Source organism: Arachis hypogaea, chromosome 14 (genome assembly GCF_003086295.3).
Source record: "Arachis hypogaea cultivar Tifrunner chromosome 14, arahy.Tifrunner.gnm2.J5K5, whole genome shotgun sequence".
NCBI lineage: Eukaryota > Viridiplantae > Streptophyta > Magnoliopsida > Fabales > Fabaceae > Arachis > Arachis hypogaea.
In genome coordinates this window covers 108,335,843-108,407,931 of record NC_092049.1, presented here as the reverse complement: position 1 = coordinate 108,407,931, position 72,089 = coordinate 108,335,843, and the positions used below count along the sequence as shown (strand labels likewise).

The following is a 72,089-nucleotide window of genomic DNA, read 5'->3' as shown; positions in this document are numbered from 1 at the left end:
CGATCGATCACTATGAGGTACCAGTGTTCATGACCTTCGTCAGTAATTTCAGATATAGGGATAAACACCTAATCAAGAGAAATTCATGTTAGTTATTATAGTTTTTATGTATATTAAAAATAAATGCATTATCTTATGTTATATGATGTAAGCAACAATCCTTACTCTTTTTAAGCAGTCAACTTCCCCAAATAAATATCTGTGATATAATACTCCATGCAGCTGGGATCTATCTTGATCTTCGCTACCGCCTACGTTAATTTTGCCGCTTGTTTATTTGCACAATACAAATAAAAAATACCAGTATTATTTTAACATACACTCCTATATACTTACTGCAAAAGATGGAGGTACAAACCAATAACCACTTTCTCTTTTCAACTCTGTGGTCATCATAACTGCTACTAAGAGTAGCACAAGAGAATCAATTTCCTTGTCTGACATGAAACTCCTGAATACTATATCCCTAAAAATACTATATCCTCCTAATCGCTACCAAAGATAAATTAACATAAATAAAAATAGCTAAACAAATCTACAACACCGTTAAAAAATAATAAGCTTATTAAGTTTACTTATCCACTAATAGATCACCATGCAAGTATACTGCAATTGTAAGTTCAGTATCATCCAAACCCAATGAAGTTGTTGGTCTAAAAGATACGTATACCCACTAAATATAAAAAACAAACCTATTACTATAATAATAATAATAATAATAATAATAATAATAATAATAATAATAATAAACTACTTATTACTTAGTACTCAAAATAAGTAGCTCTAATCCAGAAACAGTAATTGGAGCAAGTGAGTCACTTTTCCTTTTTTTAGCAATAGACAAATCCATCTTTGCCTTCTCAATAGAGCATAGCAACACTAGATTACTCAACGCACTACCTTGTTGAGTAAGAGTATTAAAATTGGAACCAAAGACCTTAAACACTTTAGAGAGGGAGCTAGCATTATTTTTCAAATGTTGAACAAGAGATTCGAGTAGTTGATTCAATTGACCAATTGAATTGGCTAATGAATCCAAAGTCACTTTTTCAAAATGTTCCTGTAACATTAAAAAAAGTTAACAAGGAGGTAAAAATAAAGATAAAAAAGAGATATTAATCAAATGACAAATTTAAATTCACAATAAACACCCAAATCAAGAACATAAAAAATCATTCATCAAATTACAAATCTAAATTCACCGTAACCAAAGTCTAGATATGAGAGACGAGTCATTGTCACCCCTTGGAACAGACCCAGGGACGTGTGCAGCTATGTGCGCAATAGGGTAGACTGCTGAGAACACAACGAACGGTGGCAGCGCAACGAACTACGGTAAGGCAGCAAGGCCGAAAAGAGAGTGAATCTATGAGAATAAAGAGAACCAACGTAGAGAGGAAAACTATGTACAGCTATTTATGAAGTCGATCACACAAAGAAGACACAGGCGACCGACAGAGAGAATGGTGGCGAAGGACAAACAACAGAGGCACATAAGGTAGAACAGTGATAGAGTGAGAGTGAGTGAGTCATGACGGCGGAAAGTGAGAGAGGAGTGAGTGACCAAACTCTAAACCATTTTTGCTTTTATGCTTTTTTTGCCAAAATGCATAATCATATCATATATGCTGATATTTTTATTTTATAATTTTTAGGCATTCTCATTTTTTTACATTTTTATATGGTAGAATAATACCACGCACATATTTTCAAATCAAAGAATTACAGAAGAACATTGAGAACAAATTCATAAAACAAGAAAAATAAAAATAATAATTATTATGTACCTGTTTAAAATTTTTTTTGGTTCTTGATGGTTCTTCATGTTAGGAATAGAACTTGCCTCATGATGAACGGATAATTTATACGCTTTTTGGCATTGTTTTTAGGTAGTTTTTAGTATGTTTTAATTACTTTTTATTATATTTTTATTAGTTTTTAAATAAAAATCACATTTCTGGACTTTACTATGAGTTTGTGTATTTTTCTATAATTTCAGGTATTTTCTGGCTGAAATTGAGGGACCTGAGCAAAAATCTGATTCAGAGGCTGAAAAAGGACGGCAGATACTGTTGGATTCTGACCCCCTGCACTCTAAGTGGATTTTCTGGAGCTACAGAAGTCCAATTGGTGCACTCTCAATTGCGTTGGAAAGTGGACATCCTGGGCTTTCCAGCAATATATAATAGTTCATACTTTGGCCGAAATTTGATGGCCCAAACCGGCGTTCCAAGTCAGCATAAAAATTCTGGCGTCAAAACGCCAGAACTAGCATAAAAGCTGGAATTAAACGCCCAAACTGGCACAAAAGCTGGCGTTTTTAACTCCAAAAAAAGTCTCTACACATGAAAGCTTCAATGCTCAGCCCAAGCACACACCAAGTGGGCCCGGAAGTGGATTCTGCATTATTTACTCATTTCTGTAAACCCTAGGCTACTAGTTTTCTATAAATAGGACCTTTTGCTATTTACAGACCTGATGACACTTTACACGTTTCATATTGTATTTCTGACGGCATGAGTCTCTAAACCCCATGGTTGGGGGTGAGGAGCTCTGCTGTGTCTCGATGAATTAATGCAATTACTACTGTTTTCCATTCTATCACGCTTGTTTCGATTCTAAGATATTCACTCGCACTTCAACTTGATGAATGTGATGATCCGTGACACTCATCATTATTCTCACCTATGAACGCGTGCCTGACAACCACCTCCGTTCTATCTGCAATAGCTTAAGTGCATATCTCTTGGGTTTCTAATCTAAGATTAGAACCTTCATGGTATAGGCTAGAATTATTGGCGGCCATTCCTGAGATCCGAAAAGTCTAAACCTTATCTGTGGTATTCCGAGTAGGATCTGGGAAGGGATGACTGTGACGAGCTTCAAACTCACGAGTGCTGGGCGTAGTGACAGACGCAAAAGGATCAATGGATCCTATTCCAACATGAGTGAAAACCGACAGATGATTAGCCGTGCGGTGACAGCGCATTTGGACCATTTTTAATGAGAGGACGAATGGTAGCTATTGACAAAGGTGATCCACCAACATACATCTTTCCATGGAAGGAGCCTTGCGTGCATGAAGAAGAAGACAGTAGAAAAGTAGAGATTCAGAAGATAGAGCATCTCCAAAACCTCAACCTGTTCTCCATTACTGCAAAACAAGTATTTATTTCATGTTCTTTTACTTTTTACAATTAAATCTGAGAATTATTGATATCCTGACTAAGAGTTACAAGATAACCATAGCTTGCTTCAAGCCGACAATCTCCGTGGGATCGACCCTTACTCACGTAAGGTATTACTTGGACGACCCAGTGCACTTTCTGGTTAGTTGTGCGGAATTGCAAAAGTGTGATTGTGATTTCGTGCACCAAGTTTTTGGCGCCGTTGCCGGAGATTGTTCGAGTTTGGACAACTGACGGTTTATCTTGTTGCTTAGATTAGGAATAATTTATTTTTGTTGGTTTAGAGTCACTAAATTTGAGTCTTTTATTTGAGTTTAGTTTTATATTTTAAGTTTGGTGTCAATTGCATGCTTTTATTTTCTTTCAATTTTTCAAATTTGCATGTTCTTAGTTCTTTCTTGATCTTTAAAAATTCTAAGTTTGGTGTCTTCTTTGTGTTTTCCTTTAAATTTTCGAAAATTTGTGTTTGGTTTTCTAAAAATTTTAAGTTTGGTATCCCTTGTGCTTTTATTTACTTAAAAATTTTTCAAAAAAATTTATTCTTGGTGTTCATCTTGATCTTCAAAGTGTTCTTAGTGTTCATCTTGACATTCAAAGTTTTCTTGTTTGTTCTCTTTGTTTTGATCTAAAACTTCTAAGTTTAGTGTCATTTTGTTGTTTTTCTCTTTCCTCATTAAAATTCAAAAATTAAAAAATATCTTTTCCTTATTTTACTCATAAATTTCGAAATTTTGCATTAAATTAGTCAAAGATTTTCAAAATCATATCTTTTTTTTAGTCAAGTCAAAATTCTAATTTCAAAAATTGATCTTTTCAAATCTTTTTTAAAAATCAAATCTTTTTAATTTCTTCAATCATATCTTTTCAATCATATCTTTTTAATAAATTACAATCATATCTTCTCAATCATATCTTTTTTCAAAATAATTTTCAATCATATCTTTCTGATTGCTAATTCCAAAATCTTTTTAATTAATTAATTAATTTAGTTTTCAATTTGCTTTTATTTCATATTCTTCTAATTTTCAAAACTTTTATTTTATCTTCCATTTATTTTATTTTGTTTTATTCGGTTACTTTTAATTAAATAAAAAAAATTTAAAAATATAATTTAATTACAATTCATATCAATTCTCTTTTCTCCATCATGGAAATAAGTGGAAGTGACCAGTCCAGAAGGACTCTGGGATCATATGCTAACCCCATTACAGCTGCATATGGGAGTAGCATCTGTATACCTCCCATCAAAGCAAGCAGTTTTGAGCTAAATCCTCAGCTCATTATCATGGTGCAGCAAAATTGCCAGTATTTCGGTCTTCCACAGGAAGAACCTACTGAGTTTCTGGCACGGTTCTTACAAATTGCTGACACAGTACGTGATAAAGAAGTGGATCAGGATGTCTACAGATTATTACTGTTCCCATTTGCTGTAAAAGATCAAGCTAAGAGGTGGTTAAATAACCAACCCACAGCAAGCATAAAAACATGGAGACAATTATCAGACAATTTTCTGAATCAATTTTACCCTCCAAAAAGGATGACACAGCTAAGGCTGGACATCCAAGGCTTTAAACAAGAGGATCATGAATCCCTTTATAATGCCTGGGAGAGGTACAGAGGGATGCTAAGGAAATGCCCTTCTGAAATATTTTCAGAGTGGGTACAGTTAGACATCTTCTACTATGGGCTTACAGAAAGAGCTCAAATGTCTCTAGACCACTCAACTGGTGGATCTATACACATGAGAAAGACGATTGAAGAGGCTCAAGAACTCATAGATACAGTTGCTAGAAATCAACATTTGTACTCTAGCAGTGAGTCCTCCATAAAGGAAGAGGCCAGGGCAGTAACTACTGATCCTAATCCTCAAGAACAGATTATTGAGCTTAATCAACAATTACTCCTTATGAAAAAACAATTAGCAGAATTTAAAGAGATGCTCCAAGACACTAAAAATGCTAACAAGAATATGGAAGCACAATTGAATCAGATAAGACGGTAGCTATCTAAATAGATAACAGAAGAATGCCAAGCTGTTCAACTAAGGAGCGGGAAGACATTGAATAATTCAGCTCAAAGTAGAAGAAAGCCAAAAAGGGAACAACTGACAGAGGATGACCAAACCACTGTCTAAAATCCCTCTGAGGAAAGAAAGAGCCCAGAGGGGAATAATTCTGGCGTTCAAACGCCAGAAAAGGGTGAAAAATTGGCGTCAAACGCCCAGTGGATGCCCACTTCTGGCGTTCAAACGCCAGAAAAGGGAGAAAAGTTGGCGTTGAATGCCCATTCCATGCCCAGTTCTGGCGTTCAAACGCCAGAAAAGGGTGGGAAGCTGGCGTTAAACGCCCATCCAGCACCCAATCTTGGCGTTCAAACGCCAATGAGGGATCAGACACCTGCAAGTGCTGATAGTAACCCCTCTAAGAAGGCTTCTCCAACCACCTCTGTAGGGAATAAACCTGCAGCAACTAAGGTTGAAGAATATAAAGCCAAGATGCCTTATCCTCAGAAACTTCGCCAAGCGGAACAGGGTAAACAATTTGCCCGCTTTGCAGACTATCTCAGGACTCTTGAGATAAAGATTTCGTTTGCAGAGGCACTTGAGCAAATACCCTCTTATGCTAAGTTCAAGAAAGAGATCTTAAGTCATAAGAAGGATTGGAGACAAACTGAAAAGGTGTTTCTCACTGAAGAATGCAGTGCAGTCATTCTGAAAAGCTTACCAGAGAAGCTTAAAGATCCAGGAAGCTTTAGGATACCATGCACATTAGAGGGTGCTTGTACTAAGACAGCTCTATGTGACCTTGGAGCAAGTATCAACCTAATACCTGCATCCACCATCAGAAAGCTTGGCATGACTGAAGAGGTCAAACCAACCCGGATATGTCTTCAACTTGCTAATGGCTCCATTAAATACCCATCAGGCATAATTGAGGACATGATTGTCAAGGTTTGGCTGTTTGCCTTTCCCACTAACTTTGTAGTGTTGGAAATGGAGGAGCACAAGAGTGCAACTCTCATTCTAGGAAGACCTTTCCTAGCAACTGGACGAACTCTTATTGATGTACAAAAAGGGGAAGTGACCCTGAGAGTCAATGAGGATGAGTTCAAGTTAAATGCTGTCAAAGCTATGCAGCATCCAGACACAACAAATGACTGTGTGAGCACTGATATTATTGACTCTTTGGTGGAAGAGATCGATATGACTGAACGTCTCGAATCAGAGCTAGAGGACATCTTTAAAGATGTTCATCCTGATCTGGAGGAATCAGAGGAAATAAAAAAACCTCTGAAAATTCCTCAGGAAGAGGAGAAACCTCCTAAATCCGAGCTCAAACCACTACCACCATCCCTGAAATATGTATTTCTGGGAGAGGGTGACACTTTTCCAGTGATCATAAGCTCTGCTTTAAATCCACAGGAAGAGAAAGCACTAATTCAAGTGCTAAGGACACACAAGACAGCTCTTGGGTGGTCCATAAGTGATCTTAAGAGCATTAGCCCAGCAAGATGCATGCACAAGATCCTATTGGAGGATGATGCTAAGCCCGTGGTTCAACCACAGAGGCAGCTAAATCCAGCCATGAAGGAAGTGGTGCAGAAAGAGGTCACTAAGTTACTAGAGGCTGGGATTATTTATCCTATTTCTGATAGCCCCTGGGTGAGCCCTGTCCATGTTATCCCTAAGAAGGGAGGAATGACAGTGGTTCATAATGAAAAGAATAAACTGGTTCCTACAAGAACAGTTACAGGGTGGCGTATGTGTATTGACTATAGAAGGCTCAATACAGCCACCAGAAAGGATCATTTTCCTTTACCATTCATAGACCAGATGCTAGAGAGACTAGAAGGTCATGAATACTACTACTTTTTGGATGGCTATTCAGGATACAACCAAATTGCAGTAGATCCTCAGGACCAAGAGAAAACAGCATTCACATGTCCTTCTGGAGTATTTGCCTACAGAAGGATGCCCTTTGGTCTGTGCAATGCACCTGCAACCTTTCAGAGGTGCATGCTCTCTATCTTCTCTGATATGGTAGAAAAATTTCTGGAAGTCTTCATGGATGACTTTTCAGTATTTGGAGACTCATTCAGCTCCTATCTTGACCATTTAGTACTTGTTCTGAAAAGATGCCAAGAGACCAACCTAGTTTAAAACTGGGAAAAATGTCACTTTATGGTGACTGAAGGAATTGTCCTTGGGCATAAAATTTCAAACAAGGGAATAGAGGTGGATCAAGCTAAAGTGGAGGTAATTAAAAAATTACCACCACCTGCCAATGTTAAGGCAATCAGAAGCTTTCTGGGGCATGCAGGATTCTATAGGAGATTTATAAAGGATTTTTCAAATATTGCAAAACCTTTGAGCAATCTGCTAGCTGTTGACACACCATTTGTATTTGACACAGAGTGTCTGCAGGCGTTTAAAACTCTAAAAGCTAAGCTGGTCACAGCACCAGTAATTTCTGCACCAGACTGGACATTACCATTCGAACTAATGTGTGATGCCAGTGACAATGCCATTGGTGCGGTATTAGGACAGAGGCATAACAAACTTCTGCACGTCATTTACTATGCCAGCCGTGTTCTAAATGACGCACAAAAAAAACTACACAACCACAGAAAAAGAGTTGCTTGCAGTGGTTTATGCCATTGAGAAGTTTAGATCCTATTTAGTAGGTTCAAAAGTGATTGTGTATACTGACCATGCTGCTCTTAAATATCTACTCACAAAGCAGGATTCAAAACCCAGGCTCATAAGATGAGTGTTGCTTCTGCAAGAGTTTGATATAGAAATAAGAGACATAAAAGGGACAGAGAACCAGGTAGCTGATCACCTGTCCCGGATAGAACCAGTAGCAGGGGCATCCCTCCCTCCTACTGAGATCTCTGAGACCTTTCCGGATGAGCAACTCTTTGCCATTCGGGAAGCACCAAGGTTTGCAGACATTGCAAATTATAAAGCTGTGAGGTTCATACCCAAGGAGTACAGGAGGCAGCAAACAAAAAAACTAATTTCTGATGCAAAGTACTACTTATGGGATGAACCATATCTCTTTAAGAGATGTGCAGACGGAATGATCCGCAGATGCATGCCCAGAGAAGAGGCACAGAAGATCCTATGGCATTGCCATGGATCACAATATGGAGGATATTTCGGGGGTGAGCGAATAGCCACTAAGGTCCTCCAATGTGGGTTCTACTGGCCTACTCTCCATAGAGATGCCCGAGAGTTTGTGCGTAACTGTGACAGTTGCCAGAGAGCTGGTAACTTACCTCATGGTTATGCCATGCCTCAACAAAGGATCTTAGAGATTGAGTTATTTGATGTATGGGGTATTGACTTCATGGGTCCTTTCCTACCATCATACTCAAATACGTACATTCTGGTGGCAGTAGACTACGTATCTAAATGGGTAGAAGCAATTGCCACACCCACTAATGATACTAAGACAGTGATGAAGTTCCTCCAGAAACATATCTTCAGCAGATTTGGTGTTCCCAGAGTACTCATCAGTGACGGGGGCACTCATTTCTGCAATAAACAGCTTTACTCTGCTATGGTCCGATATGGAATCAACCATAAAGTAGCAACTCCATATCATCCACAGACAAATGGGCAGGCTGAAGTCTCTAATAGAGAACTAAAAAGAATCCTGGAACGGACTGTAATTGCCCGTAGAAAGGATTGGGCAAAAAGCTTGGATGATGCTCTGTGGGCATACAGAACAGCATTCAAAACTCCTATAGGAACCTCTCCATACCAGCTTGTGTATGGAAAGGCCTGTCATCTGCCCGTGGAACTGGAACATAAAGCCTACTGGGCAACCAGATTCCTAAACCTAGATGCTAAGTTAGCTGGAGAGGAAAGATTGCTCCAGCTGAATGAGCTAGAGGAATTCAGACTCAATGCTTTTGAAAATGCAAAAATTTATAAGGAGAAAGCAAAAAGGTGGCATGACAAGAAACTATCATCTAGAGTCTTTGAACCAGGACAGAAGGTTCTGCTGTTTAACTCTAGGCTCAGATTATTCCCCGGAAAATTGAAATCCCGGTGGAGGGGACCATATGTGATTACAAGTGTGTCACCATATGGATATGTTGAACTTCAGGATATTGACTCTGACAAAAAGCTCATTGTTAATGGACAGAGAATTAAACATTATCTTGAAAGCAATTTTGAGCAAGAATGCTCAAAACTGAGACTAGAATAAAGCTCAGTCAAGGTCCAGCTAAAGACAATAAAGAAGCGCTTATTGGGAGGCAACCCAATGTTCTTTAATTATATATATTTATTGACCATTGTTATTTTATATTTTCTTTAGGTTGATGATCATGTGGAGTCACAAAAACAACTAAAAAAGCAAAAACATAATGAAAAACAGCATTAAAAACAGCACACCCTAGAGGAGGAGCTTACTGGCGTTCAAACGCCAGTAAGGGTAGCAGAATGGGCGTTAAACGCCCAGTCTGGCACCATTCTGGGCGTTTAATGCCAGAAAAGGGCACAAGACTGGCGTTTAACGCCAGAAATGGGCAGCAACCTGGTGTTTAACGCTAGGATTGGCACTCAAAGGGGCGTTTACACGCCAGAATGGTGCAGGGATGAGAAATCCTTGACACCTCAGGATCTATGAACCCCACAGGATCCCCACCTACCTCAACTCAACCTCTCTCTTCTTCACACATTCCAATAACACCCTTCCCAAAATATTCTTCCCCATCACCTCTTAACCACTCACACCTCTCCATCTCCTCCATTTTATTCTTCTTCTCCTCCCTTCTTTCTTCTTTTGCTCGAGGACGAGCAAACCTTCTAAGTTTGGTGTGGAAAAAGCATTACTTTTTGTGTTTCCATAACCATTTATGGCACCTAAGGCCGGAGAAACCTCTAGAAAGAGGAAAGGGAAGGCAAAAGCTTCCACCTCTGAGTCATGGGAGATGGAGAGATTCATCTCAAAATCCCATCACTAAGAAAAGGATGGAACAAACAAGAGAGCCCACTCATGGACCTCAACAAGAGCGTCCCACTATCCTCCATGAAATTAGAGAGGACCAAAAGGCCATGAGAGAGAAGCAGCAAAGGCAAGGAAGAGACATAGAGGAGCTAAAGCACTTCATAAGATCTTCAAGAGGAAGAACAAGCCGCCATCACTAAGGTGGACCCGTTCTTTAACTTCCTTATTCTTATTTTTTTGTTTTTTTTTATTTTCTATGCTTTATGTTTATCTATGTTTGTGTTTTTATTACATGATCATTAGTGTCTTGGTGTCTATGACTTAAAGCTATGAATGTCCTATGAACCCATCACCTTTCTTAAAATGAAAAATATTTTCTGAAAAAGAAAAAGAAGTACGTGAATTTTGAATTTTAAAATAGTTTAATTATTTTGATGTGGTGGCAATGCTTTTTGTCTTTCTGAATGAATGCTTGAACAGTGCATATTTTTGAATTTGTTGTTTATGAATGTTAAAATTGTTGTCTCTTGAAAGAATAATGGAAAAGGAGAAATGTTATTGATAATCTGAAAAATCATAAAAATGATTCTTGAAGCAAGAAAAAGCAGTGAATACAAAGCTTGCGAAAAAAATAGAAAAAGAAAAAGAAAGAAAAAGAAAAAGCAAGAAGAAAAAGCCAATAGCCCTTTAAACCAAAAAGCAAGGGTAAAAAAAAAAGGGATCCAAGGCTTTGAGCATCAATGGATAGGAGGGCCTACAGGAATAAAATCCTGGCCTAAGCGGCTAAGCCAAGCTGTCCCTAACCATGTGCTTGTGGCGTGAAGGTGTCAAGTAAGAAGCTTGAGACTAAGCGGTTAAAGTCGTGGTCCAAAGAAAAAAGAGTGTGCTTAAGAGCTCTGGACACCTCTAATTGGGGACTCTAGCAAAGCTGAGTCACAATCTGAAAAGGTTCACCCAGTTATGTGTCTGTGGCATTTATGTATCCAGTGGTAATACTGGAAAACAAAATGCATAGGGTCACGGCCAAGACTCATAAAGTAACTGTGTTCAAGAATCAACATACTGAACTAGGAGAATCAATAACACTATCTGAATTCTGAGTTCCTATAGATGCCAATCATTCTGAACTTCAAAGGATAAAGTGAGATGCCAAAACTGTTCAGAAGCAAAAAGCTAAGAGCCCCGCTCATCTAATTAAGACTGATTTTCATAGATATTTTCGGAATTTATTGTATATTCTCTTCTTTTTATCATATCTTGTTTTTAGTTGCTTGGGGACAAGCAACAATTTAAGTTTGGTGTTGTGATGAGCGGATAATTTATACGCTTTTTGGCATTGTTTTTAGGTAGTTTTTAGTATGTTTTAATTACTTTTTATTATATTTTTATTAGTTTTTAAATAAAAATCACATTTCTGGACTTTACTATGAGTTTTTGTATTTTTCTATAATTTCAGGTATTTTCTGGCTGAAATTGAGGGACCTGAGCAAAAATCTAATTCAGAGGCTGAAAAAGGACTGCAGATGCTGTTCGATTCTGACCTCCCTGCACTCGAAGTGGATTTTCTGGAGCTACAGAAGCCCAATTGGCGCGCTCTCAATTGCGTTGGAAAGTGGACATCCTGGACTTTCCAGCAATATATAATAGTTTATACTTTGCCCGAGATTTGATGGCCCAAACCGGCGTTCCAAGTCAGCATAAAAATTATGGCGTCAAAACACCAGAACTGGCATAAAAGCTGGAGTTAAATGCCCAAACTGGCACAAAAGCTGGCGTTTAAGTCCAAGAAAAGTCTCTACACATGAAATCTTCAATGCTCAGTCCAAGAACACACCAAGTGGGCCCGGAAGTAGATTCTGCATCATTTACTCATTTCTGTAAACCCTAGGCTACTAGTTTTCTATAAATAGGACCTTTTGCTATCGTATTTACAGACCTGATGACACTTTACACGTTTCATATTGTATTTCTGACGGCATGAGTCTCTAAACCCCATGGTTGGGGGTGAGGAGCTCTGCTGTGTCTCGATGAATTAATGCAATTACTACTGTTTTCCATTCTATCACGCTTGTTTCTATTCTAAGATATTCACTCGCACTTCAACTTGATGAATGTGATGATCCGTGACACTCATCATTATTCTCACCTATGAACGCGTGCCTGACAACCACCTCTGTTCTATCTGTAATAGCTTAAGTGCATATCTCTTGGGTTTCTAATCTAAGATTAGAACCTTCGTGGTATAGGCTAGAATTATTGGCGGCCATTCCTGAGATCCGAAAAGTCTAAACCTTATCTGTGGTATTCCGAGTAGGATCTGGGAAGGGATGACTGTGACGAGCTTCAAACTCACGAGTGCTGGGCGTAATGACAGACGCAAAAGGATCAATGGATCCTATTCCAACATGAGTGAGAACTGACAGATGATTAGCCGTGCGGTGACAGCGCATTTGGACCATTTTCACTGAGAGGACGAATGGTAGCTATTGACATAGGTGATCCACCAACATACAGCTTGTCATGGAAGGAGCCTTGCGTGCATGAAGAAGAAGACAGTAGGAAAGCAGAGATTCAGAAGATAGAGCATCTCCAAAACCTCAACCTGTTCTCCATTACTGCAAAACAAGTATTTATTTCATGTTCTTTTACTTTTTACAATTAAATCTGAGAATTATTGATATCTTGACTAAGAGTTACAAGATAACCATAGCTTGCTTCAAGCCGACAATCTCCGTGGGATCGACCCTTACTCACGTAAGGTATTACTTTGACGACCCAGTGCACTTGCTGGTTAGTTGTGCGGAATTGTAAAAGTGTGATTGTGATTTTGTGCACCACCTCAACAGAAGCAGTCCAATTATTTTTACTTGTTTTTTACTATTGTAATTAACTTATGATTTTATGTGTTTCAGAAATAAATACATAACAATAATAAAAGAGAGTCGCTATTATATATCAATTTAAGGTGAATTTATATTAAATATAAATTCAATCTAATTATTGACAATCTTATTAGTGTTATAATTAAAATAAATTACACCAATTTTATTTTTAAATAAATTATATATTTAGTCAAAATCAATATTATATATAAAAATTACAAGTTTAAATGACAATATCATGTAGACTAATAATAAGTTTGAATATTGATATCTACCGTAAATAATTTTTAGATAAAATAATAAATTTCAGTTATATATAATTTAAAAACTATATATTTATTATTAAAAATTATGTTTTTATTATAACGTAAATTTGAATAATAATATATACTATGAATAATGTCTAAATAAAAATAATAAGTTTTCAATAATATATAATTTTAAAAATATAATATAGTTATTATTAAAAATTATATATTTATTATTACGAAGAATAATAATAAGTTATGAAAATAATATCTATTTCAATATTTTTAAATAAAAATAATATTTATTTTAAATAGTAAATTTTTTTGAATTACACTCATAAAAGATGCATATGATATAACATAAATATAAAATAATAAAATCTTTTTAAAAGAATTTCTCAAAAATAAAGAACGAGCAAGTAAAAATTTGAACTATATATAAAGACATATTTAAACATGTCATTAGTAAATTATATTCACAATATTATTCTAATTGTGTTACATATATGCTTGGGTGCTTGACATGAGTAAGTGAGAATCATTCGGACCACCTCAACATAGCGAGAAAAAAAAGACACAAGAAATGTTAGTATTAATGTTATTGATAACCAACTTTTACATATCCGTAATTCAACCATATACCTCACATATCTCAATATTTCTATTCTATGTACCATTATTTTTATACTGCTGCAGTATATTCTAACCAATCTCCGACAACCATGCATCCATCACTATACAACCTATTCCTACCATCATTTATCGTAAGTCCAACTGTCACAAATTTTTGGCCTCCTACTCCCTTATATCCTTTTCAATCTACTAATCCAAGAGATACAGATAAAATTCTTAAACTGATAAAGTCTCCACAGCATCATCAGTCTGACTCTGGTACAAACAAGAAAGCATCAAAGCATACAAGTGTACACGATAAGAAGGTATCTACGGCCAAGAAAAAAATTGTCTGGAATTCACATTTGTCTGAGAATATGGTTGGTGTGAATACTGTCTCTATTAAAGATAAATTTTTAAAAAATAAAAAATTACACTGAGAAACTCACACAAATCTCTAACCAAAGAACAAAAGGAACTCTTAAAAAAGAGTACATCAAGTGGATATTCTATTAGCATGTGTTCCCTAAACAACAAAAAGGCCAAGCACAATAAACAGAGAATTAATAGCCATATGTAAGTTTGCATATCACAAGAATTCGCGTCAATCATCTAAGGTTACATAACTTAGTAATCTCACCAATTTTTTTATTTTGCAATGGATCCCGGTTTGATTTAAGCCTCCTACATACATGGATTTGGATGACTTAAATATTAAAATGGCAACCTATGTGCTTGCACCAAATAAAAGAAGGTTACATATCTCATTATATATCTATTAAAGCTTTAAAAAACGGTGCAAGATTAACGTGTTTGATGTTTGTAGTGATGAGGTATTGGCGACAACAAACAAGTTTAGCGAACTCATTACAATTTTAAGTCATTAATTCCCAAAAAATGGGTGCATGGGGATGTAAGTGCATAATTAAGTTACTATCTCTAGCATACTTTCAATTCTTAATAAATTTATTAATTACCACATAGGTGTTGGATTTAGTAGCTACGATGCTAACTATGCAGGAGACAGGAATATGATGTCAAACACATTGGTATTTGCCAGCTATGTTTTCTGCACGCCATCTCTTTTTCAGGCTTGTTACTGTTTTTATTTATTTTATCTTATTATATAATTATTGTCACTGACTTTACCCCTAACTATTAAATTCAGCAATTCATACTCAAATGTGATACCAAAATTAAAGTTTTGTTGAAATATTATCAAAAAGAATTCGTGAATAGAGTTTATGAAGAGAAAAGGTATATGATTTATTGTATATTTTATTTTTTTCATTGTTTAATGGCTTTTATCTTTATGAACTAAGCTATACTTTTTATTTTTAAAATTTTTTATATCTAGTAATATTCTAATACATAAAAGTTAGTACTAAATTTTTTTACCTGTCAACAAGAACAACATGCATTGGTATCTAGTTGTTTTTTATCTGTGCAATCATCAAATAATTCTGCTAGACTCCCTACCGATTGTTTCAAATAAAGAGGAAAAGAGATCGACTATTGTAAAACTGGTAAATTAACTTTTTTCTATTTTTTTTAAATTATGATATTTTTTTAGAAGTTTCAAATATCATCATTTATTTATTTTTTTCCTACATGAATAGGCCAAATATCTAAAAGATATGCTCAAGTATGACTCGTTCTATAATTACAACACTCTATTTAGGCTGTGGATACTTAAATTTGCATTTGTAGATATGTTAGAAATAGGAGAACAAGTTCTTGGCTCGTAAGGAATATCTGTATTTGTATTTTTCTCTTTGAAATATTTTTCTGCATAAGCTAACTGTGTCTTATTTAACATAGTAATGATTGTGGGGTATGGGTGGCAACTTGAATGATAAACTACATGAAGACATATAGTTATACAATAAATGTAAATTTTTTTTGCTTGAAAAAAAAAAGATAAATAGTACCTCATTTACTAGTGTGCATGGTTTTGTTAGTAACTTAAAATATTTATATTTTTTTAGGTTAATGACGCTACAAGGATGCGACTTACTTTAGATTTGATTCTAAGGCCCCACAACTTAATGCTGCATAATGTCATTGACTCTGTTACCAGGAATTACAATAAGTATAAGCAAAAAGATTCAAACAAAAATTAAAAATCTATAATTGTCATGTAGTCGTGTTTGGTTTATATTTAGAGTTGTTAGTTTAATCTCTTTTACTTAATATCTATATGGCTTCCTTCCTCTAAAAAATTTAAATCTCTGCTAGCTATTCATTACTTTTGTTTTTTTCCCATTAGTATTGATCATAATTGATAACTTATGACTTTTCCATGCCAAGACAAGTGTATATTTTCTTGAAAATTATTATCAGTTAGAATCCTTGCCAAATGACATATACTCGTAGATTACTATACAATCTAAAATCAACTTTACTGGTATTTCTTAAATTAATTAATGACATTTAAAAGTCACAAATATTCAACCAAATTTAACTTTTATTTTGTTCTTTCTCAAACTTTTGATGCTTTAGCATAATTTAAGATCAAATTTTAGTAAGATATTCCTTAAAAATTAAACTAAATCCATAACTCTTTTCATAAAAATCAATAACTCCATCTGTTTCATTCTTACACGTGATAACACGGTAATATTAAATGAAAGCCTCACCCAAAATTCCAAACTAAAATAGATACAAACAAGCGAAAAAAAAAAGATATTATCTTCAGAGCAAAATTAAATCCTAGTAGAGGGCCACCATCAGTTCTCAATAGTATGATGCCATTCTCAAGAAGCAAACAGAGTTCTCCCAACAACTTGGTCAAGATCCCTTCGTCCATTTAACGTTATTCTCCTACCTCTGAAATACAAAAGGAAAAAAAGGGAAAAATTAGCATACAATTAAGCAAAGCATCATGGTTTCTCATGCCAACGTCAGTTTAAATAACCATAGTTCGAGTCGCACAATACCAAGTTTCCAAAAAAAATTTATATAAATAAATAAGAGCTTTAAAAGTAGTAGCTATTCAATAACTGCTACTACTTTGGTCTGCTCAGTAGCTCAGTGCAGTGAATAAAACAACAGCATAAGAAGAAGAAGAAGAAGAAGAAGGCTGCATTCATGAGATTCGATTCTCTTTAAAGACTGAACTTGTAGCATTATTTTATATAATTATGTGTTTATTTTAAGTCGTTTGGTCTATGTAACTAGATTTTGCTGTTATTTGTTAACATTTGTAAATAGTATTTATGTTCCTAGTTCATTTTCTACCCTCAAGTATTTTTTGATTGATAAGAGATAAGAAGAGAATGAAATCGAACCTCCTTGAACCTACGAAACTAGTCATCTTGTTAAGGAACCTGGATGATTTTGGCAAAGAAATGTAAGAGTTAAGAGTGAACATGTGTTTATCATAAAAATGTACTCAACCTGGTAGAGTCACAACCCCATTAGGAGTAGCCGATAATCATTAAATCTTTTTTCTATAACTTATAAATAATATTAAAAGATACAATCAAAAGTTTACCATATCTTAGAACCTCAATAAGAACTAAAAATCTACTAACAACATACTTTTCTATCCTAATTAAATGTAGGAGATAGAGTCCTTAATAACCACACGAAAATAAATACCACATTGTACATAAAACTAAGGGTTTTATTGCATTTCTGTCAGTGATTATAGGTGGATAAATAGAAATAACATGCAGACTACACTAATCCATAAATAGAAAAAATGTTCTATTTAATACACAATAAACCAATTGAATGTGAAGCATGAGCTTCAGAATCCTAAAACTCAACACAAACATCAAGCCTAAATTTGATCAAATGAATAAAATAACTAGCCTATGGTACACAACAAATTATAACATCAATTTCAGAACTTTAGTAAATGTAATCACATAAGTTCTCCAGTAGAAGCATCTAATGATAGAAACATGTATCTATGTACATATATACCATAACAAAATATTGACAACCAGAATATTTTATCACCAATAGAAGTAATTAAATGATTAGACATGAAACTTGGCAAATGACCAAGTGATTTTTGGGAAATTTAAGCAAGTTAAGTTTCTTTTCTTTCAATCAAATTCCTACACTGGAGGATTGCTCACATCAAGAATTTTCTCATTGACAAATCTTTGCCGATTAGATCTAAGCTTCAACAACTTTTCAGGTCTATTACCTCTTGAAATCTCTCAATTGTCAGGTCTCACTTTCTTAACCTTAACCTACAACAAGTTCAGTGGACCAATTCCAGTTGAACTTCGAAATTTGACCAACCTTCAAGCACTTGATCTTGCCTTCAACAATTTCAATGGCTCAATCCCTCCAACCCCTTGAAAAATTGAGTTCATTGCTATGGCTAATGCTTTCGAATAATTTTTTAATCGATGAAATCTCACCAGAGTTGGAAAATTGCTCTAGCTTGTTATGGTTGAATCTTGCAAACAACAAGCTCTCTGGAAGCTTACCTACAGAATTGGCCAGAATTAGAAGAAATGCAATGGCCACATTTGAATTGAGCAGAAGAAAAAGTATTGGCAAAATCATTTCTGGAAATAGTGGATGTGCTCAGCAATGAGGAGATGGTTACCGGCTGATTACCCTCTATACAAGTTTGTGTATACTGTCCTCACAAGGAAGAATTGTAGAAGCCTTTGGTACAAACTTCTTAAAGGCTAAGGTGTTTTCTCTACATTGCATATGATTCTTCCTCTAAATCATCATAGATAGGTGGTTATATTCAATTAAGTGGAAACTAACTCAGTGGTGAAGTACCTACAGAAATTGATAATATGGTGAACTTCAGCATGTTGTAATTTGGGGATAACAAGTTCTCTGGAAAGTTCCCATCAGTGATTTTAAACATGGCACTTATAGTCTTAAACATCTCCAGAAACAATTTCTCAAGCAAAAATCCAGGCGAAATCAGCAATATGAAGTCTCTTCAGGATCTTGATTTATCTTAGAACAATTTCTCAGGGTCAATTCCTTCAAGATTGTTGATCTTGGTTGAGCTTAGCACATTCAACATCTCATACAACCCCTTCAATTGATGTGGCAATAGCATTGGTCTATTTGCACCATGAATGCTACCCTTTAATTGTTCATAGAAATGTTAAGGCTAGCAATGTGTTACTAGACAACGATGGTAATGCCAAAGTCACAGAATTTGGACTTGCAAGATTTGTTGATGTTGAGGATTCTCATATTAGCACAATGGTGGTTAGAACAGTAGGGTAGGATATGTTGCACCGGAATATAGACAAACAATGCAAGCAACAACAAAGGGTAATGTGTATAGTTATGGGGTTTTGACTATGGAGATTGCAACTAGGAGAAGAGTAGTGGATGGTGATGAAGAGTGCTTGGTTGAATGGGCTAGGAGAGTTCTGGGGTTGAGCCATTCTGAGCCAGTTTTGGTCATGGACGGTGAAGATGAGATGCTTGAGCTATTACAAGTTGGGGTTAAAGGCACAAATGAGTCACCACAAGCTACGCCTAACATGAGGGAGGTCCTAGCCATGTTGGTCAAGATATACAACAATAACCGTAGTGGAGACTTAGGTTATGGCCACCTTGTTTAATCCTAATGATGCACCACTATTTGGTGGTGCATTCTATGCTGAATTTAGGGGATTTTATCACCCTTTTTTCCACATCTATCCACTAAAATAGCATAGTTTATATATTCTCCCTATTTGTGCTTAAGAGTGAAAACATACTTTTTAGGCCCTTAATTGATTAATTTTAATTCACCTTTGATTCTACTAGATGCCTTGATGTGTTTGTTGAGTGATTTCAGGTTGAAAAGGCTAGGAATTGATCAAAGGAATGGAGAGAAAAGCATGCAAAGTGGAGAAATCATGAAAAATCAAGGATTGGGAGAAATTCACCCCATGCGCACACGTAGCAGATGCGCACGTGTGGAAGATGAAACTCGCCAGGTGACGCATACGCGTACATGACGCGTACGCGTGGAACGCAAATTGCCAAGCGACGCGTACGCGTGACCCACGCGTCCACGTCGACACTCGTACATGGCTTCATTAAAGGCAAAACGCTGGGGGCGAATTCTGGGCTTCCCATGCCCAAATCCAACTCAATTATGAGCCTATTATATGCAGAAATCAAGAGGAGATAAGGGGGAGCTTTTAGTTAGAAGGAGTCATAATTGAATTTTTGGAGGGAAGGCTTTAGTTAGTTTCTAGAGAGAGAAGCTCTCTCTTCTCTCTAGAATTAGGATTAAGTTAGATTAGGATTTCTTAGATCTAGGTTAATTTCATGCTTTGATTTACTTTCCTTTACAATTTCTTATTCATCTACCTTTCCTCTCTCTAGTTTTGTATTTCATTCTTGTAATTCTTTACCTTTACGTTGATGCACTTTTGTTTCTTCTATTTCTCTTTAATGCAATTCCATGTTTGATTTCCTTTATTGTTGATTTGCTTTATTGTTGTTAATTCCTTGCAATTAGTAGTTGTAGATTTACTTTTCTTGCAATTTGATTTTACTTTCCTTTTATGCCTTCCAAGTGTTTGACAAAATGCTTGGTTGGATTATAGAGTAGATTTTTCTCCTCTTGGCCTTGGTTGAGTAATTGGAGACTCTTGAGTTATCAAACTCCTTTGTTGATTGATAATTGAAAGTTGCTAATTGATTTGAATTCCACTAACTCTAGTCTTTCCTTAGGAGTTGACTAGGACTTGAGGAATTAAATTGATTTATCTTCTTGACTTTCCTTCATAGTTAGAGGTTGACTAAGTGGGAGCAATGGACAATTGATGTCACAATAGATGACGATAATGAGGATAGGACTTCTAGATCTCATACCTTGCCAAGAGCTTTCTTAGCTATTAGTTTACTTTTTTTACAATTTATCTTTCATGTTTCTTATCCAAAACTCCAAAGATATACAATCCATAACCAATAGCAAGAACACTTCACTGCAATTCCTTTGAGAGACGACCTGAGGTTTGAATACTTCGGTTATTATTTTTAGGGGTTTGTTACTTGTGACAACCAAATTTTTGCATGAGAGGAGTATTTGTTGGTTTAGAAACTATGCTAGCAACAAGGATTTATTTGTAAAATTCTATACCATCAAAAACTCATTCATCACCTAATACAGTAAAAAACTCTGTGATTAGCAAGTTTATTGATTTTGGCATAGGAAAACAATGTGCATAGTTTAAGTTACCATACAATATACATAAAAAGAAAAACAAAACATCAAACATGTCATGCACAGTTGATTTTTGTGTAAAGAAAGAAACTTCATCATTCAAGTTGAAGAGGTTGCTCAATTTTGTTTTGTAACTCTGAGATTTGTCATTGCTTATAACTATGATTTAGTTTTAATACTTTCAATGAATACTGAGCATTTTCTATTCATTGTCTTCATGACATAGGATTTTATTTTTCTTTCTTCTGTACTAACATCTACTTCACTCTTCTTTTTAATAACATTTTCCTTTTTTAAACTTTTAGCAACTATTTATGATTCACGTTGAATGAAGAGAACATTGTCACCAATCATAGTTATGAAAAGAAAATTGTCACCAAAGTTGAAATCCATAAACAGTGCATAAATAAGTAGTACAATCATAAACAAAGATAGTATGCTGATTTGTGAATGTAGAATGTTCCAATTTTGCTAAACTGACAATTATTAGTGAACGGTGATAATATACAACTTTCTAGTCTTTATGATGTCCAACGAAATCCTTCATCACAAAATTAAGGGATGAAGTTAATCTGCAGGTCATAAGAAAACTGACCCAGAAATTAATCATTAATATTTACCATGTTTTCATTACGAAGAGAAGCAACAAAGTTTCCATCAATATTTTCTTTTGCTTCCAAGATGCAATCAACCAGTAGCTTTATAAGTGATTCTACATTTTCCTCTGCATCCAATAGAGTAACTAGAAAGATTGGAATTAGATAAATATGAAGAATGCTTTGAAATCACTTTCAGTAGTAATTTTTTTATCACTTGCAACCAAAACAAAATATTTCATATCAGCACATGATGCAAAATTAGATACCAATATATGAGCAAGACTGAGTGATCAAACTTTCTTGTTTCTAAAAATTACTCTCAACAGAATGCACTTTTTTTCCTGTGGCAAACGAATCCAATCGCTTACATGCATTGGAGGAAAACGCAGTTGCGGCTCTTGAATGAATTCTACTAGATGACTGCATAAGTAATGGAGATCTTAAGCGCCTGTTGGAGGATCCATTCTCACCATTTGTCATCAATAAAAGTCATTACCAAGCAATTCAATAAAGTGGATCAGTAAAACATCATAAGGTGAATCAAATTACACACACACACACACACACAGAGAGAGAGAGAGAGGAGCAGCGTAGGAAACCTTGTTGAGCGCAATGGGAACAACTTTAGAGCTGTCACGCAGACGAAGGTCGACCGTGGAAACCTAACGGAGCAGGGCTTGGACGTCGTCTTTGTTGAAGCGGAAGAGGCCAAGGTTCTTGCCAGTGGAGGCTCTAGTAACCAGCAAGAGCTCCTCTGACGGGTTGCTGAGCACGTACACGGGGAGGTCATGGAGGAATAAAAAATCGACAAGGAGGCCGTGGAGGAACAAAAAATCGACAAGGAGGTCGTGGAGGAACTGGGTTCTTCTTCTTTTTCAGAGACAAATAGGCATAGAGGAGATACGATTCGAGCAGAACTTTGTCTTCTTCTTCTTTTTCTTTGTCCAAAGAGAAAGAACACTGAAATCTAAAGAAGATCAAATACTTTTTTTTTTTCATATACGTTTTTGTTTTGAACTTTTGATTTTTAAATTGTTTCAAAATTAAAAATATAAAGCCAAAGTTAATTTAATTTTGACTAAATTAAAAGGATTATGATATTTTTTCTAAATTAAAAGGATTATGATAGTTTTTGTCTAATATAAAAGAAAAAGATATTTAAGTCTTTTTGTAAAATTAAATAAAAATTACTTTTTATTTTTATTAAAGTATAAGGGTAATTTAGTAAAAGTATTGATATGATATGTATTTAAAAAAAAGAAAAAATTAATTATTAACGTAAAAAATATCATACACGTATCGTGTTTGAATTTTTCCATGATTTTATAATATCGATGTGTATAAATTTATCATCGTACCAAAGTAAATACCATAAAATAAATACTAACCATTATTGTAGGTGCTCTTAGTAACCAGAAATATTAAATTTATTTATGTAATTATTCTTCAATAAATGTACGCCTAATCACATTTCTATTCAGATATATATACACATAAAGCTACTTTTAATGTCCAACACTAATTGATCTGTCTGTTAATCTTTCAATACTCACCAACTGAAAGTTAGCTCTTGTCTCACATAGACACATACTAATATTCAAGTTCAACTTAATTGACTTTGCTTTTCTACCTTTCCTTTTTTTTTCATTTTTTTTAGGTGAAAACTTAAAAAGTCGTCTTCGTGATAACGTGAATTTGATATTTGAGAAGCATAAGCTGATTTAATAAATTTAATTAAATTATTATTTAACGATTTTTAACTATTAATTTCACATAAAAATAACTGTACGTGAGTCTTCAACATTGTTTTAGTCTACTGAAAGGAACAGCGACGAAGAAGTAAACAGACGTGGTATAATATTGTTGGAACTTGGAGCCTCCCAAGTCACTGCTCAAATGCTCAAAACTAATAATTAACCAACGAAACATTGTGTTGGACGAATTGAACGGATCAACAGTGTCCCAAATTCCGATCCTCCACGCCCAAAACAGTTCCACAAAATTTTAAAAAATAATGAATCAAATCCTTTAGTGGAAAAGGCAAACTATAGTTTAATACTAATAATCAAAAGGAGGTAAAGAAAAACATTAACAAGAAAGTTACAAAATTCAAAATGTGGGTCAGATTTTGATCCACCTTGTTGATCAGTCAATCTCCACTCTTTTTAGCTTTTTGCTTTTGTTTAAAATAATCAAGGAATTTTTCCTCCACCGCAGTACTTAGTTCTGAACACGGTTGACTATTTTAAAGAATACAATGCATAAGCAAGAAAATGCCAATTTTTTATTTTTAATAAAACAAATTAAAATAGGACAAGCAACCTTTAATTTGCTTATAACTATAAAAAGTATTTTTACATACTATTACCTACGTACTAAAATAATATTCACGTTAATTAAACATTATAATACAATTATCTTTGTTAAATATTTGCTGTCAGAAACGCGTTATTTGAACTCGAGCATTTCTGAAAGGAACAAAGAAAGAGGAAACAGGGTAATTTATGACTTAATTGTCTTTGATTGAAAATTATATACATGTTTGTCTTGTTTTAAATTTGTCTAATTCTTTAGATCCTAAACCGTATTTTAAGTTTTCACGTGACTTGTTTTATGTTACAACGATTTAAGAAGAAACTGCGCAACAATAATCGGATTAGTATACTCTATTCCTTTGGCATTGGCCTCACTAATTCGTTGTCTATTGTTACGAATTATCTAAGAAATTCTCCACCGATCTAAATCGTCAAAGGCTCTAACGAATCACTCTAGGTCTATTTCTTTGTAACTAAATCGTTTTAGTCCACAACGATCTATTTTGTTACGCAGTTTCTTTTTAAATGGTTGTAACCTAAATAATTTACATGAAAACCTCAATGATTTAGAGTGCGACAAATTACACAGATTTAAAACAAAATAAAAATACAAAAATATATATAATTTTCAATCAAGATAATTGCGTAATATCTCAACTCAAACGATTTATACACGTAAATTACTCCAAGGAAAAAACCAAAGAGAACAAAATTTATGGGAACAGCTTCATAGGCGCACAATAAATGTTGCAGACACAATAGTTATTATCAATTATGATGACGATGAGTAGTGTGGTAGTAAATGCAATTAATAACTTCCATTGTTGCGTGTTGAGAGCACACTGTTTAATTTTCTGTCGGTGCACATGTAGCACATATGTCTAATAATGTATCATCATTTCTCCATGCTACTCTTGTTTTGTATAAGTTATAAATAAAAAATATTCCGCATACAATTATTTGTCCTTGAGTGAATAATTCGCGTACGGTTAAAGAAAGAATTAGACGGATTCATTCGGTTTATAAAAAAGAATAAATAAATGAAAAATCTCAAATGGAAACCATATAGGTCCACACAATCTTAATTAATTCAATAATATTGCAATTGATAATAAACGAAAGCAATCATGATTGTTATTATTATTATGGTGGTAAGTGGTACCAATATTACTGTACACACTTTTGCTTTCTTCTCTATCTGAATTATTATACATAAATCACTTTTTTTATTCTAGCCACTATAACTTTTTTTTATTTGGTCCAATATTTATCAAGCAATATCATAATGCAACGAAATCTAGTTTCCCTTCTAAGTTTTTCACGACTAATAGTGTCTTTTTTTTTTTTTCGGGTAGTAGTTGCTTTGTACTAATATAGTGATTTTATTAAGTCACCAAAAAAAATTATAGTGATTTTATTTATTTGAAGTCATTTACTTTCAAAAAAAAAAGAAAAAGAAAAAGAAGAAATTCTACTACCACTATTTATATAGAGAGACAAAGTAAAATGTGATTGAAGGAAAATTATTTATAACAGACAAATAGTACTTAAATACAAACAAACTAGCTAGGGTATGCTATTTTCTGAAGACATATTATTGTACAGAATATGACACACATCCTTTATTGTAAAACCGTGTTCTTAGGAAAAGAATTTCAAACCGCTTACTGTTTTATTGAGGAAACAGAAACCACTTTATATGGCAAAAAAAAAAAAAGAAATTCTTACTATATATATTCTTTTTAAAATTTAAAAGAAATTAAAATTCATATAAAATAAAAATTATTAAAAATATAAATATTGCTGCGTCTTCTTTATTACTCTAAATTTAAAAAAAAAATTATAATATTGTATTAAAATTTTTTTTATCAAAAAATACAAAAAAAGAGAGATAATCAAAGAGAATTAAATAGAAATTTCAAGAATTAGAATCAAGGAGAGAAATTAAAATTTCTAATTACATCATACATATCCACACCATTACATTATATTTCTATTTATAAGTCCAATACTAATTCTAATATTATTCTCTTTTTTAAAATAATTTTATCCTTAAAATTGTGATAAAATATATAACCTAATTATAATTAACAACAATAAATCCTCAAAAAATATTTGCTATTTCATTTCTATTCTACTTTTAAAATTTAAAATTCTTTTGGGATCTTATTGAAAAAATTGAAGCCACAAACAAAAATCAAACACAATGAGTTGATTCAAAGTTGGCGTAAGTGGTGGTGGCTTGGCTACAATAGGAGGGACGCGACGGAATGGATCTCCACTGTTCATCAACGCCGACCTCAGCGCTGTTTCTGGCTTCGTTGTCGTCGCAGAGTCACCTCAAATCTGGGTCATTATTGTCATCCTTCCCCAACTTGCCGGAGGTGCCATTGGCACCTCTACTATGCTAGCCCTCTTTTTCATTCATGACAGTTGTCCACAGGTTTGACAATTCCGGTGGTAGAACTTGCCATACTTGAAGTTTTCTTTGTTTTAATCTAATAAGAGGTCATAAATACCTCCTTAGCTATTGTAGCCATAGTATAGAATGATTTAGAGGTTTGAAAACTCTTTTTAAATTTCGTAATAAAATCATGGTGTGGACAATTGAGGTTGAGGAGTTACTCTCTTGTTGCATCGGGAAATTGGATAGAAGATTGAAGAGTCATTTTGAATCAATTCTCAAACTATAACGTTGACAAGTTAAGTTGAAGAGTCTCTTTCTTGTTGCGTCAAGAAATTTGATAGAAGTAGAGTGATTTTGTTTGTACTCAATTTCAATCTATCCTTTTTATTTCTATTTCAATTTTAATTTATTTTTTTATTCAGTTTGATATTTATCTTTTTGTTTATCTTTTATTTCTTTATCAATCTATTCTTTGTTAAGGATTCAGACCATGGCCGATCTCCTTCGTTTCGTGTCGTATTGCTACCACAAGGTTTGTTTTTAATGTCTCCATCATTTCTGTTTGTAATTTTTGGAACTACTCCACTATAACCGTTAAATATGGTCATTGCTTTTTTAAATTAGAATAATTCTCCAAGAACAAGCGTTTTTTTATACAAGTCTTTACAAGTCATTTATATTAACGCGCTTTGAACCGTACTGTACGTTTTCACTGCATCTTCTTCTTCTTCTTGCGGCACGTTCTTCTTCCTCTTCCTCTTCTTCTTCTTCTTCTTTTCTTTCGTTTCTTACCTTCTCTTTCTCCTTCTTCATTTATGTGCTTTTCTTTCTATTTTCTTTCTTCGTTATTCTTGATTTCCATTGTTTTTTGACATCAAGCTCTGAAATCATTTTTGAAGAAGAAGAAGCAGCAGAAGATGAGGAGGAGTAAGAAAAAGAGTTCTGAATTATGCATAAAGTGTACTTCAACGAATTTTGGGTGTATTTCTTAAATCCTTTGGATGTATTTCTGTAATCCTTTTGGTGTATTTCTATAATCGTTTGGGTGAATTTCTGTAACCGTTTGGGTGTATTTCTGTAATCGTTTGGGTGTATTTCTGAAGTTCCATTATCTTAAAATTTGGCAAGAAACTCGTTTTCATGGAGGAAGAAGAAGAAGAGTCGTTCATAATGCATCATGAGTAGTGCGCTTTAGAAACAGGAAGTGGTTGAATAACGTGCGTTTATTTACTCTTGAATGTGGGAGTGTAATGCGTGTGTTTTGTTGGACTTGTGCCAACTTGTAAGACTTGTAAGCCAAAAAGACTTGTATCTGTAGCAACCCTCTTTAAATTAATTTTTCAATTTAAAATGTTGTTTTGAACAAAATCTGATAACACTCGTTGAAAATCTGGTTAGTAACGATGTAAGAATACAATTTCAAAGATTGGCCAATTTGCTACCAGAACCACATCAAATCGCGGCCGATCAATCTCTCTCAACCTCCCAAATGTGTTGAGCTTCCAATGTTTCCTTGGCATTCCATAGCTTCCATACATACACAAAGAATCTACCAATAGTTGTTAGTACCATTATGAACATTCGAAAATTGTCATACATACTAAGGAATGTGGTTTAAATTTCGACCACCACAAAAAACACAGTAAAGCGTTGTTGGTATGGTGTTTAATGAAAACACTATTTGATAACATTTTATATCAAGAGATACAAATAATCAAAGATAATTTGAGAGAATTAGATAGAAATTTTTAGGATTAGAACTAAAAAAGAAATTAAAGTTTCTAATTATATCATACATATTTATATTATTATATCATACTCTTATTTATAGAATAATTTTTTAATTAAATAGACTATAAACCAAATATTAATGCTAACATATTTTTGTTATTTCTTAAAAAAATAAAAAAATATAAAAGTTCACATAAATCCAAAAAAAATCTTATAAAAAAAACATATTCGATATAATTATTTTTTCGAAGTGGATTCGTAACGAAAATAAACTGCATGATTACTAATAATACCCGGTTTCTTTTGTGACCTAAAAGGCAAAATTATAAAATTCTACAAAATCTAAACAAATAAAGTTCAGCTTTGGCGATCCGATCCGCACCAACAAAGATAAATATCAACTTTATATTCCTTAGCCCTTTATATATGTTCCTCTCATGTTTATGATAAATCATATGCAATAATATTTTTATCAATTTTATTTTATTTTTTTTAAAAAAATGTATGATGAGTCTTCAAATTTATTTTGAGCCTATGAAAGTGCAGCTAGCCCTCATCACCAGCCGCAGATGTTTCTAGTGAAATACGAATTGTCACTCAAATCCCCAAATAAAGTTTGCCGACATGTAACCTTGATATCTAGGTTGCCCACTTTTCTTTATTTCACTTCTTTTTCATCTGATTGGGAAGTTAAACCACCCTTTTTATTCCTAATTTTATTATAAGAACTAAAACCAAATAATAGTATATACACCCTTTTTTAACTATATATAAAAATTTATTATTTTTCATCAAACACATATAACAATATAAAAGCTGTATTTTTTAAGAATAACGTTAGGTAACTAATATTATAGCAATTTATTTCAATTGATATTATAGCAAGTTAGTAAATAAATTCAACATGAAATCTATTAAAATTGATTTTTTATTAAGTTTAAATTTCAGATTTTTTTAAATGAGTTTCAGATATTATTATTTTTAAGAGTTTTAAATATTTTTTTATATATTGAATGTTTGCTGCAATATTGGTTATACAATATTGGTTTTTAAGATTTTTTTTTAATATTCAATAATAATAGACCTCAAGATTATTATTATTTAATTTGTCTGATCCAGTGCATATTAGTAACCAAGTTAACTACTTAACTATATTCAATAGATGTATAATCTTATGTCTACTATCTAAATATTTTTTTTTCACACTGCTAAACCATTTTTATTGATTTAATTGCTTTTCAAAATTACATGATAATTAGGTACTCAAATATAGGAAAGTTATGAATCTCTATCGTCCTAACTTTAAATAGGACATCTTACCATCAACTATTATATATATGTCAGCTTTAATTAAGTAGAAATTAAAGCAAGAAATTTGTACATGCACCGGCTTTGTTTCTTTGTTATTAATATAAAATAAATAAACAAATAATGCAAGAAAATTTTGCAAGTTCAGTATAACTCAATTATCATAATATTCAAAGCCACTAAGACTGCAGGGACGGATATAAGGGGCGAGTGGCGGCCTCGCCTCCAATTTTTTTAATAGTAATAAATTATTATGTATAATTTAATTTTTTTAAAAAAGATATTTAGTATTTAGTTTAATATAAATAAAAGTTCAGTCAAATTTAAATATTAATAATTTTTAATATCTAAAAAATAAGTAACAATATTAAAAAAATCTGAAAAAAATATTATTACTAATATTTTTTAATTAAATAAAAAATTTTAAATCTCATAAAGTGATTCTTTTTCTTCTTGTGGCCTATTTTTTATTCGTTTGGTATTAATTCTTTCTGTTTCAACTGCTACAATTAAGAAATCTTTTTCAACTATGAATATTGTGAAAAATAACTTAAAAACAAAATAAAAGATGAATTTCTTACTAATTGTCTTTTAATTATATATTGAAAAGAAAATTGTTGAAATTTTTGACACTAATTCTATTATCGGTGAATTTTATGATACGAAGAATCGACCACTTCGTTAGTAAAAAGTATACACATATTTTTTTACTTTAAAATATATTCTCTATCCGTATATTCTTATAATACATCTTATATTATATAATTTTTTTTTACATAATTTTTAATATTATATGTGTTATTGGCCCCCATAATATTATTTCTGGATCTGTCCCTGACTAAGAGTGATCTTGCTGTAAAAATCTTATATAGTAATATGCATGCATGAAATCATAAATTCGAACTACATTATTTTTAAGAAAAGATATAGAAAATTAATTTTTAAGTAGTTAATAGTTATTTATTTATTTATTTAACTTTTATTTTTGTAGAATTTAGGGTAGAGTTAGAATTTAGAGTATATAATTTAAGATTTAGAATTTAAGATTTAAAATTTAGAATTTTAAATTAAAAAAAGTTAACTGATATAGTTGAAAAATGTTAATTAATTCTCTAATTGAACTCTATTGTTAATTACTTAATTATGTATAAACAAAATTATACTTATCCGCAACTTATTTCTAAGATCGCTTTTGAAAATAAATGCACAGACAGTTGAAAAGAAATCACCAAAATAAACCACAATAATAATATGGCAATTTTTTATAACTTGATCTCCTGCAAAATTTTAAGATATATATATATAATATGAAAATCTAAATGCAAAATAATTATTCACATTTTAGGTGGTATATATCTATCATAATAAGAAGCCAAGAAACTTTTTTGCTTTGATTTATTATTTAATGTTTAACGTCTTGTCTCTTTGGTACTAATAATTTTCTCCTAGTTACTCAAATAGTTGAGAGTAAAAACAAATTCTTATTCACATTGAATCTAAGAATATTTCCACCAATTGTTACAGCTTTTTTGAGTTAAACAGTTATTCTCTATGATTGATACCTATGATCTAATGATCCTCTTTTGTTTTTATGGCTACGTACGTTATTTTCCTAATCCTAAAATTAAAAGAGAAACAGAATCACTTCAGCATGCAAGACCCCACGGTTTCAAACTTTCAATATTGATTTATTGCTCTAATTAATAGCAATCTTTCGATGATTTATATATCTCTTAGTTAACATCTTTGCACTACAACACAATTGTAATGTTTATAATATAATTAGACCTAGTTGGTAAAACTTCTTATATATTTGTGCTTTTAGTTTTAAAAAGTTGGATGTGCTTTTAAAAGTATCTATGAGTATATTTTTTTAAAACTAATTTGTATTTTTAAAGTTAAAAATCTTATATAATATTAAATAGTAATAAATATCTATATCTTTTATTTTATATATATATATATATATATATATATATGTTATTTTAAATATTAAAAGTAGTTTTATCAAGCATATTTTTATAATTTATTTATTGAAAATTATTTTTAATATGATTTATTATAATATAAAAAATATCTTTCAAAGATTTTATATTAAATTATTTTTAAAAGTCAAAATTTTACCAAATCACAAATGTATTAATTTTGTTAGGGATATAAATATTCATGTTATTTTTTTAAGATAAAATATTAAATTGGTCCCCTACATTTAGGTGTAATCCTATTTTGGTTCTTAAAGTTTAAAGTGTTCTATTTGAATCCAAAAAAGTTTTATTTAACTTCAATGTAGTCCACCATGAGGTCAAATTAAATAATTAACAAAATATTCTACATGACAGTAGTACAAGAACAAAGTTAATAATCTAGAGAATAAGTACAAGTTCCAGAGACACAAAATCAACCGTAGATGCATTAATAATTTATTTATCAATTTAGTACTTTATCCAAAATATCAGTTTAAATTAAAAAAAGTAGTATCATGATATGATTTCAGAATTTTATATCTAAAAAATTTAAAATTCGATTCTTGATGAACCTAAAAAAATTAAAAGATAAATAAAAAATCAAGATTCTTATTTAAAAATATTAAAAATAAACTATTAATATTATTTTTTTCTGAACTTAAGTTTTAAAAAAAAAGTAATGCGATGATAAATTCAACTAAACTTTTAGATGCATACACTAAATTGCAAATTCATGACATACCGAAGGAAGTAAGAGAGTGATGATGATATGGGACCATGATTAATATTAATTAGAACTACTTGTATGTCTTCTGAATATGTTCAAAATTTATTTACTCAAATAATATCCAACCGACACTACTTTTTCTTTTTCTTTTTTTTTTTTATATCAATATGCACTTAAAAGTAGTATAAACGTAAAAGGAAAAAAATGAGTGGCCATATATGTTTTTAAATATGCTTTGAATATTCTAGCAGTATATTAAAATTTTATATAAAAAAATATAAGTGATCCAATATATATATACTTGTGAAACTATAGTTATAAAGTCACAATTTCATACCTGAGGCAAAGGATTTTCAACTCCTATGATTGTGTGAGCTCTGATATCTCATCACATGCACATGTCAATGTCAAACCATTTGGAATATCTCTTTTCATGCAACAACCGAATCAGCTAGCTGTTTCAATAATAATAATAATAATAAACCTCGTCCATACAAACTAATTAACCTCTCACATATCTCATCCAAAACTTTGGGATGAGATCATGATTCAACTCAAAGGTAATCAAATAATGATATTCTTTTGTGAAGTATATACATATATATATATATAGTATTGTTAATTAAACCTCCATACATCATTTGAATTCACAAATATTTCATAAATATTCATAAACATATCATTATTATCTATCTATCTATCTTTAATTCCTTAATTAGTTATTATGGTTTACCTTCAATCTCCCAACATGTCTTTTCTAATGTCAATGCATTTACCGACAACCTTTATTATGATGAATACCTTTTGATATCAAACAATATGAGAGTAAGGAACAATTGCATTATGTGTACATATACATATACAACTCTAAAAACCCTACTTCATCATTTAATACAATTACCGAAATGCATGGAAGTAGAGTATAGAAATTTAGCATGATACATAAAAGAAGTTAAATTATTCATTTTAATCAAAATAAAGTGAAAGCAACAAATGTAATTGTGTGTGTATGTGTAATAGTAGTGATGAGTATCCATTGTAGCAAAAATGGTCCATTAACCTAAAAACTGTGCTCTTCATATATATTATGGAATAGACAACATGATGAACCATTATCTTGTGGTCAATGCCTTGTCCATAATTCTTTTTGCCCGTTTTCGGTTGTTAGTTAGGCCCTGCAAATTGTGTTCAATTTTATAATATAATCTATTCATCTACACCAACTATCGGAGGAATCTCTATGAAAACACCATTGATAACCTTTTGGATATACTTATGAAAAACATCAATTAGTCATCTCTCAATTATGGCAGAGAGACTTGCATGACAAAAAGCACATACATAATTATTATCTGATAGTTGTCTAATTCAAAAAGAAAAAGAAGAAATTCTTAAAAGTATAATAACGATTAGAAATATAATTATTTCCGTATCTCACTTGTTTAGTTTAAATTTTTTATAGAAATAATTTAGTGATATAATATTATAACTGTTATTATCTAAAAATTTAAGTTCAATTTTTAGTAATAACCCTACAAAACGTTTTAGTAAAGACAAATACGTTAATATTATCCAACCAAAAATGCAACTAAATGAACCATAAAAGCATTGGAATAATATATAGCAAAGTTGAAAAATAATAGTGTTTGATATATATGATAAATGAAAAAGTGTAGTTATAAAGACAAACCTCCATAATGTGTCAAATTAAGCTTTGCTTCATCATCATCATCATCATGAGAATTCAGTAGCATAAACACAATATGAAAAGGAAGTTAGTTCTAACCAACAAAGATAACTAACTCTAACTAACTAACTAAGTTGGTTATTGATCTTGTTGTCTTGAAAGCTTGTTGAGAAGTGCAGTGATAAGAGCATCTCTCTTATGAGCCCTATCTTCTTCCCTAATCCTCCATTGTTCTTCACTCTCCCTCCATCTCTGCTCCATCATTATCCTCTGATTCTCCAAAGCCTCCATTGTCTGCCTCCATTCCAACTCCTTCAACCTCCGATCATTCTCCCTCGCCTCGAATGCCGACATCCATTGCGCCTCCATCTCCATCTGTTGCCTCATAAACTCCTCCAGAATCCCCTTCAGATGCTTCAAATTACTCGCACCACCACTATCTTCCACCCTCTTAACCTTCTTTAATCTTTTCTTTCTTTTTACATTCTTTTGTTGAGGATCTCCTAATTCGCTCTCTTCCTCTTCTTCTTCGTCCGAAGACAGCTGCGCCGTCGCAGCTTTCTTCTTGTTAGTAGAAGAACCTCCTCCTCCTCCTCCGCCTCCGCCTCCGCCTTCTGCTTCGGCCCAAAGCATCCTCTGCATTCTATCGGTGAAGATAGCTTGAAGCTCGTTGTAGAATGGGAATTGCTGCCTCATTGCTTCTGCCTCCATCGTTTCACATCCCTTTTAAATCTCAATACCAAAACACAACTCTTAACAACGACACTATATAACTATATATAGAGAGAGAGAGGAACAATTTTTTTTACAAAAAGAAAAAATAGAGAATTAATTAAAATAAAATTATATGCTTTTCTATGCGGTAAAGGAAGGCAATTGAAAAGAAGAGGGAAGAGGGAAGAGGGTGTATATTAAAAAGAAGAGGAGACGGTTTTGTGTTGTTTGTTTTAGGAGGTTAAGTGATGTATTAATAATTAAATAATTGAAAGGAAAGAAAAGGTGTTATTAATAAGGTAAGGTACCTTATAACGGGTAACAAGGTTTTTCCACTTGCACTTGCACTGCTCAGCGCTTCGATGGAAACCCTTTTCTTTCATGGTGTTGGAGATGACTTCCCAGAGCTGCTTGTTCCTCTTTGTCTCCATGAAAGTCTGATCCAGCTCCGCACGGATCATTAGGAACTCCTTTGTTTCTTGGATGCTCCATTGAGGGAACCTACTATCTCCTGTCACATCAACAACCACAACGTTGTTATTAGTTCCTGCACTCGTTGTTGTTGCTGCACTAATACTATGATGTTGTGGCGGTGGGTATTGTTGTTGATGATGATGATGATGATGATGATGGAGATGATGACTTTCCATAATTTATCGAAAAGAAAAAAGAAAATAGAAAAAGAAAAGATTTGAAGTGAAAGTGAGATCCAATTCAAATTAAATCAGATCAAATCATCCAGAAAAGGAAAAGAAGAAGGATATGGAGCAGTGATGAATATTAATATGGTATATGAGGAAAAGGTTTTGAGGTATGTTGTTTGAGGGGGTTATGGAATTTGAAGAGAGAGAGAGAGAGAGAGATGAGAGAGAAAAAGAAAAGAAGAATATATATGTAGGTTTGTGAATTGCGAGGGATGTGGTGTGGTGTGAACGAGAGGCAGGTGTGAATGAATTGCGTATTTGACAAGAGAGGAAGAGGGAAAAAAAATAAGAGAAATAAGGAAAAGTATAGGGTACCAACATATTATTTGCCAACTTCTGCCAACTCTTATTTATAATTGTGTTTTATGGAAGTGTGTTCGTGGATGTATCTAATAATTAATATATTTTAAATATATATATAAAGAGACACATCCAGAAAATATATCTATAAAGACACTTCTATTAAACACAGCTATAAAAAAAACATTTTTATTAGACACATCCACGAACACATTTTCATGAAACACAATTATAAATAAGAGTTGGCAGAAGTTGGCAGATATGCTGTTGGTAACGTAGCAGATCCGGAGAAATAAATATTTTCTTTTCTTTTCTTTTGCTCGTGTCAAAGACAAAAGCGTTTCTATTATTCACTCACGAAGACTAAAAAAATAAAATATATATTTATATATATATATAATTTGTTATTAAATTAATTAAGAAGAACATTAAAAAATTAATAAAATTTATTATTTTTAATCAATAATTAATTAATATATTTAAAAATATAAATTAAAATATATTATTAAATTAATTATTAGATATATTTATCAAAAATAATAAATTTTATTAATTTTTATATTTTTATTAATTATTATATATTTATATATAAATAATTTATTTATTTTTAATATATATTTTATATTAATAATTAATCTAACAGCTAATTTTTAATATATACTTAACATAATTAAAAAATAACAATTGAAAGACTTACAAAAGAAATTTGTCTACCTTAGATAGATATGCGACTCGGTGAAGTCAAATTCAAATTAATTGGGGCAAAGTCATACATACTAGATAAATAGCAAAAAAAATCAAATAATTAATAGACAAACTAACAGAGCCTTGAATCAAAACTAAACAATTTTATGTAAATTGTAAATGCTAACTTTTGAATTTTTGTGGCTTTCGAGGGAAGTTATTGGGGAATTTCTTAATTTGTTAGTATAATTTTTTCTTCCTCCTCTTCCAATTATGATTTTTCTTTTTTGGATTTTGTTATTTATTTATTTATTTCAAGATTTCTTCTCATCTATCTACGCGGAAACTTTGTCTCTCTTTCTTTCTCAACATATCTCTTCAATGTCCATAGTTGTTTGTCTCTCATAAATATATTATTATATCGTGTTCCCATTACGTCAACGCAATCGTCACGCTGACGAGAAAAAGTCTCATACCGGCGGTGGGGTACGTTTTATTTTTATCTTCCTCTATATGAATATGACCAACAAACACCACTTCACAACTTGCTTGCCAAGCATTTCTTTCTTCATTCATTGCTATTTTCCTTGGTAATTATTTTGTTTTACTCATTCTTACGTTTTTCTGACTCGTAGTCGTCTAGTGTAAAATATTTAATTTTGCCCCAAGGCACAACTATTTTGAAGTAACGATAATAAATACTCTCTTAAAATTAACTATTCTTTGACTAATTAACTACTCTTTTCGTTCGTAATATTGTTATTTTAGTCACTTATACACAAATTAAAAATTAATTATAATAATATATCTTCATTTAATAATTAGGGTGATGATTGTTACTCTTATTTTTTATAATATTATTTTACACATATAACTTTTTTTTACGTATATTCCGAACCCGAAGTGTTTACTCTAAACTCCTAAAGTGCTTTTCTGTGCCCATTTGAATGGTAATTTGGGGTGTTTGCAAGGAAATCTAATATCAAAAACTACAAATAATTTAGTAGAGTATAATTAGAAGGGTCATTCTAGGATGTTTTAGCAACTATAGTATTTTAAAAAGTATTACTAAAATTAAAATATTATTTTTTATTGTTAAATAATATTTTTTAAAAAATATTATTTAAAAAATTAATATTATTAAAATGTCAAAAAAATATAATTTTATTTATTGTGCTTAATTAAAATTATGCAAAGGAAAAAAAGAATAACTGGTTAATTGATAAATATTATATTAAAACGAGATAATGTATATAATCAAAAAAGTGTGCAATTATGGAAAGTGATATTCATTAAATCGGGCACGACTAATGTACTGCACTGCCTAATCAACAAGATGACTTAAAAAAAAAAAACAGAAAATTGTGGTAGGGTTTTTTTGGGGGGTAAGCACGTACACACATAACTGATTAAAGGGAACGAAATACAGTTTTTTCTAAACTTCTTTTTTTTTTGTTAGTGTCGTCTTTTTAATCTAATTCTAACGCTTTAATTTAAGTTATGTAACTTTCTGCGCGTTCTTTATCCGCGCCACCCGTGGGATGGTGACAAAGAAAAAGAAAAAAGAAAAAGAAGAGGCTTCTTCGCCTTAACCCTTAGATTTTATCTCACTTTTGCTTTGCATGGCTTTCGAAAATGCTAAAGTTGAAGTTAATTAAAGTTAGAGTCAACATTATAATTTCTCTTTTCATTGATTTGATTTTGAAGATCATTTCACGTATGATTATTATTCATATCTATGTGTCTATGATGGAGCACTTAGAGATAGTATATATATAATATAATTTATTAATCTAATGAGTAATAAGAGAGAAAAGAGAAAAAGAAACCAAACAAGCTATGTTAAAATGAAAGGACTAATTAAAGAAAGCTAACTTAATTATTTATCACGGTAATTCACTTAATTATTTGGCAAAATCGAAATTACAATTCTGTTTTGGTGCCATTATTTAAGCAGTGAAAACGATATATATTTTCCCATATAAAAGAATTGAAGTATCTAGTATAGTACTAGATTATACTATATAGGCTATGGTCTCAATCCATAATCAAATCATTAATTGATTTAATTCACTCATTTTCAGTATCTAATATGTTGTGTACACATTTATTCGGTCGATAGCTGCGCCGGGAAAACGCCTAACCTACTTAATTGCCTTCCCACAGTACCCTCTCATCAATCATCATAGTTAGTTAAGTTAATAAGAATTCTCCAAATTTTAAAATTCATTTTAGAGAATAAAATATGATTTATTATTATTTATTTTATAGGTAGAATAAAAAAAAATATGAGAAAAAAAGTATTTAATAGTGAGATATTTTATTTTATCTTCTAAAATAAAAATCTAAAATTTAAAAGATCTAAATTCATTCATTCATATATTTTTTCAATAATTTGTTTTTCCTTTTAATTTTAAACAATAACAATAATATCATTCATACTCTTTTGGTAAATATGGCAATTTGATTTATTGTGGTAACTCAATTTTTTTTATTATTTTAAAATAAACATTTGATAGATTAAAAATTAATTTATTGTGAATTTAAATTTTGTTTACAAATTTGTTAATAACTATGAGTTATTATATGTATAAAATAAAATTCAAAATACTTAATAAAATAAATTAATTAATTAATTATTCACCTAATTTAAATTAATTGATAATTTAAACATAAATTATCTTTTATATTCTCTTTTTCTCTATACATATTTCTATATAATATTTATACAAAAAAATTTAAGTGATCAACATTTTTATTAAAATCTAATTAATATTTAACCAACAAAAAATAAATAAATAATCTCATATTATTAAATATAATCTTATACTATTAAAAATATACTAACAATAATTAATTAATAATTACAAATTACAAATTCACCTCCTATTACTTCTCTATTTATACTACTTATGTCTTCTAGAATAATCTTACACGCCGCCTATTATTTGTTTTGCATCTATTTAATAGGTAGACATATGCATTATTTTAAGGTTTAATTACTCTATTGATCTCAATAGTTTTGCGAAATTTTTAATTAGGTTTCTATATTTTTTTCTTTTTAATTGAGTTCTTACACCAAATTTTATTTTTATCAGGTCCCTATAATTTTTTCCTTTTATTTGGATCTTTGTACCAATTTTTTTCTTAATTAGATCCCTATATAATTAAATCATTTACCTTTTAAGAGGGACTGAATTGAAAAAAAAAATTGGTACAAGGACCAATTAAAAAAAAATATAGAGAGACCTAATTAAAATTTTACGAAATTATAGAAATCAATAAAATAATTAAACCTTATTCTAATGAATTGAATCGAGAAGTGACATAGCTACGGTTACGAAATTATTTTTACTAAAAAATTATTATATTTATTATATATTATTAATTTTATAACTAAAATATATTATATATTATTTTTTTATTATAATTAAAATTAAATTTTTTATTCTAAAATTAAAAATTTTTTTTTCTAAGACATTCCTTCATCTATTCTATTTTTTATATATAATTATTAATAATTAATTACAATTTAACTATCAAAATATATAATATGTCATTCTATAATTATATTTAAATTATATTAAATTAAAATTAAAATTAATATATATATATATATATGAGATTATATATTATATATTATTAACTAATTTAATAAGTAAAATATATCACATAACACTTATTAAAATTAAGAGAAAATATTTCTCTCTAAAATTACTAAATTTCATTCTTATATTTTTTTATCTATCTCTCTTCTATATTCTATTTCTCTCTATCCTTTCTACTTTATTCTTTCTCTCTCTTTTTTCTTTTTCTCTATTTTTTCTACTTTTCTATTCTACAAAAAATAAAATTAATAAAATAATATAATTCAAATTAAAAATATTATTATTATATACATATTTTTTATTTAATTTTAAATATTTACTGCTTATCTTTTTTAATCTATATTTTTACTATTCTTTCTTCAAATATTTATTACATATCATTTGAAAAGAACACTAATATTGTGATTAAAAGTTAGAATCAAGATTCAATTGTTTAAAAAAAAAATTAATGTTGAGTTAATTTTATAACTGTCAATATAAATTTTTTATACTAATATCTAATTATATTTTTATATACAAAGAGAGAAAAAATATTATTTTTAAACAATAAACATAAAAATTAATTATTTTTATTTGTACAATAAACTTAAGACCTAATCAAACATAAAAGTATACACATTAAATTTTTTAATTTTAAATAATGAATATTAAAATTAAATATTAATAAAAAATTAAACTCTTTCACAATAGAATAATAACTAAAAATTTTATTATTTAATTTTTTATCTATGGAGACTTCGATTTTTTTAACCGATAAAAATTTTTGTCCCTTAAAATTTTTTTGTAAAAATAATTTAATTTTATAAAAAAATTTTATCATAATTTATAATATTATGACAAAATTGATATAATTTTAAAATATTTATATTTTTGTAATGTTATTATAATATTAGTTATTTAATAAATTTATGTCTATAATTTAGTACGTTTCCCTATTAAAAAAAAATTAGTACGTTTCTTATTTTAGTTTTTCAGGTTCAAGAAAAAATTGAAGCATAAACAGCAATAAAAATCAAATTTTAACACTCTTTTTATCAAATTTTGATGACATATTTTTCCACTAAACATTAAAACCTATCAAATACAGAAATTTCGCTGAGTTATCGTGTCCACGTGTCGGACACATTTTGGACATGACACCCACCGATATTCATCCGACACGCGTATCTGCTGTGTCCAAACCGTGTCTTAATAAAAAATAAAAAATTCTTTATCGGACATATTTGGACACACCTAAATACCATCACGTATCAGTATGTCCAATCTTATTCTTAACATATATTTTTAAAATAAATTTAGATATAGTATATATTATTATTTATTAAAACAAAAATATTTTAAATACTTGATATAATTAAAATAAGATATTAAAAATAATTAAAAAATTAATTTATATTTTAGTATCAATAAAATATCAAAATATCATTATGATTTATCTAAAAAATACTTTATATTTTATATGTATGTGTGTCCCCGTGTCTTATAAGATTTTAAAATTTGCGTGTCGACGTATCTCGTGTCGTGTCGTGTCCTGTATCAATGTCAGTATTTGTGCATCATAGATTAAAAGTTTAAAACAGTTAAAAAAGACACGTGATCATTTTCCGTATAGCCTTTGTTTGGTTCAAGAAAAAATAAAACGAGAAAATAGAAAAGAAAAAAAAAAGATAGGAGTATGGGGAGTTTATGCCATTTGAGCTATTACTCATTGGCAAAAAATTTGGAAAGATAGGAAACTCGAACCCGCAACCTCTTAATTGAGTATGTGGAGTCTATGCCATTTGAGCTATTACTCATTGGCTTAAAATTTGGAAAGATAGAATACTTAAACCCGCAACCTCTTAATTGAGTATGGGGAGTCTATGCCATTTGAGATATTACTCATTGGCTTATTTAAAAAGATAGGAGACTCGAACCCGCAACTATTTCTCTCTATCCTTTCTACTCTATTCTTTCTCTCCCCTTTTTCTTTTTCTCTATTTTTTCTACGTTTCTATTCTACAAAAAATAAAATTAATAAGATAATATAATTCAAATTAAAAATATTATTATTATATACATATTTTTTATTTAATTTTAAATATTTACTGCTTATCTTTTTTAATCTATATTTTTACTTTTCTTTCTTCAAATATTTATTACATATCATTTGAAAAGAATATTAATATTGTGATTAAAAGTTAGAATCAAGATTCAATTGTTTAAAAAAAATTAATGTTGAATTAATTTTATAATTGTCAATATAAATTTTTTATACTAATATCTAATTATATTTTTATATACAAAAAGAGAAAAAATATTATTTTTAAACAATAAACATAAAAATTAATTATTTCTATTAGTACAATAGACTTAAGACCTAATCAAACATAAAAGTATACACATTAAATTTTTTAATTTTAAATAATAAATATTAAAATTAATTATTAATAAAAAATTAAACTTTTTCACAATAGAATAATAACTAAAAATTTTGTTATTTAATTTTTTATCTATGGAGACTTCGGTTTTTTTAACCGATGAAAATTTTTGTCCCTTAAAATTTTTTTGTAAAAATAATTTAATTTTATAAAAAAATTTTATTATAATTTATAATATTACGACAAAATTGATATAATTTTAAAATATTTATATTTTTATAATGTTATTATAATATTAGTTATTTAATAAATTTATGTCTATAATTTAGTACGTTTCCCTATTAAAAAAAAAATAGTACGTTACTTATTTTAGTTTTTCAGGTTCAAGAAAAAATTGAAGCATAAACAGTAAGGCAATAAAAATCAAATTTTAACACTCTTTTTATCAAATTTTGATGACATATTTTTTCACTCGACATTAAAACCTATCAAATACGGACACTCTGCTGAGTTATCGTGTCTGCGTGTCGGACACATTTTGGACACAACATTTACCGATATTCATCCGACACGCGTATCTGCTGTGTTCAAACCGTGTCTTAATAAAAAATAAAAAATTCTTTACCGGACACATTTGAACACACCTAAATACCATCACGTATCAGCGTATCCAATCTTATTCTTAACATATATTTTTAAAATAAATTTAGATATAGTATATATTATTATTTATTAAAATAAAAAATATTTTAAATACTTGATATAATTAAAATAAAATATTAAAAATAATTAAAAAATTAATTTATATTTTAATATCAATAAAATATCAAAATATCATTATGATTTATTTAAAAAATACTTTATATTTTATATGTATGTGTGTCTCCGTGTCTTATAAGATTTTAAATTTGCGTATTAACGTGTCCTGTGTCGTGTCGTATCCCGTATCGATGTCAGTATTTATGCATCATAGATTAAAAGTTTAAAACAGTTAAAAAAGACACGTGATCATTTTCCGTATAGCCTTTGTATGGTTCAAGAAAAAATAAAACGGGAAAATAGAAAAGAAAAAAAAAAAGATAATTATGGAATTTTCCTATGCCTGAAGGTGGAAAACTGAGAGAAGAGAAACATTGATACGACACTGAACCCACAACAATTTTTCTTCGCTGCTACCATGGGAAGAAAATGGAACCGACATAGGCACAATTAAGCCAAGCATTAACACCCTTACAAGAATCGACAACTTTTTAACAAAAATTGGTAACATAATGCATTGTTATTAGAATCGAACCGAATCATTTGATTTCATCAGAAAATTGGTGAACTGGTCTCGTGATTAGTCTGATTTAATTATTTAAATATCAAATTGAATTAATAATTAAATCCATACAAAATCTATTAAAAATCGTCGCGGTTTATGTTAAACTAGTCCCGATCCAAATTGAGTAATACATCGCGGTGTACTATGGTACTTATATACTAAAAACAGTCGTATAATTAATTATTAATATAAAATATATATTAAAATAAATTAAATAATATATATAATATATTTATATATAAATATACGGTAATTAATTGAAAAATTGAATTTTAGTGGACACATCATATCTTTTATACCAACAAAATGTTAGAACTTGCTAGGAAAATATAGTGCAAAATAAAATATATGTATATATTATTTTGTCGTATAAAATTTTAGAATTTAAATTTAAAATTTAATTTTGATATATTGTTAGTATAAAATAATTATATATATATGTATGTTATGTTATATCAGTAAAAATAATTACTTTTTGTATTAACTACGTGAATAATTATTTAAAAGAATATATGTAATTGTACGATTATTAAAACGTTTTACACTATCAATGTATTAAAATTAAACTCTTAAATTTAATGTACTGACAATACAAAAATATTTTACATAATTATTTAATTATATATATTATTTTGTATGATTATTTACATAATTAATATATAAAAAATAGTTTAATTATTTTTGTTAACATAAAATAACGTAATTAAATAAACATGTAAAATTATTTTATATTAATAATATATCATAATTAAATTCATAATTTTGTACAATATAATTTATAAATGTTAAAATAAAGTCTACTTCATATGTTTAAATTTTGAATAGTGGACAATTTTAAAATTTAATATGTTATTATTTGCGTTTTATATTATTTCAATTTTAATTTTTATTATAATATTATATATTTATTTAATTATTACTATATTAAACAATTAGCCAATGACCAATCAACCAATTAAATTACTAATCCGGTAATCTCTTTCTTTTTTCCCTGTCTTCTCCTTCCTCCTATTTACTCTTCCCACATGCCACAGTTGACAGTTCCCATTCAAACAATACAATAATATTATTAATTATGAGAAAGTATAATTATAAAAGGGAAGGGATTGGGGTGTGGGACACGTACGATAGCTTTTGTTTGTGATAACATTAACATACATATATAGATACTGTTATAAAATAACTAAATAAATAAATAAGAAAGAGGTAATAAATATAAAATATAAAGAGAGGGAAAGAAGTATTGCAATATAAAAGAGAGAGAGAATTGTTTATTGTTTTTGTGTGTGTTTAAAGGTCTCAGCCTATGCTTCTATTTATACATGTGCAAGGCTTCCATTTTTCAAACTACATTAAATTCATTCATCCTTGGGAAACTCTATCTTATAGAAAATGGGCATCCACATAAGATGTGATAAGCCATTCTTATCACAACACTCCCCCTTGGATGACCATTTAGGATTATTGCCTCGTTAAAACCTTACTAAAGAAAACCCAATGGAAAAAAAACTTTAGTGAAGGAAAAAGAGTACAATATCCTTTGTGATGGGGACTGCCTCATTAAAAACCTTGTCAAGAAAAACCCAATGGGAAAAAACCTGACCAAGAAAAAAAGAGTACAGTCTCCCCCTCTTGCCGACATTATTTTATATCTCGAAATCGGCGCATCCCAATCTGATGTACCAATCTTTCAAAAGAAGATTTTGGGAGTGACTTTGTGAATAAATCTGCCAGATTATCACTTGAGTGGATCTGTTGGACATCAATTGTCCCTTGATTTTGAAGATCATGAGTGAAGAAGAATTTGGGAGAAATATGCTTTGTTCTATCACCTTTGATATATCCGCCTTTAAGTTGAGCAATACATGCTGTATTATCTTCAAACAGGACAGTTGGAGCTATCTTCTGATCAATCAGTCCACATGAAGACAGAATATATTGGATCACACTCCTCAGCCAAAAACACTCGCGACTAGCTTCATGTATCGCTAGTATTTCAGCATGATTAGAGGAGGTTGCTGCTATCGTCTGTTTCGTGGACCTCCATGATATAGCTGTTCCACCATATGTAAACAGGTATCCTATTTGAGATCTCCCTTTATGTGGATCAGACATGTATCCAGCATCTGCATAGCCAACTAGTTGTGACTTGGATCCATAAGGATAGAACAATCCCATATCAACCGTTCCATGAAGATATCGAAAGATCTGTTTGATTCCACTCCAATGTCTTCTGGTTGGAGAGAAACTATATCTTGCTAGTAAATTCACCGCGAATGATATGTCAGGTCGCGTATTATTGGCAAGATACATTAGCGCTCCAATGGCACTAAGATATGGTACTTCAGGATCAAGGATATCTTCATTCTCTTCTTTAGGACGGAATTGATCCTTTTCCATATCCAAAGATCTTACGATCATTGGGGTACTCAAAGGATGTGACTTATCCATATAAAATCTTTTCAAGATCTTCTCTGTGTATGTCGCTTGATGAATAAAGATCCCATTTTTGTATGCTCGATCTGCAGGTCGAGACAAAATTTAGTCCTTCCAAGATCTTTCATCTCAAACTCTTCTTTCAGAGTTTTTATAATTGTTGGAATCTCTTCAGGAGTCCCAATGATATTTAAATCATCAACATACACAACAATTATAATGAATCCAGATGCGGATTTCTTTATGAAAACACATGGACAAATATCATCATTTTTGAATCCATTTTTGGCCAGATACTCAGTAAGACAATTATACCACATTCGTCCAGATTGCTTTAGACCATATAAAGATCTTTGCAATTTAACTGAGTATAACCCTTGCGAATATTCATTGGATGGTTTAGATATCTTTAGTCCTTCATGGACTTTCATATAGATATCCCGATCTAATGAGCCGTATAAATAGGCTGTTACCACATCCATTAAATGCATATGCAGTTTATGATATGCACATAAACTGACCAAATAACGCAATGTTATCGCATCCACTACAGGGGAATACGTTTCTTCATAATCTATACCGGACCTTTGTGAAAAACCTTGTGCCACAAGTCGGGCTTTATAGCGCACAACTTCATTTTTCTCATTTCGTTTTCTCACAAATACCCACCGGTATCCAACAGGTTTTACATCTTCTGGTGTACGGACTACAGGTCCAAAGACTTCACGTTTTGCAAGTGAGTCTAACTAAGCCTTCATGGCTTCTTTCCATTTTGGCCAATCATTCCTTTGTCGACATTCTTCGACTGATCTTGGCTCAAGATCCTTACTTTCATGCATGATATTCAATGCCATATTATATGCAAATATTTCATTGACAATTGTCTTATTTCGGTCCCATTTCTCTCCTGTAAAGACATAATTTATCGAGATCTCGTCATTTTCACAATTTTCAGGTACCTGAACGTCTTCTGGCGTTATATCAGAATTTTGGACAACTACAGGTGTCTTTACTATGTCTTTTTCAACAGGAATATTTACCTCTTTTCTCTTTCGAGGATTTTTATCTTTGGAACTGACAGGCCTGCCACGCTTCTGGCGTGTATTTGCTTCAGTGGCTATTTGTCCTACTGGGACATCAATTCGAATTGGGGCATTTTTCACCCTGCCACGCTTCTGGCGTGAATTTGCTTCAGTGGCTACTTGTCCTACTGAGACATCAATTCGAATTGGGGCATTTTCCGCTGGTATATAAGATTTGGTTATCCTCTTTGTATCGGAAAATGCATCAGGCAATTCATTTGCTATTCTTTGCAAATGTATAATCTTTTGAACTTCTAGTTCACATTGCCCTGATCGAGGATCTAAATGCATCAACGATGATGCATTCCAATTAAGTTCCTTTTTAGGAAGCTTATTCTCTCCCCCTAATGTTGGAAATTTTGATTCATCAAAATGACAATCCGTAAACCGGGCTTTAAATACATCTCCCGTTTGTATCTCAAGATACCTCACTATAGAGGGAGAATCATATCCAACATATATCCCCAATTTTCTTTGGAGTCCCATTTTGGTACGATTAGGTGGTGCAATGGGAACATATATCGCACACCCAAATATTCTTAAATGGAAGACATTTGGCTACTGGCCAAAAGCTAATTGCATAGGAGAGAACCGATGGTAACTCGTTGGCCTCAAATGAATAAGTGCTGCGGCATGTAAAATAGCATGCCCCCAAACCGAAGTTGGGAGATTTGTTCTCATAAGTAAGGGTCTAGCAATCAATTGGAGGCGTTTAATAAGTGATTCTGCTAACCCATTTTGTGTGTCAACATAAGCTACTGGATGTTCAACACTTATTCCATTAGCAAATGCTTGGGAAGTAAATTCACCAGCATTATCAAGACGAATTGCTTTGATTGGATTTTCTGGAAATTGTGCTTTTAATCGAATAATTTGGGCCAGTAATCTCGCAAACGGCAGGTTGCGAGAAGATAATAAGCACACATGTGACCATCTCGAAGATGCGTCTATTAGGACCATAAAATATCTAAAAGATCCACATGGTGGATGAATAGGTCCACATATATCACCTTGAATCTTTTCTAGGAATTCAGGGGACTCAAATCCAATCTTTACTGGTGATGGCCTTAAAATTAACTTCCCTTGAGAACATGTAGCACAACAAAATTCACTAGATTTAAGAATCTTCTGGTTCTTTAGTGAATGTCCATGAGAGTTTTCAATAATTCTCCTCATCATGGTTGTTCCCGGATGACCCAATCGGTCGTGTCAAGTTATGAATTCATTTGGGCTAGTAAACTTCTGGTTTACAATGGCATGTGATTCAATTGCACTAATTTTGGTATAATACAATCCAGATGAAAGTAAGGGTAACTTTTCTAATATAACTTTCTTATTTGAATCATGAGTTGTGATACATAAATACTCATGCTCATTCATTGTCTCAACATGATATCCATTTCGGCGAATATCTTTGAAACTCAACAAGTTCCTCAGAGACTTGGTAGATAATAGTGCATTATTGATTATAAATTTTGTTCCTCCAGGAAACAAAATTATAGCTCTTCCGGAGCCTTCAATCACATTGCCTGAGCCAATAATAGTATTAACATACTCTTCTTTTGGCACAAGATGGGTAAAATATATATCACTTTTAAGAATAGTGTGCGAACTTGCACTATCCGCAAGGCAAATATCTTCAGAATATGTCCTTGCCATTTTTCTTCAAAAACAAATAATAATAATAATAAAATGAGTAAAAGTACATGCACAGTAAAATTATTCACATGAATACTTAACAAACACATACATATACCAAATTATTCCATCATTGATCAAATAGCCAATATCTCTTTCAGAATCCTTAAAAAAATTAGATACATCATAATGAGTGGTGGAATTTTCATTATTTGAAATAAAATTTGTTTCTTTTTCTTTGTCATCCTTTTTCAAGGATGCTTAATAAAGATCAACAATGTGCCTTGGGGTACGACAGGTACGTGACCAATAACCCTTTCCACCACAACAGAAGCATTTATCCTTAATTGATTTACTTTGCCCATTGTTTCTTTCTTTATCCCACTTCTGGTGAGATCCGTTCTTATGAACATAATTTCTTTTCCTTCCATAATTTTTTCTTGTTATCAAAATCTTGTCATTTACCTCTTCTGGGATTATAATTTGCCGCATTTACTTCAGGAAATGGGGCGGCGCCAACTGGACGCGCTTCATGATTTCTCAAAAGTAACTCATTGTTGCATTCAGCAACAAGAAAGTAAAAAAATTAATTCAAAATACTTTTTAATTTCTTTTTCTCGATACTGCTGCTGCAGGAGCACATTCGAGACATGGAAGGTCGAGAAAATTTTCTCTAATATATCGGGCGTGAGGAAGTATCACCATTTTTTTTATGATTATACCTTTCTTCAAGGTCTTTCCACAGATCTACAGGATCTTTTAATGTGAGATATTCATTTTTCAATCATACTTCAAGATGATGACGAAGAAAAATCATAGCTTTGGCTTTATCCTTCTGGGATGTATTATTTTCAACCTTAATGGTATCTTCAAGATCCATTGAATCAAGATGGATTTTAACATCTAGTACCCATGATAAATAATTGTTTCCAGATATATCAAAAGCATTATATTCAAGATGAAAGAGATTCGACATAATAAAAATTTGTTACCTAGAGTCTTCCTAAAATTTCGTTAGAGCTTCGTGCTGATAACGTGTTATAAAATAACTAAATAAATAAATAAGGAAGAGGTAACAAATATAAAATATAAAGAAAGGGAAAGAAGTATTGCAACATAAAAGAGAGAGAGAATTATTTATTGCTTTTGTGTGTGTTCAAAGGCCTCAGCCTATATTCCTATTTATATATGTACAAGGCTTTCCTTTTTCAAACTACATTAAATTCATTCATCCTTAGAAAACTCTATCTTATGAAAAATGGGCATTCACATAAGATGTGATAAGCCATTCTTATCACAACAGATACTAGAATACTAGATAGACATAATACGCGGTATTTGAAGATTGTGGGGTCCACATCCCTCATCACCACGCCTTCCTTCTTCGTTCTCATTTTCTTTTCTTGTTTTTTGACCTTCAACGACCTCTATATAAATCAACAGATAAATACCAAAATTAAACCTAATTCTACAAAATTCTTACGCAAATAACAATAAAAGTCTCCAACACATATGGAAACTTTGTTTACTTTAAATGGTATAAATATAAAGAAACTATTATCATAAAATATTTTAGGTTTACCCAAATTTTAAACTATTTTGACAGATATTGAATACATTTTAAAGGCTTTTCTTTAAATCTTTTATCAACGTTTAAATTATTTGACGGCTTTTTCTTTTCTTTTCACAGCTATATATAGAAATGAAAATATCAAGTAAAATTCATTATCGCAGTTACAGCATGTAGAAATGCAACTAAATATCTAAATTTGTAAATTTTTGTAATTATTTGGGTAAATAAAAAATCTTTTTATTTAAATAAAAGAAAAAAAATAATCATTTCTATTTATGGATATTTAAAACAATAATAAAATTATTCATAAAAGAACAAAACTAACATTATATGATTTTTATATGACAAAAATATTCAAAATTTAAACTTTTGTTGATTTTTAAAAAAATTAACTAAAATTCTAAAATTGTCTTTATCTTACATCTTTAATTTCGGACACTAACCTCCTATATATAATACAGAGAGATACGGGACACGATATAATACGAAACACATTAACATATTAATTTTAAAATTTTATAAGATATAAAGACATGCGTATATATAAAATATAAAATATTTTTTAAATAAATCGTAATAATATTTTATTATTTTATTGTTATTAAAATATATATTAATTTTTTAATTATTTTTAATATTTTATTTTAATTATATAAAATATTTAAAATATTTTTTATTTAAATAAATAATAATATATATTATTTTTAAATTTATTTCAAAAATATATATTAAGAATAAGACTGAATATATTGAAAAGTAATGATATTTAAGTGTATCTAAATATATTTAATATAAAATTATTTATTTTTTATTAAGACACAATTAGACACAACAAATACACGTATCGATAATTATTGTATTCAAAATATATTCAATACGCACGTACGACAATTCATCAAAATATTTATACTTCATAGCTATTTGTACTTCATAGCTATTATATATATTTTCAAATTCCAAACTTTTATCGTCTTCCATCACTATCATATTTTTTCTCATCCAGCCTTAGCTTTCACAATCACCCTTAAAAATAAAATAAAATCATCCAAAAATGAGTATACCCTTAGCCATTATTTGGCTGTCTGATGTAGAGTTGATCCTCCAAATATTCTAAATCTGTGATTAAAAAAAAAATGATTTTGTTGCGAGGGAGCATATCCGTTACGTGTTTTGTGGTGCCAGTGGGAATGTGACGCGTGTTACAGTGGATTGGTATGCAGGTTGGTTAACGGATTGCCAGATTGCCACCTTCTTAAAAATTGTAGGTACGGAACAATGTCATCGCCACCTACGAATTCTATACCTCCCTTAGTTTCGGATCAACACATGGGATGGGATGAAGTAGAAGTCTCAAAATTTATATAAGATAATCATCATAATTCATAAAATTATTCCCTCTTTTCATTTGGAAGCACGCCACAATAATAAACAAGTGCACGTATTAATAGTTTTTTAATTAGTAAAATAGAAAGTAATCTTAAATTTGCAAAATAAATAACATAGCATTCACGTACAAAAAAATTTTATCAATAAATAATTTTTAATTTTTTTTAAAAACCGAGTTGCTAAATGAGTTAAATTATGCTTACGAAATCCACAAATTACGCAAGAATAGCAATAAATAGAATAAGATAAAATTTAGACACAATTTTAATTCTATTCGTCAGTTAATTTTTTTTTTCTAAAATTTAATTCTATCCTATTTATAGATATACAATGTTAACTCTCACTATAAAAAAATATTGAGTACCATTAAATTTAGTGTCGAATTATATCAATGAATTTATTGTCGGATTTTCTGACGGAAAGGAAGAAAAATTCGTCGCCATAAAAGATTACCGTCGGAATACATTTTCCGTCGCAAAAACCGATGGTAAGTGTTGGCGCAAAGATATTACTCAATGGCGTCAATGCTACCGTCGAATTTTTCATCGGTATAATCTGCTAGTACAACAGTTTAATGAAACGCATCATTTTGGTGATTTACCGTCGGAAAAATCTGAGGGTAAATGTGGCTTAAAATTCAAACGTAAAACCCCTCCCTCTCACTTGTCCGAACGCACTCTTTCTCTTCTTTCTCTCTCTTCTAGCGTGCTCACTTTCGTCAAGAAGTCACCATCGCCACCACCGGGAGCTCATCTCGTCGTCGTCGTCGTCGTCTTCGCCACCTGGAGTACCCATTGAAGTTGCCGCTCTATGTCGTCGTCGATTCTGCTGCTGTAGCTATCTCCGCCGCATCGTCGGCTGTGGTTGCTGTTCACATCGTCGTCATTGCCGCCTCTATCACCATCATGCTAAAGAGACCCTACAACCACTATCATTGGATTTATTGTTGGAATCGTTATTTTATTTCTACATATTAACACTACAAGAAAAATGCTGAGTACTGTCAGATTTACCGTCGGACGTCACTGTCAGATTTAGTGGCGGATTTTCCGACGAATATGAATGAAAATTCGTCCCTCGAATAAGTTACCATCGGATTTAAAGTCTCGCCGCTAAATCAGACGGTAAATAAAGGCGCGAAAATTAATTCTATTAGCGCCAAATTTATCATGGGATTTTCCATCGAAAAATTTCAACGGTAACAGATTTGAGTGAAACTCATTGTTTAGGCAATGACGAACACTTTACCGCCGGATTTTTCTGACAGTAAATACGACGGTGAATTTGGGATGAAATTCAAACGCAAAACTCTTCTCCCTTACTTCTGTAAACTCTCTTCTCTATCGTCTTTCTCATCTCTCTCCCTCTGGTCCAATGAAAATGGTGCGCCGCCACCACCTGGAGTTGCCATAGCCACTGGTAAGCAACATTGTCATTGCAGATCGTCGTCGTCACTGCTGCTAGAGTCTCCGTGAAAAGCCTCCGTCGTGCCGTCGCTGTTGGTGTCCCTTGACATTGATCGGAGGTCGTCACCATCACCGTGGCTAAGGTTCACTGCGCCAAGGTAAGGTTGTTCTCTATTTTTCTTTTTGGTTGTTTGTTATGTTACTAAACCATAACTCCACCTATCACCGTAAGTTTTACTGCTGTCTCCTGTCACTACCACGTTTTTACCATTCTGCAGCCGCTATTAGAGGTAATTTTCTTATAGTTTTTGTATTTTTTAGATTTATTTTTAGAATTTTGTTAGGTATTTTATTAAATTATTGATTAAAATTTTTTAATGAAGTGTGTGATTAGATTTTTTTATATTAATTTAGTGTAATTGTAAATTAAATAATATTAGGTTAGGTAGGGTGTAATTTAGGATTTGTTTTGAGTTGATGGTATTTTGGATAATTGTTAATTTTCTGAGTTTATTATTATCTGAGTTAATTATTTTTTGAGTCAATTAGTGTTGATTGTTGTTAATTCTGTGACTTAAGTTTAGTTTGTTAATTTTTTAAGTTAATTATTGACTTATTGTTGATTGTTGTTAATTTTCTGAATTTATTATTGTATGAGTTAATTATTTTTTGAGTTAATTAGTGTTGATTGTTGTTAATTCTCTGAATTAATTTTAGCTTATTAATTTTTTAAGTTAATTATTGACTTATTGTTAATTGTTGTTAGTTTTTTGAGTTTATTGTTGTCTGAGTTAATTATTTTTTGATTTAATTTTGCTAAGTTGATTGTTGTTAATTTACTAAGTTTGTTGCAATTTACTCATTTGAATATATAAACTTTGATTTGTTTGTTTAATTATAATTTGTGTGTTGATTATGTTTATAGTTTATAATTGAATGTGTACAGCCTACTATTTTAGAAAATACTCCTGTAGATATACAAGTTAATAGATATACCATTTGAGAGTCATACATATACAAGTTAGTGGATTACTGAGAATCTTAAATAGATATACCATTTGTGTAATTAATTTTTTTAATATTTTATTGTCTAAAGAGTTTCAACTATGCAACTTATTTAGCCACCATGAGATATCTTGTTTTTCATATAGAACTTTATGTAAGTTCATCTTTTCTGGATTTAGAGTATATGTTTATAGTACTACTTTTTTTCATATACGAGTAATTATTTTTTTTTTCTTTTATTCTTAAACTTTGATGTATAAACTTATTTGTAAACTTTTAACAAAAAATTATAGATAAATTATTATAGAAAATAATAAAATTTTAAATTTTATTAGTTTAAAAATTATTGAATTTAACCATTTAAAATTATATATTAAATTTTTAAACAAATTAAAACAATAAAATTTAAGATTACCATCGGATTTATCGAGGAATAAATCCGATGATAACAAACTCTAGAATTTTGTCAATTAAAAATTAATATTGTGTCGCTAAATTCGCCGGTAATTAGTGGTGGACGAAAAAATTCGCCGACTCAATGCTTTTTTGTAGTGTAATTTATGACTTTAGTATTTTATTAGGGTTTAGAATAATGAGTTTTACTTATTCTTTCAAATTAGTTTCTGATTTAGTTTCACCTTGTGAATTTAATACGTTATCCATTTTATTAGGACGATGCTATTCTCTCTAAGATCAGTTGGAGTTTGCTTTTTTTGTTATTGTGCAGTAATATTCCTGGTTAGTTTTCTATCTCTGAACATAGTGATTTGTTTAAATTTTTTAAGTCGGACTTACTTTTCCTAGGATAGAATTTTAGGACGAAAGTGGGAGAAGGTCGCGTAGTAGCGCCTTCTCGAAATCTTTATTTGCTGAAAAATTGTTGAGTTATAAGGGGTTGCGCACTACAACGGTTAGGAATTGATGTTATGTTGAATGTGTGTATATTATAATTTATACCTACAGTTATTTCCTATGTTAAAACTATTATATTTATTTGATGGATGTCTTTGAATTAAGGAGAAGTTCAGCCAAATTATCATTTAAAGTGTTTAAAACATGTTTAGTTTGTCAAAAAATGTTAATTTTATTTGGTGGGAGAGTCTAATTATAGGGTACACTCTGCCAAATTTTCTAAAAAATTGAATAATTTGAGTTATTCGTTGAATTCTAAGGTGTGTGTTTCAATATGATTCGAAGTCATCGTCTATGAATGTATGAGAGGGATAATGGTAGCTGGGGGTTTTAAAACCTAAATTCTTTAAGGGGGTTGACGCGTTTGTCTCGCATGTCTTCAACATGGAACCGTTTGGGTCTGAAGGACATCTAGGTGTCTATGTCAAAAGTGTCGACTGACTAAGTGGTTAGGACCTGCGAACATAGCAATTCACCTCTATCGTAAGGGGTTCAATGATGGGTATTGGATTTAATTTGAACGGAACATGGAGAAGTGGACGAGCATGGAATTAAGCGGTCTGTCTCTAATTTGAATAGGTCCGATTGTCAATCAATGAGGATTCAGATAGTGAGAGCTCTAAACATAGATGAAATGATATGGGAGGCTAAACAAGAGAGATATCACGAGATGGTGTGTGATGCAATAGGTGGATATCAATTCTGTAACACCCTACCATATAGAGTCTTATGCTTAAGTCATAATCCAGAGATGGCAAGGTATTACGACCTCTAAAACAAAAATCTAGTACGTATAGTAGTGTGAATAAGGATTATAACTAGGAGCCTTTGTAGAAAAAGGGGTAAACAAAAATCACAACTCGAAAGCGCAACACTCCGATCGGTAACGCAACGAGCAAAGGATAAGCTAACGTGAGATTATATATATACAAAAGAGTGTCAAAAACGGGAATATCAAAACTCAAATCCGGATGCGAAGATAACCGGTCCGAGCATAGCAATATATATATATATATATACATATACATATAATAAAATAAGGAAACCCCAAAGGAAACCCAAAGGGACACAAATACAGAAATCTATTCTCCGAAATCTCCTATAAGAGGAGTCATCACAGTTGTATTATTTAATGGAGATAAAAGCATCTAAGAGAAATCATAAAATCAAAACAGAGCACGCGCGGATGGCCACAAAATCTTATCGACGCGCAAGCGTCATACACACGGACGCGCGGGTTGAAAAATAGCCAAACGACGCGCGAGTGTCAACCACGCGTACGCGTGGGTGCTCTTGCGCCCCAGGCACAAAACTGGCACAACTCTGGCACAACTCTCGGAAAAATAGCTGGGCAATTGGTGCAGTGCATCGACGCGCCCGTGCACACCACGCGCACGCGTGGATGGTGCTTTCTTGAAGAACGGCGCGTACGCGCCAAGTGCGCCTACGCGCGGAGGGTCATTCTGCTAAAAATTTTTCTAAGTTAAAAGCTGCAGAATTTACAGATTCAACCCCCAATCTTCTGACGGACATAATTTTCTCATTTTAAATCGTTTTTCACCCGTTCTTCGAACGGCATGGACATCCCGGATCTAATTTCATTTTTAAATAAATTTGGCACAAAACAGAGATCCGTAGTCCAAGTTATGTCCCATCAAAGTATGCCCAAAAACCATGTTTTCATACAAAACCACAAAGTGCCATTTTCAAAACAAGCCACTTTCAACTCTTTTCAAAATCAATCAAAACATGCCAATTTCATCCCTTTTCTTTGAAATCAATCAAAATGTACCAAAATCGACATCAAGCCATCCTCAACTCACACATTGACACTTTACCAATATTCCCAAAACCACATCCAACCATTTTAACACTTCTCAATCAAATGGGTAAAGGACAAATACAATATCATATCATACATCTTTCCTCATCCCAATTCCCAATAATACCATTTCCAATCAACCATCATTATACATAATCATCATCATACTCACCATCAACATGGTACCACCCACCAATTCAACCTTAATCATTCATCAAGCATATATCACAACATGCATTTTCTCATACATCACACAACCAAGACATCAATATTCATAATCACATATATGATCACATCATATATCTCAACCAATCAACAACATCATCAATTCAATGCCTATCTTAGGGCCTCTAGCCTAAGTATTTCCTACCACATTACATATTAGATACGAGAAACCGAAACCATACCTTAGCCGATTTCCCAAGCTCAACCGGAGCACTTCCAAACCACTTGTCCACAAGCTCTCAAGGTCTCAACACCTCCAAGAACAGATTTTTATCACACAAAACCCTCTCCTAAGCTTTTCAAAATCACCAATCAAGCTCCAATATTCACATATACACAACCTAAGCCACAATCATCATACCCATACACAATATCTCAATACCCAAACATCATAGAACAACAAATTATACTAGGGTTGAGAGTCTTACCACACCCAAGGCCCAAGAAGACAAGATTAACCTTCTCCTTCAAGAGGGTTGGGTCCTATAACATCAAAGAGCCCAAAATCTCAACATTTCATCCATGAAACTCGAAAACAAGGGCTGAAATTTCGAAGGGCAAAACGTGGCTTACCTCAAGATTGATTGTATGGGTTTTGTAGGGCTCTCCGCGGTGAATGTATGGCCACAAATGGTGCGGTGATCGGAGCTTTAGATCAAAAGTTATGGTGGTTTGAAGATCAACCTAGGGAGAGAACTTGAGAGAGTGTTCTTCCCTTCCTCTCCACCATTTCAGCATGTGTTTGTGTGTTGTGAGGAGAGAGAGTGCTGAAAACTAGGGTTTTGGTTTAGTTTAGTTGGGCCAAGGGCCCACTTTGGGTCCGGTTGGCCCGGTTTGGTCCGTTCAGTCCAATCTTGGTCCGATTTCTATAAAATTGGTACCAAAATTCTCGTCTCACTCTCCTCTATCATATTTAGGCATAAAAATAACATTTTTAGCTTTCTAGAATAAATCTTCATTTATGGGTTAATTAGCCGTTAACTAACCGGGTCTTACATCCTACCCACCTAATTGGGAATTTTGCCCATAAAATTCGAATTCAATTACCTGAGAATAAGTGCGGATAATCCGTTCGCATCTCCGACTCAAGTTCCCAAGTGTGTTCCTCAACACTGCCTCGACTCCAAGCCATTTTGACTAATAAAACCTCTTTTCCACGCAACCGTTTGATACTAGTATCGTCAATTCTAATTGGAGCCGCTGGAAGCGTCAAATCTTCTCTTAACTGAACCAAATCAGGTTCTAATACATGGCTAGCATCAGGAGTGTACTTTCGAAGCTGTGACACGTGAAACACATCGTGCAGATTCAAAAGATGAGGTGGTAGAGCCATCCGATACGCTACCGGTCCAATCCTCTCCAGGATCTGAAATGGACCAATGTATCGAGGATTCAACTTCTTCGCTTTAATCGCCCTACCTACTCCTGTGGTTGGAGTAACCTTCAGGAAAACATGATCTCCTTCTTCAAATTCCAAGGGCTTCCGCCTCTAATCGGCGTAACTCTTCTGGTGACTCTGCGCCGTAAGCATCCTATCTCGAATTTTCTTGACTTGTTCAGTGGTCTCAGCTATCATCTCCGGCCTCAACAAGCCTTTCTCTCCAGCTTCATACCAACATAGTGAAGATTGACATTTCCTCCCATACAATGCCTCATACAGAGCCATTCCGATGCTCGCATGGTAACTATTATTGTATGCAAACTCCACTAACGGCATATACCGATCCCAACTCGCCGGTTGATCCAAAACACAAGCTCTCAACATATCCTCTAGTGTTTGGATCGTCCTCTCGGATTGATCATCTGTTTGAGGATGGTACGCTGTACTCAAGCTTAATCGGGTTCCAAAAGCTTTCTGAAATGCACCCCAGAACCTCGAAGTGAAACGAGGATCTATATCAGAGATTATAGTAGCAGGTACACCATGAAGTCTCACAATCTCCTTTATGTATAACCGTGCTAGCTCCTCAAGGGTGTAAGTCATCCGAATGGGCAAAAAGTGAGCTGACTTCGTCAGTCGGTCCACAATCACCCAGATAGCATCAAAACCAGTCCTAGTCCTTGGCAATCCCGACACAAAGTCCATTGCAATACTTTCCCACTTCCATTGCGGAATCTTTAAAGGTTGCAACATCCCGGAAGGTCTTTGATGTTCAATCTTTACCTTTTGACAAGTTAAGCACTTTGAAACATATTCCGCCACATCATTCTTCATACCTGGCCACCAAAACATCGCCTTTAAATCATGGTACATCTTAGTACTTCCCGAGTGAATGGAGAATCCGCTTTTGTTTGCCTCCTTTAAGATATCTTGCCTCAAAGTGCCAACATCCGGCACAATGATCCTACCCTTGAATCTCCATAACCCATCTTTTTCTTCCGACACTTTCCACTGTTTTCCTTGCTCGATAGCCGGTAACACCTTCCATAACGCTTCATCATTTTCATGAGCCTTTAGGAGCTCCGACTTAAAATCACTCGAGATTTCTAATCGGCTCAAACACAAGGTTCCAGATACTTCTCGAGCACCAATTTTTAGACTCTCGAATCCCTTGAGCAACTTCTCCTCTTGAAGCATCATCCAAGCCGCATATAACGACTTCCGACTTAACGCATCCACCACTACATTTGCCTTTCCCGGATGGTAATTCAACTCAAAGTCGTAGTCCTTCAATAATTCCATCCACCTCCTTTGCCTCATATTAAGCTCTTTCTGATCAAAGAGATATTTCAAGCTCTTGTGATCGGAGAAGACTTGGAACTTAACCCCATAGAGATAATGCCTCCACACCTTCAAGGCAAACACGACCGCAGCGAGTTCCAAATCGTGCGTAGGGTAACTAACTTCATGAGGTCTCAACTGTCGTGAGGCATACGCCACCACATTATGATGCTGCATCAGCACGCACCCTAGACCCTTTAGTGAGGCATCACAGTACACCTCAAATGGTTCGTTCGGCTCAGGTAACACCAACACAAGTGCAGTGGTCAACTTTTTCTTCAATGCCTGAAAGCTTTCCTCACACTCAGGAGTCCAAACAAATGGAGTGTCTTTGCGGGTTAATTTTGTCAACGGCAAGGCTAATTGAGAAAAGCCTTTGATGAACCTTCGGTAATAGCCAGCTAAGCCCAGAAAACTCCTTATCTCAGTTACTGTGGTTGGTTGCCTCCAATCCATCACAGCTTCCACCTTAGTTGGATCTATGGCTATTCCCTTCTTACTTACCACGTGACCCAAAAACTTTACCTCATCCTTCCAAAACTCACACTTAGACAGTTTCGCATAGAGTTTCTTCTCCTTTAGAATTTGCAACACGGTCCTCAAGTGTTCCGCATGCTCTTCTTTAGTCTTGGAGTAAATTAGTATGTCGTCAATGAAGACAACAACGAATTTATCCAGAAAGGGATGAAACACTCTATTCATGTAATCCATGAATACCGCAGGAGCGTTCGTCAACCCAAAGGACATTACAGTGTACTCGTAATGACTATAACGAGTCCTGAAAGCGGTCTTAGGGATATCCTCACCCCTCACCCTTATCTGGTGATAACCGGATCGCAAATCGATCTTGGAGAAAACCCCAGCTCCTTGTAACTGATCCATGAGATCATCAATCCTCGGCAATGGGTACTTATTCTTTATGGTGACCTTGTTCAGCTGCCTGTAATCCCCACAGAGTCGCATACTTCCATCTTTCTTCTTTACCAGTAACACTGGAGCACCCCACGGGGAAACACTTGGTCGGATAAAGTTCTTACCCAACAATTCCTCTAACTGAGACTTTAGCTCGGCCATCTCTAACGGTGACATTCTATAAGGAGAACTTGAGATTGGTCCCACCCCAGGCACCAATTCAATAGCAAACTCGACCTCTCGATTAGGTGGAAATTCCTCAATATCATCGGGAAATACTTCCGAAAACTCACACACTACCGGAATCTGATCCAACCTTTGGTTATCACCCGAAACACCCGCGGTTAACAACAGGATACCCTGACATTCGATTCTGGAACAGTTCACTATCATCGAATTCAAGTAATAATTATTCACCACAACCGGCCCTTCTGTATCTTCCGGCATAAAGTATACCAACTTTGTAGAACACTCAAGCAGGACATGGTTCTCAGATAACCAGTCCAATCCCAAGATAAGATCAAGACCGTCATCGGTAAGCAGATTAAATTATGGACAAAATCACATTGCTTGAACCTAAACGAAACTTTCGGGCATCCTAGCCTAGTTACCATGGCTTCATGGGTAGCATTATATACTTTTAGGTCATAACCTAAGGTTACAATCTTCAATCCTAACTCATGGGCTTTCTCAAATGCAATGAATGAATGCGATGCTTCCGAATCAAATAAAGCATTTAAAGTTTGACCAGCCATTTCACAGTTACCTCGAATGAGTTTCTCGGATCCTTCTGCACCCCTAGCTGAGGTGGTGAACACCCGACCGGTCTGTTGTGCTTTCCCAGCACCTTGCTTCTGCTGCTCCGGACAACTTGCGGCTCTATGCCCCGCCTTTCCACAATTGTAGCACAAACCCCATCTGGCCTTGCATGGTACTCCCGGATGGTGACTCCCACACCTAGTACAAGCTTGATCATTCTGAGGCTGCTTCCCAAACCTTTTCCCTTGGGAGTAGTTGTTGTTGGGCCTCCTAAAGGAACCTCCCCTCTTGAAAGGCAGACCCCTAGGTGCAAAACTCTTCCCTCGGTTCTGTGGAAATGATCCTTTGTGACTTCCTTTCTCAGTGGCTGCACTCTTCACACACTCTTCAGCAACCCTACACTTGTTCACCAACTCGGAGAAAGTCCTAATCTCCATTGGCCCCACCGAACTGAAAATATCGCTCCGGAGTCCTCCTTCGTACTTAGCACACTTCCATTCCTCATATTCCACCGGAGTCCCTTGACACATACGAGAGAATCTGAACAGCTCCTCAAACTTGTCAGTATACTCAGATACAGACATATTACCCTGCTTCAGCTGCAACAATTCAAGCTCCTTGGCCGTCCTGGCAGAAGTCGGAAAGTACTTCTTATAGAACTCCTCTTGGAAGACATCCCAGGTGATATAATCACCACCCTGCTGCAGGAGGCGTCGGATTCCTTGCCACAAATGCGACGCTTCCCCAGTGAGCAAATAGGTAGCGAACTCCACACGCTGCCCTTCAGGTACCACCTGCGCTTGCAGTGCTCGTTCCATGGCCTGAAACCATGTATCGGCCTCAGTCGGGCTAGTGGTTCCCTTGAACTTAGGTGGATTAACCTTCAAAAAGTTTGCCAGTGTCATCGGGCCCTGAACTCCACCTCTGTCATTACCATGATTGTTCATCTGTTGACCAAGAGCCTCAGCAGTGGCTTGCATAGCAGCAGCCATATTCTCCAATGCAGTCATAAAGTTTACCGGGTCATTAGGGTTAATCTCGGCGCACGAGCATTTGTATGACCTCTCCTACGACCTCTACTGCGTCTACGAGGCGCCATCGGGTCTCTATACACACCAAACAATCGATATTAAGTTGATCAGTCTCAATATCGGAAGTCTAGTGCTTCAAAGTCCCAAATACATTCTCATGAACGTTTATGCCAATTATATCAAGCAGATATACTAATAGCACATAACACACATACAGAGAATGCACAGAAGCATAGTTAGTCCGTCCCTCAGGCTCTACAGGAACGAACTACTCTGATACCATAATGTAACACCCTACCATACAAAGTCTTATGCTTAAGTCATAATCCAGAGATGGCAAGGTATTACGACCTCTAAAACAAAAATCTAGTACGTATAGTAGTGTGAATAAGGATTATAACTAGGAGCCTTTGTAGAAAAAGGGGTAAACAAAAATCGCAACTCGAAAGCGCAACACTTCGATCGATAACGCAACGAGCAAATGATAAGCTAACGTGAGATTATATATATACAAAAGAGTGTCAAAAACGAGAATATCAAAACTCAAATCCGGATGCGAAGATAACCGGTCCGAGCATAGCAATATATATATATATATATATATATATATATATATATATATATATATATATATATATATATATACATATAATAAAATAAGGAAACCCCAAAGGAAACCCAAAGGGACACAAATACAGAAATCTATTCTCCAAAATCTCCTATAAGAGGAGTCATCACAGTTGTATTATTTAATGGAGATAAAAGCATCTAAGAGAAATCATAAAATCAAAACAGAGTCCCGAGAACAAAGAATCTTCGCTAATCCAAAAGTCTCCAGCATGCCTCAGCGAGAAACCTCACGTCCTGCATCTGAAAACTACAAAATCCGCATGGGTGAGAACCAGAGGTCCCCAGCATGGTAACAACTTCCACATATATAATACATAATAATAGAGGAAAGCCGAAGGCAATCCTAGAACTTCCTCCAGATAATATCAAAGCTTATAAACAAACTAAACCGTAAGTGGCAACTAACTAAAGATCCTTCAGTCTAACTAATACTTCCCTTTCCAATTCCTTCAGACCTCCCAACCACCAGCAGGAGTATAATATAGCAAACACAGTTATATCAGACAAGAGATTTACAAATAGGAACAGATAAGGTATTTAGACAATTAGCAAGTAATATGCAGTCAAATAGGCAATCTCAAACAATTCATATAGTATGCATATGATGAATGCCTGTTCCTAGTGGCCGATGATATCATCTATCGGTTATAGAGCCAACCCGACAAGTCCTGGTAGCTAACCATTGGACTGTCCCTCTGTCGCGCATTCCCAACTCGAGTTATACTGATGCGTGAGCATCTTGTCTATCTTTTCCTAGTGAATTTGCATCTAAATTGTTGAATTTAATTAAAAATTAATTATATTTTAGCCACTATGGATGCTATTTTGAGTTTTGTACAATACTGTTTATTTTAGGTAGCATTTGGCGGAATTTGATGGAGTTTTTGCACAGAAAGAGAAGAAGCCAAGGAGATGACCAGCGAATACCGACGCGGACGCATGGCTCACGCGACCGCGCAGAATGGAGAAAATCGCAATGACGCGATCACGTGCTTGACGCGATTGTGTGGACTGGAATCTGCACAAATGACGCGAACGCGTAGACGACGCGGACGCGTCACATGCGTCACGTGCAGAAAATGCAGAAAAAAATGCTGGGGGCGATTTCTGGGCTATTTTGACCCAGTTTCCAGCCCAGAAAACACAGATTAGAAGCTGCAGCATGGACAATTCAAGTGGTCCCCATCCATCCATTGAAGATTTGATTATTTAAATTAATTCAAATTTAAATTCAAATTTTAATTCTAAGAAAAGATATTATTTTAATTTTTAGTTTTAGATATTAGATTTCAAATTAATTAGGATTAGTTATAAAAAGGGGAGACTTCTCTCCTAGTAGAAGATACCATTAGGGGGATTCCATTAGGGAATTCTATACAAATTTACATTCTACATTCCATGAGCAACTAAACCTCCACTGTTAAGGTTAGGAGCTCTGTCTATTTCTATGGATTGATTTTATTGCTTTTTCTATTTTAATTTATATATGGATTTATAATTTAAGAATTGTTTTCGCTCTTTATTTTATGAATTTGGGTGGAACGAAAGTATGACCCTCTTTCTATTTGAGTTCCTGTAAAACTTGGAAAAGCTCTTTATTTGAACAACAGCTTGAAAACATATTCTCCTAAATTTTAATTATTTGGACTTAACGGGATACGTGACATATAATCCTCTTATTTTTGGGTAATTAGAGTTTTTGTGGCATATAAACTGGAATTTGATTATCACCCTCTAATTAAAATTAATTGACCAAGGAATTGGCTGTTGATAAATTTTAGAGGAGACTAGGAAGGTCTAAGGAATTAGGGTCTAGTCACATATAGTTTGCCATAAATTAAATCCTACATGATTAAAATAGTTAGTAAGAAAAATTAATCCGGAAAAATAGATAACTCTGAAGCCTTAACTATTTTCTCCATATTTTCTTTCCAAATTATTTACTTTACTATTTTAATTTCTGCACGATTGAATATTCAAATACTCTTTTCTGTTTGTCTAACTAATCCTATCAAACACTATTGTTGCTTAATCCATCAATCCTCGTGGGATCGACCCTTACTCACGTAAGGTATTACTTGGTACGACCCGGTGCACTTGCCGGTTAGTAAGTGTGGTTGTAAATTACCGCACCATATACTCATCATAAACTTGATCATAATCATGATCCATATCCATCACCCTCACTGGTGAATATTTACGGGGGCGAGCTCATCCGGGCCTTTCACAGTGCCCGGCCACACTTACGACAAAGGGTCAAAAGAGCTTCGAGTCTCAACCTGGAGCACGTGGTGGCTAGCCACTGCTTCCTCCCAGGGAAACCCTCATCTCCGATGGTGGAAGTGTAAACATTCACAATTCTTTCAACAGCATATATGCAATAATACTTAGCCATAATCATGGCTCCGCCGTAACACGGCAATACTCTAGCCATCCGGCTCATGGTTAAAACCATAACCAGCCAATTCATTAACAATTACGGCCCTTCGGCCCATGGCACAACAAGCACTTCCACCGCCATCCTCCGCATCTCACAAAATCATCTTTGATCCTCATTGATCATTCATTTTTCCCTTGCTTCACTCGCAAGTTACCACATTTACTAGCCCCTTGCCTCATTGCTAGGCATATTATAATGATTTAAGACATAAGTGGTGAGATCGGAGGCTTAGAAGTATGAAATTTGGCTTTTAAAACTCAAAAATCAACTTTGGGATGAAAACAGGGCCACGCGTACATGCACTCCACGCGCACGCGCGGATGGCCACAAAATCTTATCGACGCGCAAGCGTCATACGTGCGGACGCGCGGGTTGAAAAATAGCCAAACGACGCGCGAGTGTCAACCACGTGTACGCGTGGGTGCTCTTGCGCCCCAGGCATAAAACTGGCACAACTCTGGCACAACTCTCGGGAAAATAGCTGGGCATTTGGTGCAGCGCATCGACGCGCCCGTGCACACCACGCGCACGCGTGGATGGTGCTTTCTTGAAGAACGGCGCGTACGTGCCAAGTGCGCCTACGCGCGGAGGGTCATTTTGCTAAAAAATTTTCTAAGTTAAAAGCTGCAGAATTTACAGATTCAACTCTCAATCTTCTGACGGACATAATTTTCTCATTTTAAATCGTTTTTCACCCGTTCTTCGAACGGCATGGACATCCCGGATCCAATTTTATTTTTAAACAAATTTGGCACAAAACAGAGATCCGTAGTCCAAGTTATGTCCCGTCAAAGTATGTCCAAAAACCATGTTTTCATACAAAACTACAAAGTGCCATTTTCAAAACAAGCCACTTTCAACTCTTTTCAAAATCAATCAAAACATGCCAATTTCATCCCTTTTCTTTGAAATCAATCAAAATGTATCAAAATCAACATCTAGCCATCCTCAACTCACACATTGACAATTTACCAAAATTCCCAAAACCACATCCAACCATTTTAACACTTCTCAATCAAATGGCTAAAGGACAAACACAATATCATATCATACATCCTTCCTCATTCCAATTCCCAATAATACCATTTCCAATCAACCATCATTATACATAATCATCATCATACTCACCATCAACATGGTACCACCCACCAATTCAACCTTAATCATTCATCAAGCATATATCACAACATGCATTTTCTCATACATCACACAACCAAGGCATCAATATTCATAATCACATATATGATCACATCATATATCTCAACCAATCAACAACATCATCAATTCAATGCCTATCTTAGGGCCTCTAGCCTAAGTATTTCCTACCACATTACATATTAGATACGAGAAACCGAAACCATACCTTAGCCGATTTCTCAAGCTCAACCGGAGCACTTCCAAACCACTTGTCCACAAGCTCTCAAGGTCTCAACACCTCCAAGAACAGATTTTTATCACACAAAACCCTCTCCTAAGCTTTCCAAAATCACCAATCAAGCTCCAATATTCACATATACACAACCTAAGCCACAATCATCATACCCATACACAATATCTCAATACCCAAACATCATAGAACAACAAATTACACTAGGGTTGAGAGTCTTACCACACCCAAGGCCCAAGGAGACAAGATTAACCTTCTCCTTCAAGAGGGTTGGGTCCTATAACATCAAAGAGCCCAAAATCTCAACATTTCATCCATGAAACTTGAAAATAAGGGCTGGAATTTCGAAGGGCAAAACGTAGCTTACCTCAAGATTGATTGTATGGGTTTTGTAGGGCTCTCCGTGGTGAACGCGTGGCCGTAAACGGTGCGGCAATCGGAGCTCTAGATCAAAAGTTATGGTGGTTTGAAGATCAACCAAGGGAGAGAACTTGAGAGAGTGTTCTTCCCTTCCTCTCCACCATTTCAGCATGTGTTTGTGTGTTGTAAGGAGAGAGAGTGCTGAAAACTAGGATTTTAGTTTAGTTTAGTTGGGCCAAGGGCCCACTTTGGGTCCGGTTGGCCCGGTTTGGTCCGTTCGATCCAATCTTGGTCCGATTTCTATAAAATTGGTACCGAAATTCTCGTCTCACTCTCTTCTATCACATTTAGGCATAAAAACAACATTTTTGGCTTTCTAGAATAAATCCTCATTTATGGGTTAATTAGCCGTTAATTAACCGGGTCTTACAGATTCCATACCTTACAGTGGTCGATTGAAAAGATAATAGATAACACCAGAGTTTAGGTTCGTGGGGATTCAGGTGGGGTTCACTTTAATTGGTTTGGTGTGTTGCACAACATAATTGAATTAGAGTATTTCTATCACACTACGTACAAAGTGTGTGTGTTTAAATGTGAATGGTATGATCCAAGTTCCCTACAAGGAACACGAAAGCACAAGGACTATGATATCACTAAATTTAATATAACCAAAAAATATAGGCAATACGATCATTTTATTCTACCTCAAAATGCGCGAGATGTATACTATTTGCCTTATCCAAGTTCATGCAAGTCTAGTTAGGTGGTTGTGGTTAAGACTAAGCTAAGAGGCCGTATTGAGCCTGATGATAGGACAGAGAGTCAGAAACCTTACCAGATTGATGACCTAACTCCTTCGAAGATGGTGGTTGATACCTGTGAGCCGATCACCTTTAGATTTGCTATTATGGATGATGACACAATTGACCTTAGAATAGATGCCAACGTACTTCCACCAAAGGACGACGATCTTCAAGAAGAAGATGGAGTCGATAGTGATGAAGAAGAGGAAGACGTGTTCGATGATAATCAGGAAACTAACTTGGAAGAGGAGGATGGTGAACCAGAGGAAGAAGATGATGAATCCGTATAGAATTAATGTAAACATAGTTCTGTGATATGTATTTCTTTAAGAAGCTTTGCGAAGAATGTAATATAGTTAGCATTGTTTCAGATATTTCAATTCCAAGTCATTCCGTATTTTTAATTTATATTTTTCATATTTCACATCAAGTTTAAAGCATTATTTCAATCATTAATTATCAGGGATACATTATAGATGGACGGAAAAAGATTATCTTAAAAAAATAAAAAGACTACCGTTGAAAGACCAACCAATTTATTTTAAAAAAAATTAAAAAATATTTTCATCGGAATTACCATTGGATTAATCCGATGGTAAGTTGGCGGGAAGACGTATGACATGGCACCAACGTTACCATCGAAAAAATTCCATCGGTAACGTTCATCAGATTCTGTTTTCGTACTAATTAATTATATTCTGTCACTAAATTCGATGGAAATTACCATCGAACGCAAGAAATCCGCCGGTATTATATATGTTACCAGCGAGGTTTATACCGTCTGAATCATTTCGACAGTAAATCCAACGGTAATTAAGTTATCGTCGGATTTTGCTCATTTTTTCGACGATACTCAACGTTTTTCTTGTAATGTCTAACCTTAGCCACCCTCAACCTGTGGGTATTCGACCATACTCGCAAGTCATAAAAAAATGCAATGTTCAATAATCTAACAAAATCTTGGAGTTGTAATTTGGTATTTGTATATCACTAAATAGATTTGCCTTTTATATAAACAAAAGTGTTAAATTTTCAATTGAAGATCTTGATTTAGTGATTAAAGGCTTTTTATACGAATGAAAGGTTCTTTGTTCAACCCACTCTACATGTATAGGGTGCAGGTCGGTGCACCTTATCCGACCCGTAGATTAACCCACTCTACGCTCAACTTTATTTGACCTCAACTCTACATGTAACATGTTGGGTTGGCAACTTTACCCGACCGGGTCTAGATGTTTCTTTCGCTTAGGGTTTTAGGATTTTTTTGTTAAGTTTTGGATATTCTATTTTAAAATGGGTTTTGGTATTCTTTTTTATTAGATTTAAGATGTTTCTTTTGTTTAAGTTTTAAATGTTTCTTTTCGTTAGGTTTTGGAGGTTTCTTTTTGTTAAGTTTTGAATGTTCTATTTTTTCAACCCACACTATATTCGACTCGCAGATCAACCTGCTCCGCGCTTAACTCTATCCGCAACAGGTTAGGTTAGCAACTCTACCGGATTAGGTTTAGATATTTCTTTTGCTTAGATTTTAGGATTTTTTTGTTAAATTTTGGATGTTCAATTTAAAATGGGTTTGAGTACTCTTTTTTTTTGTTAGATTTAAGATGTTTTTTTGATTAAGTTTTGATATTTTTTTATTAAGTTTTGAATGTTCTATTTTTTTAGGTTTTGAATGTTTTTTTTGTAATGCTGTAGAATTAATGGTGATAATAAAAATACAAAAAATACTGTAAATTTGACAGCAATAAAAAGGCACATAACATTATAGAATTGATGGTCAATGCAGAAACGCAAAGTGAAAAACAAATGGGACGTGCAAAATTAGCATTTTATTAATATAAAATCAAGATTTTATTATAAGTTGACTAATTTATTAAATTATTGGTAAAAAAGAATGTTAGTTACCTAGACTTTTTCTTTTGCCAATCAAGGAGGCATTTTTGTGTCTTTCTAAAAATTATTGTGTTTTATTATTATTATTTTTAAACACGGTATATAAGGATGACAATCAAACAAGGCAAATGAGATATTTTAATATTTATATTTGTTTTGAATATTCGCTATCGGCTTCATTATTTGCAGATATTTATTTGGATAAAGTATTATTTTTGTCTTAGTGTTTAGGTCAAGTTTTAATTTTATTCTTAACGTTTTAAATATCTTATTTCACTTTTAGAAAATTTCAAACGTCATACTTCAATCTAAAAAATTTTAAAATAGGTTTAATATTGTCTACCATTAAATTTGACATGAATAATTCACATATTAAAAAACTATGTTCGATTTTTATTTGTAAGTAAAATCAACCCATCAATGATCATCAATATAAAAATTTTTCTTTTGATTTTGAAACATTTATGATTGATTGCTAAAATTTGGAGTTTTATACAAGCAGCAAATTAAAAAGTAGTGTTACAAAAAAATTTTAATTATGTTTCACTAATTCACATAAAAAAATACAACTTGACTAATAATGTTGTAACGTCTATATCACTTATTCTATTAACTATTCATATCATTTAATGATAGGATAATATTAATCCTATTTAAAATTTTAAAACAAAAATAAAATATTTAAAATATTAAAGACTAAATTAAAATTTAGTCTAAACGTTCGGGACAAAAATATTATTTGACCCTATTTATTTATTGTTTCAAACTCATATCTGCGAGTTGTTTATAGATTCATACCAATTTCCGCTTCGCTCGAACATGCCTTATTTACGGGTCTCTTGGTATTGTTACAGTACGTAATGCTTTTTGCTCAAATTTATAAGTGAAAATTTTCAGTGCATTATGGGAGATCAGAGGATCGGACTATGGTAGCAAGAATCTATCGTACAACTAGAAAAATTTGATAGGTTATGTGTACTCTTGTACACCATCCGTGTTAAAAGGGATGATTTTAATGTTGACAACTACATTTTTAGTAAAAGTGGTTCCATTTTTTATTACCATATATATCCAAGATTTACAAGTGTGGAGGGACATCAAGTCTTTCTCAAATCGGAACTCAATTGTTGTACAGCCATATTTGAGACTAATAGATTGATTTGCCGAAAGTTCTGGATAGGAATAATCACTGAGAGTGAATGAAAGAATTAGGACTGTTTTCCCTTTTCTTTTTTGTTATATGTTCTTTTTTATTTTTATTTTTTTTATTATTATCTTTTTACTTTGTTTTCCCCTCTCATGTTCATAATTATGTTATTGAATATATGGCAATCTCTTTTGTAATTTTGTTTCGTTTATTCTCTTTACGGTGGAATGCGCAAGACAACATAAATCGCAACAATTTATTTAAAAATATAGTAAACCTTCATCTCAAGGTTGCGAAAACCGAACCGGTCATTGAACCGGTCAAGTAACTGGTTTAATGGTTTAATGGTTCAACCGGGGTCGAACCGTGGTTAGACCGGTTTAATTAAATATACAATAAAATTATTAAAAATTTAATATATAATTAAAATAATTAACATAAATAATAATTAGCATAAATAATTAAATATTAAAAAATTTTTATTTCTAATTAACTCTCAGAGTATAAATACCTAGAACCAGAATAATCACTCCCAATCCAAATACATACAACTATACAAGCCAAAAAATCCAAAAGCATCAGAAAATGCAGCAACTCAACCTTCAGAAATTGAAATTCAGATACACTCACAATCCAAGGACACTCACAATTCAAGTTCAGCAAATCACACCCCCCAATAACCCTAACTTAGAAAAAAAAAAACACAAACGAACAGCAACTCAATCATCAGAGAACAGCAACTCAATAATCACAGTAACTCAGAATCAATAAAACAAAATGAACAAACATAAATGGAAGCAAACATAGATTTCAGCCGTGCATACTCATAATCATAAAGATTATTCGGTTCCAGAGTCATACAAAACAGGAACTCAGAATAATAAAACCCAGAGATAGAGACAGAGACAGACGAGGTTGGAACAAAACTCAACTGCTAGCGAAGGAGGAACGGTGAGACAGAGACAGAGACGAGGGAGGAATGGCGAGACAGAGACGGAGACCAAGACGAGGGAGGAACGAAACTCATT

The 72,089-nt window shown here is 32.9% G+C and overlaps 1 protein-coding gene and 2 pseudogenes across 4 annotated transcripts; 2 read left to right on the top strand and 1 right to left on the bottom strand.

Moving 5' to 3' along the window:
• Nucleotides 1–17,803: 17,803 nt before the first annotated feature.
• On the top strand, nucleotides 17,804–18,928 carry LOC112742891 (probable LRR receptor-like serine/threonine-protein kinase At1g74360; annotated as a pseudogene).
• LOC140173070 (probable LRR receptor-like serine/threonine-protein kinase At1g74360) lies at nucleotides 18,927–19,459 on the top strand (annotated as a pseudogene).
• An 8,225-nt stretch (nucleotides 19,460–27,684) lies between these two features.
• LOC112743657 (trihelix transcription factor GT-3b) lies at nucleotides 27,685–35,475 on the bottom strand. Of its 4 annotated transcripts, none has more exons than XR_011871056.1 (4): nucleotides 34,818–35,475; nucleotides 33,799–34,518; nucleotides 32,446–33,283; nucleotides 27,685–27,927 (listed from the first exon to the last, which is right to left on the bottom strand). XR_011871056.1 is itself a non-coding variant. In XM_025792950.3 (2 exons), exons 1-2 carry the CDS (start codon nucleotides 35,157–35,159, stop codon nucleotides 33,934–33,936), a joined length of 927 nt encoding a protein of 308 aa, XP_025648735.1. In that variant the 5' UTR covers nucleotides 35,160–35,475; the 3' UTR covers nucleotides 33,738–33,933. The 4 variants fall into 4 exon arrangements, 1 of the variants encoding a protein (XP_025648735.1); XR_011871057.1 differs by having other exon boundaries at nucleotides 32,446–32,563; XR_011871058.1 differs by having other exon boundaries at nucleotides 27,685–27,905; nucleotides 32,446–32,563.
• Nucleotides 35,476–72,089: the final 36,614 nt, after the last annotated feature.

What these genes read in the sequence shown, in the direction of transcription:
- LOC112743657 (XM_025792950.3), bottom strand. Translation starts at nt 35,159, where the DNA reads ATGGAAAGTCATCATCTCCATCATCATCATCATCATCATCATCAACAA. An exon ending in ACCTTGTTACCCGTTATAAG is followed by an intron (nt 34,519 to 34,817) that starts GTACCTTACCTT and finishes GAGATTTAAAAG; the next exon opens with GGATGTGAAACGATGGAGGC.